Here is a 72,089-nt window from a genome sequence, read left to right as displayed (position 1 = left end):
CCAGAAGAATCTTTGCGTCTTTCCCAATAATACACAGTTCCTCCTCAGTAGACCCAGGGCTCCAAATAATTCTCTCAAGTCCAAAAGCAGTGCTCCTTCTGCCTTATAATTTTGTGAGATATTGAAGTTTCTGGGGAAGACTTACAGAATCTTGTGAGATACAGTAAGAAAATTCACAGGGGTGCATGTAGCTATAGTCAGCTTCCTCAGTTCTAAATAAGGATCCCTTTGGAACTAAAGAAGAAACCACAAAAGCTTAGGATATTGAATAAGGGTCTGCTTCCAGCTGAGGTGACATCTAACCTTCCCTTCTCCCCCAGGTCCAAACAATCCCTTACAAACTTAAGGAACCTCCTCCCCTGCTATTAAAAAAAAAAAAAAAAAAGTGGCCAATAAAAAACTCTGGAGCCAGGCACACCTGAGTCCAAATCCTGATAGTTTTTCCTCCTTACTTCTACATCTCTTCCCTCCCCAGTTTCTTCATCCCCCTATGTAAGTCCACTTTTTGTTACTATAATGAAATACCTAAGGCGGGGTAACTTTATTTTTAGAAAGGTTTATTTAGCTCACAGCTTTGGAGGCTGAAAGTCCAAATGGCATGGTGCAGGCTCTAGTGAAGGCCCCTTTAGGTACCTCACCTCAGGGTGGATGTCAACTGTGGGAACAATGTAGGAACAAGAGATCACTTCGCCAAATAAAAGCCCAAGCTGTGATCCCACAGTCCTTTGCTAGGGCTCTCCTCCAATCGACCTGAGGACCTCCCACATGGCTCCACCTGTTAAAGGCCCCACCACCTCTATACCATCACTACACCAGGAGCCAAATTCTCAACATGTGAACCCTGGGGAACAAACCACATCCATACAATAGCACCCCCTTTACAAGGTGTGCATAATGATTAACAGTTATGACATGGGCAAAGTGCCCTTCAGGGGCCTTCAACCAATACAAATTCCTCTCCCTTCTTCCTGCCATAACATCAGCTTATTATGCTTGTGCCAAGTAGAATGGAGAGTGAGTACAGAATGAATGTGGATTTAAATCTACTCAGTTTTTCACTGTACTTAAAGGCTCTTTAGTTAGCCCTAACTTGTCAATGAGACCTTCAGATTTATACCCCCAACTAAATAATGTTTTAGCCAGTCTGTCACCTCATATGCAGCTTCATTGCTCCAGAAAATCACTCTTGGGTGGACCCTTATTTGCATAAAGGATTCCATGGCTGCTTCCAGTGATAAAATGCAGTCATATGAGGAAATGGTATTCTTGAAAACTGAAATCTCCACCTTACTTCTGCTTTTGTCTTCTAGCAGCTTAATGAGTGGAAAGACTGTGAGTGTTTCAGACAGAGAGACAAAGATTCAAATCCCAGGCCTGTTGTAGTTACAACTTACAGGTGGTAAGATGAGCCTAGTACTTCTTACCTGGAAGCATTCTGGTGAGCCAGGAGATGACAGAGTGCAAGCTGTGGAAGGTGCTCAATGAACAGGAGCTTTAATTCCTCCCCCTAATACTCGATGTTGATGATAGGAGGAAAGAAAGGATGATAGGAGGAAAGAAAGCATGAAAGGGGAGGGCCTCTTCACAATGCACAGTGCTGAGAACATAGCAGAGGCTCAAGAGATAGTTGATGAATGAGTGAAAAGGAAGGGCACACTATTTGCCACAGTCAAAGAAGAAAAAGGTCCATATCCTAAAATTTGGCACTGTGTTCCAGAATTTTATGTCATGACCTTCACATTTATTCACAAGAATTCACCAAGAACTATGGCAGTTTATTCTAAAAGCCTTGCCCATCTTTCAGCTCTTCCAGGACTTGGTTAAAGAGCCCATGATTTAAGTTCAACTGGGAGTGGTGAACTGGCCCATTAGTTGGCAAACTGAAAGTTCTTAGAGGAATACCTCTGTGGCCACCAAAGTGACGCTGTTCTCTCATAGGAGATCCCTCATAGGAGAAGATATGAAACTCCCATCCTTAAAGTCATCTGGCCCTTGTATTAAAATGTTCATTCAAATTAAGACTACTCACTGCACCTGGATTTTCAACTGAGTCCCCACCATTGCCTTGTCAAGAAAATAATGCTTGAAACACCACCCTGCAATTAGAGAAGAATAGGAGAAGACAGTCAGGCAAAGATTGAGGTCTTGAGAGGAACCCCCACGCTGGGGTTTGCAAAGCTATGAAGAAGTTTAGATCCAATACTTAGCAGGAAAGATGTAGTTGTCTGTCAGACATCGAGCATGGTTTGCAAAACTGTCAATCACTGCTGTGAACTACAAAGTCGCTGTGTGAACTGGCCAGGACCCAGGAGGATTTCCACGAAATGAAAATTCGGATAAAGGAAATGCCAGCGAGCCCCAGAAACAATGAAATTCGTAATAATACCGGTGTAACAGAACTTCAAAGCCACGCCAGAGTCCCTCTCTCTCCTTGTCTCTTCCCTACCCCCATTTCCTCCTGGTCCTTCTTCTTGCTCTACCCTCTCCCTTCTTCTTTTTTCTTTCCTTCCCTTTTCTTTCTTTCTTTTTAAAATTTTGTTTTCCTCCTTCAGTTTTGAGAGACTTACAGAATTAAAGGAGCAGTAAAAAATAAAGCAGAACATAGGGAAAGTTTTTATTTTGTTTGAAACCTAAACTTCTACAAAATCACATACACAGATTTATTTTCTTTTTCCTCCCTTTATGAGAAAAGGACTAATAGCAAGCTGATGTGCTAAATTTAATTTTTAAGACAAATTGATATTGGGGGAAATACAAGTCAATGCAAATTCAATGTTTGTCTGTCTACCTACCTAATTCTGCATAATTAAATAAATCTTTCCCAGGCATCTAGCATATACGATGACTTTCTCTCCTCCTCTCTACCCCAGATCAATTTCACTACAAATTTATTTCACTCCAGCCCCCACTGGGACTTCAGTGCTACTTAGAGTCTTTCTACATTTCTCTGGTCATTACTCTCTCCCATTCTCTGCACAGGAAAATGCAAACCTTCATGCCCATCAGAGCTTTTATCTTATCACCACATTCTACTCAGGAAAGCCCCTCACCTCCTCCTTCACATGAAAATAGGAAACATAAGGCAAGAAAATAGGAATTAGGAAACATAAGAGCCCCTTCACCCATCTACTTCAAGTTAACCTATGTGAGATCTGATACAATTCAGAGATGAGATACCCTCCCCCCCAAAAGCTCATCTGTGAGACAGTGCAAGAAAGTTCGGAAGTGAGATTATTGGATTATGAGATTAATTCACAGATATGGATTAACTGGGCAATAACAGTAGGCATACCATAGGGTATGGTCAAAGAAGGTAGGTCACTGGGAGCTTGCCTTTGAGGTATATGTTCTGTCCCTGGTGAATGGGGTTCTCCCTCTCTCTCTGCTTCCTGATTGCCTTGTCCTGAGCTGCTTTCTTCCTCCATACCCTTTCACGATGATGTTCTGCCTCGCCTACGGCCCAGAGCAATGCAGTCAGCCATCAATGGGCTGAAACCTCTTAAACTATGAGCCCCCAAAAACTTTTCCTCCTTTAAAACTGTTCTTGTGAGGTATTTTGGTCATAGAAGCTGACTGACACAGGATCCCACTGATACTATCCCATGATAATGATGATAGTGAAATACATTGGATCCCGTTCCATGACATGCCACCTGCTCAGGAAAACTATCCTGTAGATCAATCTCCTCTCTCCAGATCTTCAACTTATCTTTCTCTCTCAGTTCTTCCCCTCATCAGTATTTAAATTTCTTTAGGTTATTCCATCTTGAAAACAGACAGACAAAATTCCTCTTCTGCACAGGCTGGGCTTTCCAGTTCTCTCTTCCTTTTCTTCCACATCATGTCCTCATTTGTGGGATGTAGTCCTACACTCATTGCCTCTCTCTCCTCTCTAATAAAGAGAGAGTTTTAGATTAAAGGAGCCTCAAGTCAGAATGGTTCTCTCCCCACCCTATTTATGAGATTGTGGGCATAGTACTTAACTTTTCTGCATCTCAGTTTTCTCAAGAAAAATGCAGTAAATATTAATTGTACTTAAGTTACTGTGAATACAAAATATAAAAATATTAGAAGTGAGCTGAGCACAATGCCAGGCACATAGAAAGTTCTCAAAATTGTAGCTGTTATTATCATTAAGTTCTTAAATTTTTGTAATCTGGCTTCTTCTCCTGCCATTCCATTATCATTTCTTTTTCCTAAAATTTCCTTATTGCTAACTTCAAGCAGAAAAGTTTTTTCAGGATTATCACACTTGATCCCTTTGGGACACTTGATGACTTTTCTTCTTTATAATCTCTTCACTTCTTCTTAGTCTTCTGCTTCTAACATTCCAAGGCCTGCTGATACCTGTAGGTAACCCCTAGAGTTTCATCTTCCACTGGCTGTTTACTCTGCTCACATTTTCTTGGTGATCTCACCTACTCATGTCTTCTCTAGACTGGCAGTGCCCAAATCTATGTCTACAGTACAGAACTTTCCCCCACATCCCAGATTCAAAGATACAAATGCCTGACGGGCTTCTCTACAAAGATGACTCACAGGCACTGTCCCAAGCAGACATAGTTATCTTCCCCCATCTTCCTGTATGGATTGTTGCTCACTCACCTGCCTTTCTAGAAACCTCAACAACAACTGTCTCCAACCCCAATTCTACCTCCTATGTGTGCCCCAGTCCAATAACCTATGTGCCACAGAGCTCACCATCATCCCAAGTCTTACTGTCACAAATTTCCAAGTGAGAGATGCATCGCCTTCCTTCTCTACTCTATTACCAGAAGGAACATTATTTATCTATCTCATTTGAATCAGACTTTGGAAAATACAGAAAAACACAAAGAAGGATAAAATGAACATTCATATTCCTAATACCCAGAATTAATAGTGATGTTTCTGAAAATAAAATCTTACCATATCACTGGTCTGTAAAATGCTCAATGGTTCCTCCTTGTCCCAAGGATTATTTTCAAACCCAGTTGCAAGGTTGACATGATTCTAGGATTTCTAGCTTCCTGTCACATCTCCCCACTCAGAAGTCTGAAATCCAGATCAGATCAAATTATTTGTGTTTCCCAAAATGCCAAGCTCCCTCTTCCCTCCAGTCCTTTCTATCTTTGAGGAAGAGGGCACAGAAGGAGAGAAATGACCCAAGTACAGAAGTCAACAGAAATAAACACTAGAAAGTAGTCGGAATCAGCCCATAGAAGTGATGCTCACCGCAACAACTTAGAATATGTCAGAATATTGCAGAACTTAGGATTGCTTGGGAATTTATTTAAATTCAGTCTCCTCTGCTGTCCACATCTGGATTTATTTATCATGCCTTCAAAGAAACTATATTTGAAAGGTAGTAGAGTACACACACTGTATATTTTGCATCTTATGGCTTTTTAATGTACTCTAAAGAGAGCATATAATATGTGGAGACCAGTGATTATGATTCTCTAAGGCTCCTAGAAGGCAGAACTCTTTGCCCTGACATCCTTTTCCAGGAGCAGAGGTGATCTTTGAATGGAAAAGAAAAGAAGGTCACTAACTTCAATTAAGTACTTCTTTTCATGAAGACAGAGGAAGCATCCAAAGGTTTCTGGCAATTCCTTTGTTTTATGGAGGTAGTTAAAAGGAAACCAAGAAGGAAGAGAAATCTTTCCAGTTCTTGTGACAGGCCTCACAAATTGTCTTATTTTAAGGAAACACTAGTATTTCCTTTGCCACCCAGTTATGGTAAATAATGCCTAGAAAATGGCACAGTCATTATAAACCAGAATTCTCTCATTTCAATCCTAATGAAGTCAGTCTTCAAAGATACCTGTATCATCATATACCTGTTTGGATTGGTAGAATAATTAGTGAAATACCAGTATGTTTTGCACTCACACCACCAGAATTATTTATGGAACAGGTAGCTGATGTGGAGGAAAATGGATTGTACAAATAAGCTGCCTCGTTCACAAAGTTGTAATGAAAATTGCTCCAATTTCTGTGGATGGTTTAAGATGGAAGCTTCGGGGTTTTTTTTTTTGTTTTTTTTTTTTTCAGAACTCAACAGTTGTGAACTGATCACACTTTTGTTAGTGATTTTTGCAAAATGTGAGAAGAGAACCAAAGGGGCTTATGGTTGACTTAAAAAATAAGAAGGATAAAGAGGAAAGAAAATCTGTGGGTGAGTCTGCATGTGGTAGCTGGGATTTTTGTTGGGGATTTATTTTTCCCCATTCCAGATGAGAACATTTATTCTGGAACATAACTGACTCTCCAGTAAAGTGAAATATTTTCAAAGTGTCACAGTTCCAATTATGTGAAAAGTATACTTCCTTTCAGATCAGGTGTTTTGGAAAAATTAAACTTGTGTCAAGATGTATATTTTAATTTGTAATGGAAAGTTAACCCAGATGACTCTAATTAGGACTGAACTATCCTTTAATTTAGTATTTAGAACTTTATAGCATTATACACACGTACACACACACACACACACACACACACACACACACATAAACACACACTCAAATTTTTCAACCCTCCAAGCATGGTTTTGAGCAGATGTGCTTGAAAGTGTCAGTACCATCTAAGTGATGCTCTGAACTGCATGGTAAGGTCAATAGAAGATTGATTGAAAAGTATATTACTAGTGGGAAGTTTGGGGAAGACTCAACTTCTATATGACACAGTCCATGCTATACAATAAGGACCTATGTGTGAACATGTGGCATGTGTACACACACACAAAGAGAGACACAGACATTACAGAAGTGCAGTAGACAGAAGCACAGAAGGGAATCAAAGCCTTGTGAGCTCATCTTTGTCTCTAGAAACATCACCCATTGGAAGGGCCAAGTCAGTCCCTTGAATAATCACAGTGGTACCATTTATTTAGTGCCAAATATATGCCAACTACCATGGCTAGTCTTTCCTAATGATCTCATTTTATTCTCCCAACAGTCATATTTTGTAAATTATAATATCCTTATTTTACAGATAAGAAAACAAAAGTGAGCTTCATCACCAAACTACCACCTGACCTTGGGGAAAGCAGGAAGACCATTTATATCTCAATTGTTTCATGAAGGCATGCTTCCCAACTTCAGCAGGAATCAAATTAGGCTTTCTGTGAGACCTATTAGTCTATTCCAAGAAATTTGCAATTGGGATAAAGAGAATAGCATTTTTTGTATTTATTTATATTCTTTCTTTCACACTAGCATGCATTGGGAAGATAAATATTGGGAAGAATGATATAGTACAAAAAATAAGAGATGTTAGAGATGAACAAAGGACATGAAAGGGAGGACAAAAGGTTGGAAAAGCAATCATGTCCAAATCAAGAAAATTTCATGCACCACCTTCAGAGAGTTGGGTTTTATCCAAAGGGCGATGAATCCCCTTTGAAGGACATTCGTTAATAACCACTTGTTGGAACTCTATTTCTGTCTCCAAGATTGAGGATAGTTTCACCTCAATTTCTTGAATTTAAAACCTTCCAGAATTTTTTGCCTCGTTACATGTTTAAAATCCTAAAGCATTTCTCCTACAGAAAACTTTAATTATTCTAGAGAAAGAAATTCCTGACATTCATGGACTTTCCCACCCAATGAGCAGGCCCTCTCTATTGCTTCACTGCTGTGGTGTTCCCTGTCTCCTTGCTCTGGGAACACAATTCTGACTGATGCAGAGCAAGGAGGAAAGATGACCACCACTCAGTATCTGTAGCATGAACCCACATAATTGATCTAACCCTACAATGTACTTCTCCCCTAAAACACCACCTCTTTTACTTTCAGCTGTTTTTTTCTTGAAGCGAGAGCTTTTATCTAACTGGAAACAATTAAGTGGGATTATTTCCTAGCAGACAGCACTAATACTAAGTTAAATTCAAAAAAGTTCTGTCTTTAAAAGTTTGAAAATATGTTATGCACAAATACATCCTTTAAAGTATAGGAAGTTCCTTTATAAAAACTTAACTAAAATGTGTGTTCTCCTTTGTTGGTCAGTTTTCTACTACTGTAACAAAATACCTGAGATAATCCAGTTTAAAGAAGAAAGATTTGTTTGGGCTCACATTTTTAAAGGTTTCTTCCATACTCAGTTGGCCCCATAGCTTTGGGCTATATGGAGAAGGATATCAAGGAAGAGAGTGTCTGTCTGAGAAAGCTACTTGCCTCATGGCAGTTAGAAAACAAGGAGGTGCAAATATCACCTCCAAGGGCATTCTCCTTGTGACCTAACTTCCTCTTACTAGACTCTAATTCTTAGAGTTTCTCACACCTCCCAATAGTGCCACAGGCTGACAACCAAGGTTTAACACATGGGGCTCTGGGGACACTTATCCAAGCTGCAGCATCTCTGTAAACATTTCTCCTTCTGGACAAAGAGAAGGTTCCTAGTGAGAAAGTGGACAATGCTTCTTGTTTGAGACAATCCAAAATAAACACACACACACACACACACACACACACACACACACACATACACACACACACACACTTTTTCATTCAAAGAATGAATGGGAATGGAGAAAGTTATACAAAAAGAGTAGCAGAATGTCTGAACAAATAGTATTCCAAATAGTTCCAGTATTGCCCAGGAGGGAGTTTCCACTTGCACATGCTAGAGTTTGCCACAGGCAGATGAGAGTTTCTAATTCAGAACATACACTGGGCCTCCACCTATAAAAAATTCTACAAGCAACAGCATGCCCAAGCTAGAATAACGATGCATGTATTCTGGCTGAAAACATTCTATAGTTCAACAGATGGCTCTCTTCTGGGGTTTAAGACAGGCAGGCATTGGGCAATAGCCTGACAAGAGTGAAATACTGACCCAGGGAGAAGAAAATCAGAGCTCAGGGAGATGGCAGATCTTTTGAGAAGTACACCATTTTCTGGGTGTGCCCTGCTGGAAACTCTCCCAGAATACAACAACAAAGCAATTGCTTTGTTTCAGAAGCATTTCGAGGAATTCATAAAATAAGAACCACTGGTGCAAGTGAAATTCCATGAATTCTTTCTATGACACTGAGATCCTTAGATTTTATTTGTCTCTGCATTCAGGAGTTGTACATCTAGGTTACAACTTAAAGTTTGTCCCTTTGGCAAATTCCAGTCCAGATTTCTTGTTTGTCCAGTGGGGATTCTCTTCTTTACCAGGGGGAAAAATAAACCATGGCCATTAACTGATAATGAGCTCAGCCTGGTCCTCTCAACGGCCTTACCCATCCATCAAGACAGGTACCATCTTAGTTCAAAAACAGGGCTTCCCCCTGCTACTCTCCAGACTAGTCATATTCAAAAGTGGACTCAATATTTTTCATCCAAAACAGAGTTCTCCTTTTATTTCTACAAATGAATAAATGACTCCACAATCCACCTTCTACTGTCCAATCCAAAAATCTAGATGCCATATCTGCTTCCTTCCCTCTCCCCTATTTCTTGTGTCAATAACTAAACCCTGTCACTCTGACAACCCAGATTCCCTCCAGTCCATCTCTTTCTCTCCAGCTCCACTCTTACCTTCTAGACCAGCTCCCAACATAGCTCAGATTGCATTTCTCTTCCCTATATCCCTTACAGTGACTCTCTGTGGTTTGGGAATAAAGTGCAAAGTCCTTGCCACAATTTAGGAGGCCCTTCAAATTATGCTCTTGCTTTTATCTGAGTCCTCATCCCTCACCACACCCCAGCTAGCACTCCATGCTCCAGTGATCCTGAACACTATGTGGCTTCCCCCAAAGCACTGTGCTTTCATTTTCCACTGGACATTTATACATCCTGTTCTCTTTGGCTAAAACAACATCTTCTACCCGAGTCCTACTTGTTCTTGAAACTCACATTGGCTTTCTGTACCAACAGGAAGCCTCCTTTTTCTTCCAAGTTCCCATTAGGCATTGTCCTTACATCTGCTCATAAGTCTCTTTCAAATCATAAGACTTTTGCTACCATCTTGGTGTCTAGGTCTTGTGAATATTATATCCTAAGATTTAAAACCTGGAACATATTCAATATTTAGTATTTTTGAATAAATAATACTTCTTGAATGATTGAATGATGTACTGAATTAATAAATTATACTCCTGATTATTGGAGCAATTGAGAGCACATCACTCTGCCTCTCCACCACCACCCTTCTCACTCTTCCCTTGTCAGTTACTAACTTTTGTACTGATCTGATCCTCTCCTTACCAACCTAGTCCCTCCTAGAACCCTTTGAACTTGTTGTTTGTGTGTGATATCTCTGCTTTCTGACCCTTAGCCTTCCCAAGGTATCTCTGATTTGGCTTACACTAAAACTCCCCTATCCTTCTATGGGTATGATCTGTCTAATAGAATCAGTTTGGGACCCCATTCAATTGACTCAGATGTGAGCCTTTTAACACTTCTGCCCCATTCTACTCATGGAGTGACAAGTCAGACATTTTAATAAACAACCATGGTACTTGAAAAAAACTATACAATTTTCGTCTCCTTAAGACATTAAGACAGGACATAGACAGCTTTAGTGGCAGGTATGTTCTCTCATGAGCCAAGAATGAAGATTAAAGCAGAGTTATCAGCTAACCATTGACCACAGGCACCTCTAGCTGCCACCGCTATGGTGTCACAAGCCCATTCCTTGTCTTCCTGTTGATAGTCCCATGGAGTCATCACAGAGCGGCAGTTACCAATGGATATCTAGGTGTTATGGTTTTGATTTGTAGTGTCCCCCAAAGCTTCTGTGTTTCTGCAGGAATATTCAGAAGTGAAATGATTGACTTGTGAGTGCTGTAATCTAATCAGTCCTTCTTAGTTTGAATAGACTGGGTGGTAACTGTATGCAGATGGGGTATGGATAGAGGAGGTAAATCATTGAGGGCATGCCCTGGAAGGGCTATTCTTCCTAAGGTCCCTTCCCACCCACTACCCTTCTGCTTCCTGGCCCCACCATAAGCTGAGCAGCTTGCCTCATCTGGGCTCTTCCCCCATGATGTCCTGTCTTACACTGGGCCCAGAGCAATGAAATCAGCCATGTATAGCCTGAGACTTCTGAAATCACAAGCCCCAAATAAGCTCTCTCTAAGTTGTTCTTGTCATATATTTTGGTTACAGCAATGTAAAAGCTGACTAAAACACTGGGTCTCAAAATCTGGAGCAAGTTTTTACAAACATTGTGGAACACACCAGTATTAAAGAAAGTCATGCTGACCCTACAGAGATAACTCTGTCAACTTCTTGGCTACTTTGCAAAGAAAGCTCAACAGTCGCACCCACCCTCTTGCTCGATGCCAGAAGTCACAGGCTGACTCTGTTAGCACACTGAAGCTAAGAACCTCTGACCCTTTGGGGGCACAGTGGTACACACCTGTAATCCCAGCCACTCAGCGAGAGGCTGAGACAGGAGGATCTCGAGTTCAAAGCCAACTCAGCAAAAGTGAGGCACTAAGCAAATCAGTGAGACCCTGTCTCTAAATACATCCCTTGTCTGGGGATGTAGGACTCAGTGATAGAGTTTCCCTGAGTTCAATCCCCAGTAATCCCCTCACCAAAAAACAAGCAAGCAAACAAATAAATAAACAAAAAACTCTGACCCAGGATATTCCCACTCAATATTTAAACTCAAAGTTTCAATACTAACCCTGAGTCCTCTCCCATTCCCATTCTCCATTCTCTACTACTTCACTATAACGTTTTCCATTGACACTAATTTTGATTTCTGCCACTCAGATTTTGGTGCTAAAATCCTAGTCTTGATCCTTCCTCTACTGCCCTCAGTTTGATGTCAACACAGACATCCAACACACGGCCTCCTGCTATGACTGACCAGCCCATTCTCCAGCATAAGATTACAACCCCATGGTATCTATCAAATCAAAGTCTCTTTAGGAAGAGAAGGGGGATAATAGAGTCAAAGAAATAATACTTAGCATTCCAAGTGGACAGCATTCTTTTTATACATGCTCTTTACAGACAGCACTTTACCCTGGGCTTCTGTGGATTGAAACCCAAGGCTATCATTGGAGGCTAGCTATGTTTCAATTGACTGATAGGATAAATCAGGCGGATTTTGAAGAGCATTTGCTCTCCTATTTATGCTACCTCCAGATGGCCTATGTCCTTCTTTAAGACATTTTTAATCTGAAAGGTACAAAATTCTTAAAACACACAAAGTGGAACTGAGAATACCATATCAGACATCACAGAAGCAGGGGTCAGCATTTAAGGATGTAGTTGGAACTTTGATCTCAAAAGCTATTAAAAGCCATCTTTTTTCCAATCCCCTCACCTGCCCACCTGATTTCTTTCAAATGAAGATGCAAGAGCTCAAGGAGAAGAGGGTGCAAAAAATAGAATGTCATTTTTTTTCTCTCCACTACCTCACAGATAATGATGTGGGAGCATCAGCTGGTATAGATAACTGGTGTAAATTAAAAGCTTAACTGGAAGCCTATGAAAAGTCATCTCCACTCCCTCTGGTCTACTCCCATTCTCACACAATGCACTTGAAAGAACTTGAGAGAAGGCCAAAAAATAAAGAGTCTCTAGAAAACTCAATTGCTATAACCAATTATTCAGTGAAATGTCCTTTGTTAAGTCTCAAGCCTTTGATTAGCAAGTTTCACTTAAAGAGATTCCTTTTCTTCCACTTTAAGCTGAGCTGCAACAAGCAAGGTCTTTGTTTGGCAATATAGACCACAGGGAGTCTAGAAAGTCCAAGACAGAAGTTAAGACATTTTAGAAATGATGTTAGGGGCAGTACTTCCATCCCCATACTGTCCATGGTATGATTGACTTCAGGGGAAATCTAAACCACAAAACCCACAATACAAGTTCGGATGTTCTGAAGGATTTACTCGGGGAATTTTAAACTTGATGAAAAGTCAGAAAAATCAGGCCACAAACCAACCACTTATTCTGCTTAAAAGCAACTGGAGAAAAATATGCAAAGGAAAACACCCCAAGTATCATGTCACTTGATTTAACTGCTCAGTCCAAACCTCTGCTCAAATTCATTCCCAGATTTACCATAAGGGGACAGGAAGCCATAGACCCATTTTCGCCTATCACAGATGCACACCTGACTCGAGATAGGCACTCAAGAGCCTCCTTCATAGAAAGTTGGATGCAGATGCCAACATTGTAGTTATTCAGCCACAAGTACAGGACTTGGAAAATTATGTAAATAAACCAAAGTACCCACTACCTTCTGGAATGAGTGCAGTAATACTGTGGGGATGCAGAGGGAAATAGAGAAGCATTGAGAGATTCCTGGTTTCAGTAGTTATAACTCCTGCAAACACCATTAGAGTTCTGAAATGAACTGCTTTTCACTTGAGCTTTCTTAAGGAACTTCTGAGGCTGGCCATCAATAGATACCTGCTCATTCTGCATACCCTCTACTTGTTCCTTTATTGTGATTTGCATTTTCCTGGGCTATTATTGTGCAATTATCCTGAAATCCAGTTTTTTCCAAATGCTCCAGGCTTCCAGGGGTTTTGTGACTATGGAATTTTATTACATAAATTGCAAGTCTAGAAATAGCATCCCCCATTTTCAAGAGTCTGTAACACAACAGAGTTTAAGTCAAATCTTTCTGCAGTAAAAGAAGCAGAAAAGAAATCCTATGAATCCACAGAGAGTGAAATTGATGTCAAAGGCCCCTCACAACTATTCTTTATCCTCCACACCTTTCTCAATTTTTGAACTCTTTGGTGATTTGATTTGATTTTTTTTTTATGTTTGACAAGCAGTTGGGGAGCTAAGTTGCTGGATGTTGGAGATGGGATGTGGAAGTCAGCTGGAATCTTTGACGTCAAAATGATAAAACTGTGAAGAACTCACTTACCTTCTCCTCTTTCCTTCGGAGATGAAAACATTACACATTACACATTCAAGTACATAAATTGTAGAGGATAAGTGACATTTAGGAACATAACCAGAGTAAGCAAATGTGACTGAGATTATTCTTTACAGGTTTAGTTCTATGTGTTTGTGTTTGAAAAAAAAATTCTATTGCTAAGAACTCATTAGAACCCACTGGAATCTATGAGCAAAAGTTTCTTTATATAGGATTCAGGGGCTGATGATGTGGTTCAGTGGTAGAGTGCTTACCTAGCATGCACAAAGCCCTGGGTTCAATCCCCAGTACCAAAAGAAAAAAATTTAATTCATAACACAGGATTCTTTTACTAAGGATATTTACAGAAACAAGAATTTTCTTGTGTGATAGGTAGCTATTGTGGAATGGAAGGTCTTTATCGCTTTACCAAGAAATTAACACGTGTACTCAAGCAAACTTAAGCTAGATATCCTCCTGAGCATTCAGCACAGTCCACCAACTTGTATGGACTTGGCCATAGGAAGTGGGCTGTGGAAACAGTAACAGGATGTTAGATGGGACATTTCCTAGGGTTGCCAGACAAAATACAGTATGCTCAGTAGAGCTGAATTTCAGATAAACAACGTATGTTGCACAGGACATACTTACACTGATGAAAAACATTATTGCTAAATCTGGCAACTTTAACTTCTTCTCTTCTCTAAAAATTCAGTTGAAACTCCCAAGCTTAAAACACTGGGTTACAAACACCCGACTACCTGTGAAATGAGTTACTGGGCATTCTTGCCTTCAGTTTGCATTCTACCTCAGGCTTTGTCCTTGGGGTTCCTTAATTCTCCATTTACTTAATATATTCCTGCCATACTCATCTTTATAAGACTCCACTTTCACATGTTATCTGCTATCACCTGCAAACCCTTCAGGCCAGGGTCAGCCCCTGTTTGTCCCTGTTTCTTCAGAACCTTGAGAACACATAGAATATGCCCAGTGAATGTTCACAGAGATCAAGTGTTTGCCTGTAGCCTCCTACCTAGATTCTGGACTTTTCTTCCTAGCTTTAGAGAGCTGTCATAATCAAGTCTCAGCTGGAAATCCTTATTGTTTATTTCTTCTCAATAACAGCCTCCACCTTGATGAAGCGTGTCTTCTTGCTGTTTCCCAGACAAGTTCTATTCCTCCCGCTACTCACACACTACAATAGAGCTCATCTAGATCCTCATGGCTGCTCCCTGAGTTTGCACAAACTTATTCCTTAAGTTCCAATGCAAGTATACTGCCCTCTTCAGGAAGACCTCTTGAATGACTTCACCACACACTATCTCTTTATCTATGGTCCTTGGAATTTCCATAATAGAAGTTAGGATGGAGCACGGAGTTTCACCTTCAACCATTTGCTGTTTGGTCCTTTCTTTAGTTCAGTCATCCCAGCTCTGGGGTCCTTGAAGTCAAAGACTAACAATTGTCTCTTATCTGTCCCGCTAGCCTAAAACCTGCCCTTTCCCTACAGAAAGGTGTTTGACATTACTTCCATTCTTTCTAACACCTTCTATTGAATCAGAGCATATTCATGATTTAAAACCTCCAAGAGCAGCTAAGGAACAAGATCTTGGGGGTATCGCTCAGCTTTTCAATTTTTACCCAACCTAACATCCATTTGCTCTAATTTCGAACAAGCTGTCAAAGACTGGTACAAGGATTGCCTTTCCCAGATGATTTTCCAAAGGCTGAACCCAATGTGCTGAAGATAATTCTTAAAAATTCTACCTTTGTGAAAACAAAACTTAGCAAATTGTTTAGGGAAAGGGGTAGAAGCATGGAGCTTTAATCTTTGCCCTTACACAAATCTTTATCAATCCAACAAATTTTTCTAATCATGTCTCATTTTGATGTGCATTTCTCTTCTTATGAGAGGTTGAGCATTTTCATCTTTATCAGACATTTGTATTTCTTCTTCTTTCATTGACCATTTCATTGATAACCTATTCAGCTGCATGTTCTGGTTTGGGTTCAGTTTGAAATCCAAGCTTGAGATATAGTTTGGGTGAATAAATAGCTTATGGGTAGCCATTGATGTAATGGTGTTGGATAAGGCAGACCAGGGAGCGTGTAGGTGTGACAACTCAACTAGGTTTGTCAAAAAAATATGGAATTTCCATAGTTAATTTTTCAGAATTATCCATTTAGCAATGGCCAAGTGAGCCAGAAATGAGCAATACAAAACCTAATCTTAAGCCCTCTGCTCACATTTGATGTTATAGGATTTTGTTGGGATAAACTAAATCATGTTTCCAAGAATCAAACATATTGGTAAGTGGGAAATTTCCAGAAGGCAATATCAATAAAGCTGTGTCTGCCACTCCAATTTGACACTGTGAGATAGAGACAAATCTGGCGAGGGATAGTGGCTGCGTTGGGTTCTGGGTAGAGCTGATAGTGGTCCAAAATAATGAAATTGTAGCATCTGCTCTGACTGGGTATAAATTGTTTAGAGCAATTTCTCTGGCGACTGGGCCAAAGTCAGCATTACCCACTGCAGATTGGAGAGTCTGAAATGTTGACATAGAGTTCAACGTTAAGTAAAACAAGGCATGTTGCTCTAAGTCAAATAGCTACTAGATTAGCTGTATAAGGAAATAATTTTTAGGGATGCCAAAGGCTCAGGATATACCGTTAGCAACTTGACTATGGCAGAATACACCAAGGGTAAGAGTACAGGGCACAGTGCTTAACTAATACAGGGATTCTGAATACTCTGCCAAGAACTGCTGACAAAAACAGGACTCTCAAAACAGGAGTGACCACGTTTTATCTCTGCCTGGTCCAGGAATCATGAAAGCTTTGTTTGTTCCTCCACCCATCAAGAGAGAAGATCAAGCAAAGATGATAAAACTCCACCATCTCATTCTAGACCTCATTCCAGCTCTGACACCCCAGAATTAGAACAAACTGAGGTGACAGGTTATCCAGTGATGCATTTCTCATTACTAAACTTAAACAATAGAAATAATGAAGTAACAATGATGGCAACAAGAATCAGCAGCTAACAAGGGCTTTCTCTTTGCCAGTAAGTCTGATTAATTTAATACTGAAACAACTCCAGAAAGTAGGGTGGATTGTTCAGGAAGTAACTCAGGGTACGACATAATCTTTCCAGAGATCTTTCTTGTCTCCAGAACTTCCTGAGGATGGAGCTGGGAGGCAGCATCCTTGCCACACAGAAGCAACACTCAACACTTTGGCTTCATTTTTCTCATTATTTCCTCTTCTCTGGCCATAGCTGGATATCTGAGTAGCCACATAAGAGAATAAATTATCCCTAGAAATGAATTTCATTAAATTTGGGAAAAGATCTCTTGCATACTCAATGTTCTAATGAGATTTAAAGAGGAAAAACTGTAACAAAAGATGTGACTTGCCATTTTGGTTGTCTAATAAGCAAATCTGTCCTCATACCCTAGGAACCACTCTGAGAGCTTGGAAAAGACTCTGAAGAATTCTTGTTTGTATAGTTGTGCTATTCTCAAGTAGCCATTTTTATGATTAACTTCTATTCTGAGTGACAAATGGAAAAGGCAATTCTTGAACTTTTCTGCAAAACAATTGCCAAGTTTTGTCTTACCACAATGACTCAGAGAATTACTGTGACATTGCCCTGACCTCAGAAGTCTCCATTCTGTTTTAGAAAGTAAGTAAACTGAAACATTTTTTTTCTTTTTAACTGAAGCAGTGTTCAATATCTTGTTCTGAAACATCATCAATCCATTTTATATGGTAATAATTTTCTTCACTATTTTTAGTGTCTACTTATTCTGTCAACTTTGTGTCCAGGGTCTATGCACCATTCATTAAAAGTTAGAAATTAAACAATGTATTTGAATGTTGCATTGCTTTTTTTCCCTCTGTTATGATCTGCCTTTATCATTTAGCTATGTAATACTGTTAAAGTAATTGTGATCAAATAATATCAGTGAGAGATAATTATATGAGAATAAAGTTATCTGTTGGAAAAACTTCCGTCAAAATTGTGTTAGTATATTTGTCATTACTATGACAAAGTACTTGGGGTAGGCTACTTTATAAAGAAAACATATGTTTTCTCTCACAGTGCTGCAGGTGCAAAGTTTAGGAAACTTACTTAGTGGTAGCCTTCCTGCTGGACATCTTTAGGTAAGAGTCAGGGAGCACACCTGTCTGTGTGTGTCTTAATGTTCTCTCGCTTTGCTTATAAAGACATCAAGATTCATTCATGGGGTTCCACTTTAATCACCTTATCTAATGCTAATTAAATTCTGAAAGTTTCACCTCTAAACACCATAATCCAATTGTTTCTACCCTCTAAACCATTATCATGACTTTGGGGATTAAACTCCTCTCATGAGTTCAGGGAAACAAACCATGTTCAAACTATAGCAGAGGACATCAGAAAAAGATCTCCTTCACTTGGGAAGCTTTTAGTGACCAGCAAGTAACTGATTCTGAGATTTCCAGGCCTTCAGAAAAAGAAAGCAGAGGTTAGAGACTGGAGGCAGCCTCACCTGCAGAGAGTATACAAGGGTCATGGAGACAGGTAGAGCCTACCTTGGCCTACCCTGAAGAACGGGTGACAGCTGAGTTTATACCAGTCATTGTCTGAGGTCCTCTCTGGATCACAGAGGTTACTCACTAGGTTTTGGGTTTGTTCAATTTTTTTTAATTTGAAATGGTTATAGATACACTCAAATTTGAGGAAATAATGAAGAAATATCCCATACAATCTTAACCCAATTTTCCCAATGGTAACAGCTGATATAGCTATAGTATATTATTATAATTAGGAGTTCAGTATTGATTTAATCCACCAAACTTAGTTACATTTTACCCATTTACGCATACCCATGTATGTGTGTGTTTTTAGTTCTATGCAATTTTTTCACATGCACAGAGATGTGTAACTACAGAGCAGTTCCATGGCTAAGTGCCAAAAGTTCATTCTAACATTTTCTCATCTGATAATAATTCACAAATATATACATTCTGGCAATAGCCATTCAGTAAGAAATAAATCCAACCAATTGTCCAGGAACATAGATCCACCTGATCCAGCAAGAATGCATTAACAGATTGAGATAAAACATTTTGCTGAAATGCAGGTATGTGGAGCCCATGGCATTCCTTGAGTCTCCTGGAAGCCATATAGCTTTCACATTGGCATCTAAGCTGCCATGCTAATTGCATAGTGACCCCAAGCACCTCACTTAACCTTAGTACTCACATTTTCTCACTGACAGAAGAAATATATTAGTTCTAATCTCACACTTCTGTGGGATTTTATAATTATAAAGTACAATATGCTTTACTTATTAATTGCAACTGCCTCCTTACAGAATGGGGACTGTTAAGTGGAAGTCCCTTGATTTAGTCAGCTTTTCTGCTGCTGTGACCAAAAAACCTGACAAGAATAATTTTAGAGGGTGAACAGTTCATTTGGGTCTTATAGTGGCAGAGGTCTCTGTCAGTGGATGGGCAGTTACATCACTCTGGGTCCAAGGTGAGGCAGAACATCATGGCAGAAGAGTGTGATAGAAGAAAGCAGGTCAGGACATGACCTCCATGAAGGAGAGAGAGAAAGAGAGAGAGAGAGAGAGAGGCTAAGCTCAGTTTACCAGGGACAAAATATATACCACAAAAACATGTCCCAAGAGACCTACCTCCTCCATCCACATCCTACCTGCCTACAGTTACCACCCAGTTAATCCCTGTCACAGGATTATTGCACTCATTAGATCAAAACTCTCATAAACCAATCATTTCACCTCTAAACCTTCTTGTATTGTTTTACACATTAACTTTTGGGGAATTCCTCATATCTAAACTCTAATGCCCTCGATTCTTTCTTTTGAAAGATTTAGAAGTGTAAACTAGGGAGAAGACATCTGGAGAGAGAGTTGAGTTGCTCAAAAACTAAAGAGAAATAGCAGACATGGGACCATCTGGAGAACCCTAGAGAACAGGTGAAGAGCAAGGCTTCAAAAGAAGAGCGCACACTCAAGGAAGAGGTAGATTCATAATAGAGAGGATGTGTTACAGGATAGATAGATTCAAGGTAGTTGAACCCAAGTGGCCCATGGGACACAAGCAGGCACCCTACTCACACCTCTGCCCTAGGAAGTAGCAGAAATCTTGGAGTGCAAGATCCCTGGACAGGAGAATCTGAAGGTTGGAGGCAGGTAAGCCACAGCTGACTCAGGATTATGTCCTTCATATTCATGTATAGAAACAGTAGAATATTGAGATCTCTAGTCATTGGACAACTTTTCTTAAGCAGAAAAACAGGGGAAAGTCTCTTTGTTCTGTTATTCCAACTTTGATCTTTTATTCATTCTCTATGGGCATAAATGATTGTTTATATATGTTTCCATGAGTTAAATCACTCTTGAGGATTTTTTGTTTGCAATTGCTGTTGTTTCCTGCTGTGGATTTTAATACAGAATTCTTCCCTTTTGAACCAAAAGTATCGACAACAAGCACCCTACCACTGACATGTGCTAGATTCCTTTGTTTGTGAGCTTTTGGACCCTATGTTCATGTAGGGTACACAATTAATTACAAACATGAATAGTGTGTGTCTGCTGTGTGGGAGAAGCTGAGGTAAGATTGGCTGCCATTTACCTTTCCCCCAAAATGTGCCTACCCACAGCCTCTGCAGAACATGTAGCCTCCGGCTATATTCTATACTATGTGACCTGGCCATTCTGGCCACATGCAGATGTGCAAATCTACAGCAAGAACAATCAAACTAAACCCTTTCCATAACTTTGGGGTGGCATCAGGTGAAAACACAATTTGCTCCTGTAGAATTCTCTTCCTTGGGTATTTGAAACCAGAAATGAATAAGAGAGAATACTGAAAATATATATCAAGGAAGGCCATGAGATAGCATGAGAAGCATGAGTAGTCATGAGCAAGCCAGAGGAGAAAGTAAATTCAAAGCAAGAGGAATATGGAGCAGCCATTAAAAAAAAAAAAAATGATAACATCACATTAACCTCAATCTGTTCTTACCCCAGGTGTGAGGAAATACATGTCACTCCCATTGCTTACTTTCTTACATTCTCTTTTTCCTCTCCCCATCTCCTCCCTTCTTAGCTTTAATTCTCCCAGGCAGAACAATTTTGTTATCAGAGCAGATGGAAATGCACCATTCCACGTCCCTTGATTTTCCCTGTCCAGGCTGAATTTATGAAGGATGCACTGACCACACTGTCAAGCGTAAGCATAGCACAGTGCAGCTCTTCCTTTGTCTTCTCAAAATGCCCCCATGAAAATAATGTCTGAGAACTTAAAGTTTTCTGATCACGGTGCTCTTCTTTCTTGTTGAATCTAATTGCAGCACTAGAAAAAGAGAGGCTGGTTCCTGCAAATCTCCCTGTGAAATGCTGGCTATTAACACTTCGTTAGCTAAATAAGAAACAACAAGATCAGCATGGTGTAGAAGAAGAGATGTGTTTGCCATGGATTCAGAAAAGGTGGGTTTATCAGGAAGGAAAAGAGAAATGTACATAGAAGTGATATCACTGCAGGCCACAAAATATAGATGTACAGGGGAAAAATACAGTCAAATACATTTTCAGGATGTGGCAAGCGGATATGGCTCAACCAGAGGAATTTATAGCTGCAACTGGCATCCCTAACACCATAAAACTGTGCACGGAAGCTACTTTTAGACTTCAAGGATCAAACAGCTAGATTCAAAACATAGATAATAGAATAACAATCACTGCTTAACAGGGAGTAAGAGATAAAAATAATTTGCTACACTTCACTAGGTCCCACCCCATACCTCTAACACAGCAATCCTGAGCAGTTAATTTATTAGAATATGTGTTGTTGCCACAGACAAGGGAAATCACTATCAGTGATGGAAGAAAGCTTAGCCAGGAGTTCCTTAGCTAGCAGCTAAATAAGAGTGAGACTTCAGAAGCCAGGGGAGGTACAGGAAGAGGTGAACAGAGTCAGAGGAACAGATTTCTCTTGAAATAGGGTCTCTTTACCCTAGATCGATATAAAGAATCTATATAAAAGGATCCCTATGTAATTTTTACATTTTATTTTGAAATAAGTCACTGCTTATTATTTTATTTCATTATGAAATTGGAAGAATTTCTTGAAATTTACTTATTTCCTGGCTTTGATATCAGTCATGCATCTCACAGACCAACACAAACACTCCCTTCCTCAACCTATATCTTAAAAGATCTCCCTCCATTGACCCTTAAAAATATTTTGAGAACAATGAAGTCACAGAAATGAAATTTTAAAGCTAGCAGGATATATACTGGCTAAAGATGACATTTTCAACTACCCTTTCTTGTCAACCCAGAAGAAGCACTGAATGAGGGAGACAGATGTATTGAGGTGTTCGTAGACTGGTGTTTACAACACGTTAATGAAGGAATACAAAGGAACTGGGCTGCCCATCCACAGTCTCCCCACAATACTCCTTCTTTACATATTCTCTTTGTCCCCAATGCACACAGGAGCACAACAGCCAGGGACAAACAGGATAGGGTGTCGACAGTAGGCAATAAATTCAGATGATCTTAAGGGTTGACAGAGCTTTAGACTAGAAGTGAGTGAACATTGTTGGAGCCCTGACTGAAATCAACAAATTAATTAATAACTAGAATTCAAAATCCTCCCTCCCTTTCCCCTGAACCCAATCTAGCAAACAGTCAAATTTTTAAGGAATATTTTCATCAATATGTCCAATTATATGTTATTCAAAATAGAATTTTATGGATGGAATTGGAGAAAATCATGCTAAATGAAATAAGCCAATCCCAAAAAACCAAAGGCCGAATGTTGTCCCTGATAAGTGGATGATGATATATAATGGGGGTTGGGGGTGGGGAGTGAGAGAAGAATAGAGGAACTTTAGATTATGTAGAAGGAAATGGCAGGAGGGGGTATGAAAATGGTGGAATGAGACAGACATCATTTCCCTAGTACATTTATGATTACATGAATGGTATGACTCTACATTGTGTATAACTATAGAAATGAAATGATGTACCCTATTTGTGTACAATGAATTGAAATGTAGTCTGTAAAAAGTAAATAAATAATTTTTTAAAAATAGGATTTTATGTGTGATTGTAGAGAACTTTCTGAAAGAAGAGAAGAAAAAAAAAAAAACTGCCTCCAAAGTGGAAGCCTAACTGCTTTAAGGTTTAAATATTTGGCAAACTATATTGTGGAAAAGAAGAATTCAGCTTACAGGCGCTGTGAAGGGACTCGGTATTTCAAATGGTTTGCAAGAATATAGCAAGCAGAAGAGAACGTGTCCCTGAAGCAAAGCTGCCTGGACCCTTGAGCTTCAGGCTGGCAAGTTGCCCAGCAGAGAAAATAGGATGTTATTGAATTTTTAGGCATCTCAGTCAATGATGGGGGTGGAAGGATGCTGCAAAAAGATAATGGGTGGAAGAGAAATAGGGGAAGCAGGGATGGAGGGGCAGATAGATTGTGGAAGTGAAAAGTTATTTTCAAGCACAGAAGAATAGCATAAAATTTACTACTGGGAAAGTACTGCACAAAAGGTATCCTTAGTAATAAGGTGTGAAATGGGATACCTGGGTAATAAAACAGTCTGTGGCCAAGACCCTCTGACTACTAAGTCCTCAAATAATTAAAAAGAAAAACCCAATTGAGCAGAAGGATGGAAATCTCCAAGTGATAAGCTACTGCACTGGGTATTCACACTCTCGTCGCTGGCCCGGATTTAGAAGGGAACACAATGTAAAAGCACACACATATGCAAACACACACGTGCACACACAAGCATATGCCCTGAGGCAGAGCAACCCATGGACTGAGCTTAGGAGATGGCAACAGGAAAACCCACTCGCAAGGACTTTTTCATTGCTTTCCATTTGTTTTTCATCTTCTCTGCAGCTCTTCAGATGGTGATTATGATTGTATTCTGAAATCATGATCCACCACTGCAGCAGTGTAATTACATAAATATGGCATCACAAATGAAGGTTAGCACCAGAAATAGCACAGCAGAGAAGGGTGCAATTTGTCTTTGTGGATGCAAGCGTATGTGTATATGTTTATAAGTACCTCCCATTTATGTGGCATTTGGAAATCATTTGTTAGTCCAAGCAAGGAGGGGCGTGAGAAAATAGAACAAAATCCTCAGTTGGGTTTTCAGATGAAGAATATGAAGGCAAAAAAGGATGATTTTTCTGATCACCCCAAATGGAAATAATGAGGAAGGCCTAGACTTGTACTGTGCTCAGATCCCTCAGCTGGCCTGCAGTTGCTCCACATGAGGGCTAGAACCAGTCTGAGGCAGCTCAGCAGTCAGAAGAGGTCTTTAGCATCCTTGGAACCTCAGCTGTGTCCCCTTAACACCTCCCTTCCCTAGTTTCACTCAGTCTCGTCTGAGGCCACCACCCAGAATCTTAAACCAATAGCAATGGGAATTGATAGATAAATTACCCAGCTTCTTCCATTTCCAGGGAAATTCTGAAGAGATTAGACAAGTTTCACACCAACTGTGCAGCAATTCTAAAATATGTTAAGTTCTTTGAACTTCCTCCCTTCGAAAAATGGAGCCTGATTCTCCATCTTAGTATGGTCCCCATTTGAGTCCCCTCAAATATGGTCCCTCAAATGGGGACCATAGTAAGTATCACACTTCAAATAATGAGACTATGACAAGAGTGAGGTTACAGGGCACCTAAGCCTAGGTTTTTAAAAGGCTGTTTCTCTTCAGGCCACTTCTGACAAAAGTCAGACACCATGTAATGTCAACACTCAAGCAACTTGTGAGGTTCACATAGCAAGGAACTGAGAGGTCTTCTGCCAACAACAGTAGGACACTGAGCACCAGCTCACCAGTCACATGACTGAGCCACCTTGGAACTGGATCCTACTGCCCCAGTCAAGCTTCCAAAGACTGGAACCCTGACTGACATTATGAGAGATCCTGAGATTTCTCATGCAGATAAATCACTCCCAAGTTCCAGATGCATAGAAAATGTGAGTATAGTAAATATGTATTATATTTTTTGTTGTATTAAGTCACTCAATTTGGGAGCAGTTGGTTACACAGCAGTAGATAACCAATAGAGTCCCAGTGGTATTGTGTTCAGTTACCTATGGTTAAAACTAGCTCACCAACTTCCTCACTGATACCTCCAAAAGGAAAGACCTGAACTCACTCAAAATTCTTGTCTCTGAGTTTCCTTTTGAAGTCTAAGACATGTCAAATAAGGAAGATATTATTACCATCCTCATAATAAGAAAAGTATGAGACACATAGGTAACAGTTGAATAGCAAAGAATGGCAAAACCAGGTTTTCTAAATCTTAACCCACAGCTTCCCGATCCATCACAGGGGCATCTCCCTTCCACCCACATCCCCATCCTTTGCAGATTCAAGCAACCTCCCCTTTCTTACAAGAATAAATTAGTTAATATGTCCCTTCACTGGGGGCCTCACTATCCATGCCAGTTTTAAAATTTAAAACCAGTCTCAGTACACTGAATAACCAAAGCAGGAACTTCAGTCACTTAAATCAAAGTGTATTTATCTTTCTTAACAATACCTATACACAGCAGGGAGGAACAATTAGTAAATTAATAGATTATTCTTCTGCTGACATTAATGCAAAGGTTATATGTGGGCTATATGTGACTCTGCCTTGTTTCATGTCTGGACTACAGGTAGTGGTCTGGAACTGCTGACCAATGTTACTTGTAATTTATTGAAGTCATGAACAAATGACCATGTTGCATGGGCAGGAAATGATGAAGATGAGGCCCATATGTGCTATGCTTTCTGTTTGGTTCAAATAAAATGTACAGCCAACTCATCTGTCAGATATTTAATCATAATAATTGTTGTGCCATGTGGTACTCAGGCATAAATGGGACATAAATGACTCTTTCTAGCACCATTTTATGTCAAACAACAATCTCTGTGTTTTTCTTTGGTAACTTTCAAGTATCCATTTCAGTGTCAGCGTGGTTGGTTCCCCTGAGTCAGCATGGTAGAGGAGAACACAAATGGGCTCTGAAACCTGACCAATCACTCATACTGTGCGAACTTGATCATGTCACATGCCATCTCCAGGTCTCTTATGTAAAATTGAAATAAGTGCCTCTCCAGCAAGATTCTTTTAAGAACCAAATGAGAAACTGAAATGCAGTAGTTCACATAGTGGTCATGTGCAGTAAGTACTTAGTAAAGAAAGGTCTCTTCCTGTCTGTTATATCAACATGACTTTCACATATATAATGTCAGAGGTTCTTGATCATCTCTCCAGAAGTTAATCTTTTCCTGCCCTAGATGTCACTCCCAAGAGCACCTGCCTTCATTCTCCAAATCTCATTGTCCATGTTGAAAACCCAAACTTATTCATACTCTTTAAAAAAAATACATATCAGACGAATAAAAATTTATACAAACTTTTTTTAATATCTAACTTGACAAATGGGTCCACAGAAAAAATAAAAAGGTTTAAAATGCACCTGGGAGTTGGAGTGCCCACACTTTAGCAGGACTGAGATCTAGTTACAGGCAAATGATGAGGGCAATTTCTCTTTCCATTTGAATGGGATATACATGGTGGGGAAGTTGGGAGGTTCCGGCCATCTTAATGGGCTAAAGGAAGAAAACCATGCTGTGACTTCTGGTGGTGCTCATCTAACGGGAGGCAGGTTATAGTTTGGAATAACTTAACAAACACACCACTTGGAATGTGAGTGCAACAGTATTTCACGTCCTTATGGCTGTGTGCCTTTGGCAGGAATAGTGAAGATGGAAAGTTTGCCTCTCTGTGAGAAGAAATTTGAGATAGTGCTGTCCATAAACACAACAGCTTGTGACAATGGCAGCAGTGGTAACACTTGCTAAGGGTCTGGTATTTATGTGTAGATGAGGCTAACAAATCATTTTGGTGCCATGCTTCACTTTGTCTTCCCAGGTGGGTGCTTTGATTAAGATGGGTAAATTGAGAACCAGAGAGGTTAGATGTCAAGTCCAACAGACCTATCAACAGAAGGCAAAAGAATCACATCTGGCATCTTAATCCTGGATTCTTTTATCATAGTCTTCTGATTAATAATTAGCATATTTGTTTGAAAGATAAATAGAAGATCATTTGTAAATTCTTCAACTGGTTTTTATTCCCCTAAGTTTGTTTTTAGTTACAGTGACAGACATTCACATCATACAAGGTGGCACAGAAATTGCTTTATAATAATTGTTTAGTGATCTCTGAACAAAAAATAAATTGTCATAAAGAAAGAGACTATTTCACGGGGTCCAGTCATGGCAAGTAGTTGTGTTAAGTTCACTGTAGGTGGTCCAGTGATAACAGGCTTATTCTTTTGAGCAGTTGTGGAGGCAAACTTCTTCAATTTATGCCTGTAATTTCTGCAGAAGCAGGCGAATATTTAGTGGGTCAGCCGTGAAGCAAGCTGAGAGATGTTTGCAACTCCCCCACCACAATGTGGAGACTTGACCATAAACAGCCAACGCCCAGCTCAGCAAAGCAATGCTCCCTATCCCTACCTGCCACCACCCTCTCCACAGCACTCCCAGATCCAATCTTTGCTTTTCTGCCCCCTTCTCTGTGTCCCAGAAGACCAGAGAAGTCTCCTCATCCTCTGGATTCTGATGATTACTAGAAGGAAATGTGGGGGCAGGAGAAGGGAGTGAGCAAGGGTAAACTTTAACCACACCCTCCCTTTGTCACCACATTTCTGGAGGTGGCTACATCCCTCTGTGAAGACCACTCCTAATGGACAACCTTGGCTTGTAGCTCCAGCTCTCAGAGGGCTCCAGCAGCACAGCCTTCTGCCCTTGTTCTTTCAAGTGCAGGTCCCTGGGTGCCTCAGCATCTGGGTGTGTATTCCCTGGACCCTGTGCACATCTCTTACAGTATCATTCTTAAATTATCTTCTGGGTCAGTGGAACTTAGCTTCCTTCTAGGATCTTCAAAGTTTCTTGCTCTAAGGTGAGGGAATAATTAGGAAGGAAATCAATTAAAAGGAATGCAAACTTGCTGAAGACCACCACGAGCTTCCTAAGAGAAGACTGCACCCAAGTCTGGCCATAATCAGCACATGTCACTACCACATACACAACAATGGGAATGCCTGAATTATGTAATGTCTTGGAAATACTGCCTGTCTTGGGGTTTCCTATGCTTGAAACAGAGGCAAAGGCAAATAGCCCCCATTGCTACAGTAGCTGCCATGTTCTCCATGACTCAGTAGGAACTTAGAGAAAAGCTCCCAGGAGTGCCATGTGTTGGCAATAGTATTTACTTCTTTATTTTTTATTGATAAATCAATTTTGTGGGATACCATGTGTTTTGATATATATATTTAATGTAACATGATGAAATCAAACTAATGTTTGATTTCACCTAGCTTATCATTTTTATGATAAAACATTTGAAATTTACTCTTGGTTATTTTAAAACTATATTATTATTGACTATAGTCACCCTACTATGCAATGGGTCTCAAGATCTATTCCTTCTAACTATCTGAAAATTTATAGCCTTTGATCAATGAGTCTCCATTTCCTCCTCCTCACTCTCCTTTCTACCATCCTCTGGTAACTACCATTCTACTCTACTTCTGTGAGTTCAACTTTATCAGATTCCACATATAAGTAAGAACAAGTGGTATTTGTTTTCTGTGACTGGCTCCCTTCATTTAGCATAACATCCTCCAGATTCATCCATGTTGTTACAAGTAATAAAATCCTCCTCCCTTTTAAGGCTGAATTGTATTCCACTGTGTATATGTACATATTATCTTTATCTATCCATTGATGGATAGGTTGTTTTCATATCTTGGATATTGTGAATGAGGCTGCAAGGAATTTGGAAATGCCAAAATCCATTTAACACATTTGTATCATTTTCTTTGGATACATACCCAGAAGTGGAATTACTTGGTCATATGGCAGTTATATTTCTAGTTTTTTGAGGAATATTCATAGTGTTTTCCACAATGGCATAAGTTTCCATAATTTCATAATTTATATTCCCACCAATAATGTACAAGAGTTCCCCTTTTCCTACATCCTAATTCTTACTTATCTTTCATCTTTTTTATAAAAGCCATTCTAACATGTGAGAGGTGATATCTTTTAATTTACACTCACCTCATGATTAATGATGAACATAGATCTCATATACCTATTGGCTATTTGTGTGCCTTCTATTGAGAAACATCTATTCAGTCCTTTGCCCTTTTTTAAATTGACTTGTTTTCTTGCTATTGAGTTGTTTGAGTTTCTTATTTGGGATGCTACCCCCCATCAGAAGTGTGGTTTGTAAATATTTCATCTGAGTCTGTGGGTTCTTTCTTCACTTTGTTCATTGCTTCCTTTGTTGTGCAAAAGCTTTTTGGTTAGATTCCATTCTATTTGTCTACTTTTGCTTTTATTATCTGTTTTCAGGTCATAAAGTCTTTGCTCAGAGCAATGTTGTGAAGTTTTTCCAATATGCTTTCTTCTAACAGTTTAAATTTTCAGGTCTTAATATTTGAATCTTTAATATAATTTGATTTGATTTTTGCATATGGTACATGATAAGGGTCTAATTTCATTCTCCTCTTTGTAGACATTCAGTGTCTCTGACACTATTTAATGAAAAGGTTGTCCTTCCCCATTGTGCTTTTTTGATGTTTTTGGCACCTGCATCAAAAATCAGTTGACCAAATGCAAGAGTTTATCTCTAGGTTTTCTCTCTTGTTCATTGGTCAATGTGCTGTTTTTTATGCCAGTACCCTGCTGGGGTTTTTCATTATATTTGCTTTAAATTATATTTTGAAATCAAGAAATATGATTCCTCTGGCTTTGTTCTTTTTACTTGATTGTTTTGGCTATTTGGAGTTTTCTGTAGTTCCACATGAATTTAAGGCTTTTTTAAACATTTCTGGGAAAAACGACATTGGAATTTTGATAGGATTGCATTGAATCTGTAGGTTGCTTTATGAAGTATTTAATCTGTAGATTGCTTTGGGTATTATGAACATTTTCACAGTATTAGTTATTTCAATCCATTAACATAGGATATCATTCCATTTATTTATGTTTTATTCAGGTTCATTCATCAGAGTTCTATAATTTTTACTATACGTGTCTTTTATCTCCTTGGTTAAATTTACACATAAGTATTTAGATTTTTGTTGTCATTGTACATGGGATTGGTTTCTGAATTTCCTTTTCATATAGTTCATCATTAGTATATAAAAATGCTATGGAGTTTTTTATCCTGCAACTTTATTACATTCATCATCAGTTCTAACAGTTTTTTTGGTGGAGTCTTCAGACACAAGTCTAAGGATATAAGATTATATTGTCAGCAAGTAGATATGATTTTACTTCTTTCTTTACCACTAAGATGCCCTATTTTTTTCTCCTTTCTAATTGCTCTGGCTAAGACTTCCAATATTATGTTGAAATGAAGTGCGGAGAGTGGCTATCCTTGTCTTGTTCCTCACCATAAAGGAAAAGCATTGACTTTTTACTGTTAAGAATGACGTTAGCTATTGGCTTATCATATATGGCTTTATTGCATTGAGAAGCATTTCTTCTATACCTAATCTACTGAGAGTTTTTATCACAAAATGGTGCTGAATTTCATCAAATGCTTTTCTACATCTATTGAGATGATCATATGATTTTATCCTTCACTTTGTTAATGATTTGCAACGATGGTGTATGATCCTTTTAATGTGCTGTTTAATTTGGTTTGCTAGTGTGTTGAGGATTTTTACGTCTATGTTCTTCAGGGATATTGGCCTATAATTTTAATTTCTTATTTCTTATAGTGTCCTTGTCTGGTTTTGGTATCAGGGTAATGCTAGTCTCACAGAATGAACTTAGAAGTATTCCCTTTACTTTGAGTTTCAGAAGATTAAGAAGAGCTAGTATTATTAGTTCTTTAAATGTTTGGTGGAATTCAACAGTGAAGTCATCAAGTCCTGGGCTTTTCTTTGATCAGAGACTTTTATTACTGATTCAATCTTCTTTGTTATTATTTTGTTCATATTTTATATTTCTTCATGATTCAATATTGGTAGGTTGGATGTATCTGAGAATTTATGAATTTCTTCTAGCTTATCCAATTTGTGAGCATATAATTGTTCATAGTAGTTTCTTATGACAATATTCTCTTTGATCCACCCTGGGGAAGGAAGCCCCCTGAAAGGATTAAGAAGGGCAGAAGAATGGGGTAAATAATCAGTGAGAGGAAGGCAGATAAGTTCTCTGCCACCACAAGGGGAAAGAAAGTTCAACACTTCCAATCACAGAGCAACCTGCTGGAAACTATTATTTCAACTTCAGAGCTTTGAGGCTGAGCTTGGACTTGTTGGAATTGGTTGTATTCTCGGAGATAATCTTTCAGCAACATCATGGGGAAACTTGATTTAAAAAAAAAAAAAATCTTCTCAGGGCCCTGGAGGGGTTGCAATGGTCTCTGAACAAATAGGGGGAAAAAACCAACAAACAGCTCCTGCTTCCCTCTCCCAACCCACCAGTCAGACCCATCAAAGATTGGAGAAGTCCAGAGAAGGACAAGAAATTTTTGAGGAGTTTCTAGTAGGAGAAAAGGCAATTTCAGAACATTCAAGGAAGAAGACTGTCTAACCTGGAAAAGAAATTTGAGAAAAGTAACCAGAAGACAGGAGAACATTTGAAATTTCAGTGGCCATAAAGTGGGTGGGTATGGAAATAGACAGGAGCAAGGTGCAAAACTATTAAAATGACCCCCAACTGGCACATCTGCTCCATCTCTGGAAGCTACTTCCCTAACTCCCTTTTTAAACCAAGATGTTAAAAAGCAAGGCTAGGGTGACTATGTGCCTTGGAATTAAAACAGCATCTGCAGTATTATTAGCTGGACCAAGATGTTCAGAAGCTATCAATCTTTCTGCTCAGGGGAATAATTGATTGCCAAAGGGGCCCAGATAGGCTGCTTCTCTCTCCCTGAGGTCTGGCCCTGAGTTCAGCACAATTAGCTAAGTGCTTCTGTGCTGAAGAAGGCTGGGAGCACAGTTGGCTCCTCTTAACCACAAGGTGCTTCAGAAAAAGAACTGTGCTCTGTACCTGCCCCCAGCACTACCCCACTAACACTTCTCCTGAGCAGCAGCATTCACATGTGGGAAGGGGTTCCTCTTTAGGCTTTTGGGGGCTGGGGAAGCCTATAAATCCCTTCTCTGGACAATTTTTATTTTTAAGGGCATAAAATAAATAGGATCACAAAAGAAACACATTGTTTTGAAATACATTTACCAAAATATTTTTAAAAACCAAATTGGTGTAGTAACAGTTGTATGTCTTTATTAAACATTAAATAACAGGGCTGGGGAGAGAGCTCAGTCGGTAGAGTGCTTGCCTTGCAAGCACAAGGCCCTGGGTTCGATCCCCAGCACCGCAAAAATAAATAAATAAATAAATAAATAAATAAATAAATAAATAAATAAATAAATAAAAACATTAAATAACAAGAGCTAGTGGCAGGAGCAATAAGAGTTGGGGAAGTAATGAATATTTCAAGTTATTCACAATAAAAGCATGTGATATGGAAGTGTGTGTAATGGCTACTGGAACTGTTAATTCTACTGTGGGTTTCTGCTCTATATTTATCACCAAAGGAAGTGCTAAGATTCATTTAGATGATAGTGAAAATAAATAAGTCATATTCTTTTTCCCACCCAAGCCTATAGATACTGGAATTCTCTCCAGGAGTCTTAGGTTAAGAATGTCTGCTGTGAATGATAATTTAAAATGATAATGACCCTCTCAGCTTAGAGTGAGCACTACAAGAAAGCATGCATTCGTTCACCTTCAGTTTAATCGTGCTTGGAGGAAATCCCTTAGACAGCTGGCCTTGAAGGGCCTGGAATGAAGGGAAAGTACCATTTTCACACAATATCTCCTATCATCCAAATCTCTCCAAACTCGTCATTCATCCCCCTTGCCGGCTGCCCCACAGAAGCAAGGAGGGTACCATATCTGTCTCTTTTTTCTCTGGGCCTTTTTGCTTCTCACCATTGTTCCCATTTGGGGGTGCTGAACTGGGTGATTTCCGAACCCATGGAGCTCACCCACTGGTCAGTGGGCACTCAAGGACTGGGATGGTTTTATCAGTGGCTTGACCAGATGGTATTTCAGAAAAGACATTTTCATGTCAGATTAAGAATACGACTCTAATCCAGCTGCTATGCTCCATCTCATGACCACCACCATCCTTGTCCAAGACACCACCCACCCTTGCCTGGATTATTGCAGTAGCTTCTTTTATTGTTTTTTGTTGTTTGGTTGGTTTGGTTTTTTGTTTTTGTTTTTGCTATTTGGTACCAGGGATTGAACCCAGGGGTGCTTAACCACTGAGCCACATCCCCAGTCCATTTTTGTATTTTATTTAGAGACAGAGTCTTGTAGAGTTACTTAGAGCCACTAAGTTACTTAGAGTCATTAAGTTGCTGAGTCTGGTTTGAACTTGTGATCCTCCTGCCTCAGCCTCCCAAGTCACTGGGATTACAGGCATGCATCACCACACCTGGTGCTGGAAATCTGTTTTCTATTTTGTTATATAAATACCCACATAGTCAATGCCACAATTTTGCCTCCTGGGTCCACAAATCCTAGATGTTTACTGTCTGACCCTTCTAAAGTCTGCAAACCTCTGCCATAGTGCATCAGGCAGGTCAACCAAGAAACCTGCTGCAATCTCAACTGTTCAAATGGGAAGAAATTGGCTCAGAGTATTGGTTAGTCAGGAGTTTTAAGAGCTGGAGACTAAGAGGATACAGTGAAGCAACACAGAGATTAACAACTGCAGGAAGCTGCCACCACCAGGCAGTTGGGGGACTAGAGGAAAGAAGTGGTGCAACTCTCAGGGCCAGGGATCTGGAGGCCCCATATAGAGCTAAGGGACATAGAGCTGAATGCAAGATGCCACCCAAAGTAGCAGAAGGGGATGGGGGAGAAAACTTCGAATTCTTACTGTCACCCCCAATTTCACTCTACTAACTGAAGTCACTGAAAACTAATGGCAACAAACCTAGAAAATGCAATTCCCTCAATACAGAGCACATCAAGAGAAAGGAAGGGCAAGGAATGGATATTAGAGCAAACAGGCAAGTGGGCAGCTCACCTAAAAAATGAGGCTGATGTTTGCATTTAAATTTTCTCCAAGAGCTGGGGTTGATGATTTAAGGTAGGTATCCAGATCATTCCTGAAATACAGAAGGTAATGTTGTTATCATCACTAATGCTGTTATTAAATTATCCCTTGTACATGGGTTCCCTGCATTGGATAGTCCAAGATGAGCATGAAGGTATGGTAGAAGATGGCATTGTAATCCACCTGTCTTATCCAGAAGTTCTGAGGAATGGACAAAATGGGACCACATTCACAATCCTGAACACAGCACAGGGGCGGGCCCAGGAACTTGCATCAAATCCCTTCTCACATCCAATGAAATCACTTCATACCACTGGTCACAGAACAGAGGAGGATGAAATCAGGAGTTTACTGTTGCAAAATGAACTCAGGAATGCTTTGTACTAGTGGGGATTTTTTTTTCCTTATTAGTGTGTGTATTGTTAGAAAAAGTACATTTCTGTCCACTCATGCACATTTCTTCCTTCCTTAGAACTGTCTGTGTACCAACCTCTAAAACCACAAGCATAACAGCTTAGTTTAACAAGCTTCCTCTTCTAAATGCCAGCCAATGAAATCAATGATGGGTGTAATAAGATAAAGAATGTAGCCAGTAGGGAAAGTTTTTGTCACCTTAACTGTCCACATGCAAGGATGAAAAGGTGCACAGACAGAATCTGCATCACCAGCTCAGGATGGCTGTCCAGATAGAACCATGGGAACTGACTGTTGGGAAATTGACCACCTCTAGGTACTCACATCAGTTGAACACTGAAATCCCAAGCTTCAGAAGCCTTAGGAGCTCCCACCATAAGTTTAGAGAGAAATATGAGCCCTCTTACTGTGGTCACCCGAGGTGTCACCATAGTCCTCTCTCCACTTGTCAGGGTTCAGGCACAGTATATGTGAGGGTTACAAATATATGCATGATTTGGTCTTACAGTGGGTCCTCTATTTCTGCTCCTCCTAGACCTGCTTCTGGGTTAAAGTTGTATGTAATTCAATCAGAGCACTCAAATAATTCAAAGACTTTCAGTGGAAGTAACTAAATTCTTTCTACACAGTTCTCATATCGATTCTCAGAACAATCTTTTAAGGAAGTCTTCAAAGGCAGATTGGGCTTGAGATTAGCTTCAAGGGAGCTAAAGTAGAAGGAAGGTTGGTTTTGATCTAACCCAGTGTTACTCAAACCTAAATTATTCTCACAAAGTCTTAAAAATTAGTATTATTAACCTAACATCCTGCTTTTAATTGACTTGGCTTTTATTCAAATTTGGTTTAAAAGACATTTATATTAGTTTCATAAATTAAAAAGTAGTATTACTTGCCATAAATAGAAGGTAATCATGAAAGCAGAATGATAATATTACATGCCCAAAAGGACACAGAATCTAAGCCCCACTCTCTACATTGAAAAGGAGAGAATTAGCAAGTGTCAAGAGATCTGTAAAAGATATTTGAACACAAACATAAAACATTTTCCTTGAAATAATCAGAAGATTGAAAGATAAATGAAAAGGAAATCGTTTTCTTCTTTATGTGATTCAGGGCCATTCATTACTGTGTCTAACCATGAACTAAATAACCTGCATAATATCTACACAGGAATAATAATATAATTTGCAGGACCCACTGCAAAAGAAAAATGTGGGGCCTTGTTTAAATATTATTTCCGCCAGGCATGGTAGCACATGCCTGTAATCCCAGCAACTCAGGAGACTGAGGCAGAAGATGGCAAGCTCAAGGTCACCCTCAGCAATTTAGAGAGTCCCTAAGCAACTCAGCAAGACTCTGTCTCAAAATAAAAATAAAAAGGACTAGGGATGTAGTTAAGGGGTAAAGTCTCAGTACAATATATATATATATATATATATATATATATATATATATATATATATATATATATTTAAGACAGTGATGGTGCATTAAACCAAGCACAGAACCTTTCTAAGTACTGGGCCTCCCACCCTTGAAGCCAGTCTTGATTGCACATGTCCCATACTTTGTACACTAAAGAAAATGGAAAACCCAAGAGAGTGGGTAGATATCAATGCTCAGTAGGAAATTTAAAGTCTGTAAACCCCAAAGGGAATTCTAAAGACCATGACATTGCTTAGGCAGGAAACAAAGCCAAAGTATAGGACCATCATCACAAAGCCTACAGCTGAAAACAGACTCTGAAGCAATAATGAAGAATATGGGTGGAGCCATTGCACAGAACCTTCTGTGACCAACTTGTAGAAAACCAGCTCTCTCTTCCCTAAAATAGTTAACGTTAGATATGAGAAATATAAGGGAAAGAGCAATGACATGTGCTGTCAGATACATCTGGCAGCATCCCATAGAGACACTCCAGACAGCTTGAGAGTTCAGTGAAGGAACAGTGCACCAAGACAGACACTCACACACCACAACTAAGAACACAAGAAGCTGTTACCACCCCGACCTGAAAGGGTGAGCAGAGGAGTGGCTATTGGAATTTAGAAAGAACTGAGCCCCCAGGAGAAGGTTGGCCAACCGAAGCCAGGACATAATGGGAGGAACACAGTCCCTGCCAACCACAACTCCATAGGGAAGGAACAGGGAGAATAAACACATCAACTTCTTTCTCTTCCCAGGGCTTCCCTTTGACTCAACCAACCCAGAACCAGAGGGCAAAAGACCCTGGATAATATGGTTCCAGAAATTAGACTCCTGGAGTTCAGAGTAAGGTGAGCAAGAAAGGGATTGGTCCAGAGGGCAAGTGAAAATTATAAAGCACCTCTGGACAGGTATTTGTGGGGTGCAGGAAAGTGTTTGGGAACTACACCCAGGGCCATCAATCACTTTGAAAGGTGATTCCATTCAATAAGCTAGGGGATACCGAGAAAGGGCAGTTTGGGGGAGGAGTTAACACAATCTGTTTTCACCATGCAAATTTGGAGGCATGCAGGACACGCACCAGGCAGAGAAATGAGGAATGGCATCCGTGACCTAGAAGTCACAGATCTGTATATATGAGGTAGGTAAAGTCAGTAACCGGAAAAGAAGTCCAAGAACCATGGTCCAGCAACACCACCTTGTAAACAGGAACTGGGAAAGAAAATGCAGCTCAAAGAAAGTAAAGAGGGGCCAGATGGATAAGAAAAAAACAGAGTGGGTTTACCTTTACAGGGTTGGGGTGGGGTGAGGGCAGGGCCGAAACACTTGGTTAGATTATCTCTAGAGGGAGGGAGTCTCAGCCTCCTGTCACTGAACATGAAGTATTATGTGGAATCCTGCATGGTGGAGGTGTGTGGATGAGATGACCTCTTAGCCATGTTCCAAGCCCATGTTTCCACCATGTTCAGAGATGAAGAAGCTGCAGTAGGCCTCAGCTATAGCCCTACACAGTTCCCAGTTTGCCTCCAAAATGGGAAGGCAATCCCTCTAACACAGCAATCTCTAGCTCAGAAATCACCTCTGATTCATCTCTCTCTACCACTAACCTCTCAGCCCCCTCTGAAGCCAGCACAGAGGGGTTAACTGGTAGATGGGTACTGAAGGGGGTGGCGGTGCAAAGCAATGAGAGAAAATGAATCTCCCTTGGATTCCTTGAGGCACAACAGGGCCAACACTAAGGCTGAGGGCTGCTGTTCAACTACTCTGGGGACAGATAAGAAAGAAGCTAATTGTCCTCCTCAACCCTAAAGAGATGCCCAAGCTCCTCTGCAGATGGCAGCTCTCTGCTGTGTGCCAGACGCTGCCCACCTCCCCCCACTACCACCCACTTCCATAGCTCTCTCCAGCTCCAGAACCACATCAGGGCCTTCTTCCCAGGGCATGTGCACCCTTAGCTGACTGAGGCTGAGTGCAGTCACACCTGGAACTACAGGAAGAGAAGGCCAGAGAGAGCTGCTTTTGTCCTTCTTCCCCACACACTCAGTTGAGACCACCCCATGCCTAGGTTCACAGAGAGGCTGCCCTTCCTGTTCCTCTGCATGTCCTGAATCTGGTTTTCAGGGAAAGCCATGACTGGGCCAATGACCTGGAAAGCCTTAGGGGTTTCCTAGGAAGAGCATCTTTTGTCAAAACTGATACGTAAAGAGTCCCTCTTCCATAGCTCAACCCTACTGCCCTCTCTAAGAAAAGCTGCTTTGACTGAGAGCCCCAATGCAACTGGCCAAATGAGGCCACCCCTCTCCACCGCATCTCATGTGCCTCACCCTGTCTGGTCAGTACATTGCCAGTGAACGAACATTCTTTTACGTAATGCCTATTATACTCTGGAGTCACTGTCTCCTCGTCCTTGGAGAGATCTAGACTAAATAGCTTCTGAAAGCTCTTTGACTCTCTAATATGCCTCTTGAAGTCCCTGGCCACAGTGTCATGGTGCATTCTAGCTGTTCAAGGGAAGGAATGACACACAACCCCTTGAAGTCTTGGGGGAGGGACAGAGAAGTGCAGAATAACTCCATTGGAAGTGCAAAGAAGTATAAAATGAGCATAAAGAAGGAAGCCATAAAGTCTAACTGGGACCAATTGTTCCATTAACAGCTCTATTTTACTAAACACGTACCATTATATGCCAAGTTATACATTAGCTACTAACCCAGTAATTAACTCCTACACTCCCTGATGCAGCCAGTCTTATTAGTCTCTTTGAGTAGATTATGAAACTGAAACTGATTAGGAAATCAGTCTCTTTGTAGAGATTAGGAAACCCAACCAAAGGCCACAAGATAATAGGTGAAGGAGTTTGGATGGAGTTGAAAACTGGATCAACAGCAGATGAATTATTCAGACTTTGATGAATTCCAGACAATCATTCATTTGACACAAAATTTTACCCCACGAGAAAGAGATTATTTCAATTCCCATCTTACGAATAATAAACTCAGTCTCAAAGAAGTTATATGACTTGTCCGAAGTCACACAGAAGCCAAAATTAAAATCCAGGTCCTAAGCACAGCACAATTCTACCCCCAGATGGGAAGATGTAAGTGTGATTGATGCTCAGAGTGCTATTTCTTAGTTTGGGTTCCCTGCAAAAGCACAACCTAAGTGAGAATTTGGGCACAGGTAGTTTATTGTGAAGGTGATCCTAGGGAGCAGAAGAGGGCGATATAGGGAAAGAAAAAAAAAAAAAAAAGGCAAAGTAAAGGTGTGAATTGGATTACCACTGTGGACGGCCACATCACCATCATGAACTTTCTGAGGAGGCTGCAGAGGCCCCCTAGAACTGCTTCGGCAGGAAGGGATGAAGGGGCATTCTGCATGGGTCCCTGCCTCCCCGCCAAGATGTAGGTAGGGTCTGCTGAGCTCCCTCTGGTGTCCCTGGCATCTGAGGAGCCTTGGCACTAAGCAAAGACCTAAGTAAGGCACGTGCTTGAAGTCAGACGCTGTAGTAAGAAGTGCAATACGAAGCTGACTCAGAGTCCAAATCTGGGCTGAATTCCAAGGTGACCTAGTGAGGCAGCAGTCCAGGTCCTAGGTATGCCTACCTGCAGGGGAGGAGTGGTGGTAGGGGGCAGCCCAGACACCGCAGGCAGCAGGGCCTGGATGGAGCCGGGGAGCTCACCAAAAGCCTATAAACTAGTTTATAGCTCTTCTCTTGAAATGATAGAAATGAACTGTCAGCCAGCGAGGTAAATGGGCATGGAACAACCCTCAATGCTAGAGGTCAGATGCAGCTATGCTTTCTCCCATTCAGCCACGTAAAAGCCATCCTCTGCCCCACGAACTGGCATCACTGTGCCCTCAGCTCCTGGGACTTCTGATTTGTTTTTGTATTTGTTTTTGTTTTTGATATTTTAGTGTTAGCAGTATAGGATTGAGATTGAATGCTTGGACTGTCTGTGTGTCCCTGGGCAAGTTATTAACCTCTCTGCACCTCGCTATGTTTCATCTGTAAAGCAGAACCATGATAACATACCTGGTAGAGTTGAGTGAGGATTAGATGATATTCTTCTGCCTGTACATAAATCACTAACAACAGAAATATGACATTAGTGAGCATCTTGTCAAGGGTAGATGTGCACATTTTAACATTTCTGAGTAAATTCACCTCAACGTCAAAGGGAAGGACTAGTTATAGTTAGTTATCATTTAAAGAAAAAAAATGATAAAATGCAGAAAGTGCCAGGTGTGCTGGGAAAAAGATACATTTTCCAGCCATAGGAACTTAGGTCTGGTGACCTCTCTGAATTTGAGTTGTTCAGCCACAAGAGGAGACAATCATTTTTACCTGCTTCACGGCATTGCCGAAGCCCATTGGAGATCAGTAACACGAAAACACATTGGAAACACTCACGTGATATAAAGATGTTATTCTTGTCATTATAATTGGGATAAGAATTGTAGATTCCTTCTGCCCCACATGTGCACACACAGACACACACACACACACACACACACACACACTCCCTGGGCTGACTGCTCCTCATTGCCGGAAGCAGAGCAAGACATTTTCACCTTAAGGTCACCGTCATCGAAAGGAGTACGTGATTAATATAAGAGACACTCTGCAACAGCTGCTCAGGGTGAGCCATTCATACCATTGGAGTCAAGAACTGGGTTGCTAATTTATTTATGTATGAGGATGACAACCAGGGAAAGCAATTAGGACTTGGGCATCTGTGCTTCTGTGATCCCTGCTCGATGGCAGAGGGGCTCCACGGAAACCTTAACAGTTGCTAATGCTAACTACCTTCCCTCCTTGTTGGCTCAAGTCAACTCTTTATATACAAAGCAAGTCATGTTTGTGCCCCAATCCCTCATCTGTTCCCTTCCACACGCCAGTCCAAATTAGATGACAAGTGGCAGGGGTGCTGCAGGGGAAACGGGCTTGGAAACAAAGGTAGGGAAGGTTCTAAAGCTTTCCAGAGTTCTTTACAGCGAACAATTAACGAATCCTGCAACAGCCAGGGAAAGTAGGTCAATATTATCATCCCTGCTTCGTGGATGAGAAAACAGGCTTAAGAAGAATGGCTTGCCCAAGGCTAAGCCACTGATCAGAGGAGCTGAAGCAGAATTAGATGGGAGAATTCCTGACTCGGAATCCTTGGCCAAGTGTGTGCGCTTAGCATGCAGAAGGTGATCAATAAAGGAGATAGACTCCCCGACTGAGTCCTAAACAGATGCATTAAGCCTGTCTTGGGTGCAGTAGCAGATTTTAGGTCCAATTCAGGTCTGAAAGCCAGAAGATTTTTAAAATATGGGTCTGAAAACCTGCAAAATCCAAGAAAATAAGTCCATGTGCACTCAAATTAAGAGGAAAATGAAGAACTAATTTGGTCTTCATAGTGGACATGGTTTTGGCTGCCCTACATCTCAACAGTGTTCTTGCCAGGAGGCAAAGAGAGGCTGACAGGGATTCCCTACTTTTTCCTCACCCTTATGACCCTATAGAAGCCAAATTATCTCCTATTTCACTTCTTGGGGAGATTAGAGATTGTATCCTATGGAGAGAGGGCAAGGTCAATGTGGGGGTCCTTGGGCAACACCAGGATGACCAATGCCACAGGTATTGTGCCCAGTGGTACCATTCTCACAAGATTTCACACAGAAAGTCCTTGGCTGATTTTACTTTCCTTATCCTCCCAATGTCTGTGCACCAGGTTTTTTTTTTTCTATCCATCCCAATAAACTCTTTGTGCCTTCAATTAACTCTCTTTTGTTGTTTGCAATTGTGACAAGTAAAGTTTCTGACCTAGAAATGTTAAGCACTTGCAGAGGTGAATCCAATTGCCAGCTTCAGATTCCCATGCATTGCTAGTGGGAGCATAAATGGACAAGACATACCACAGAGAGCAATTTGGCAAAGGTTTTCATGTGCCCTCTGACCCAGCTCTCCACCTTGAGGCCTATTTCCTACATATATACTTACACAATTGCAAAATAATTTATATACAAAGTCATTCTGCGCTTGTGAATCTATGTGCCTGATCATTCCCTGTAGTGGTGTTTGTAATGGTAAAACATTTCAAAGCCTCCAAAGGTCCATCAATAGAGGACTGATTGGATAAATTATAATATCTACACAAGATGGAAAGTTATCAAGGTTTTTTTTTTAAATGAGGATATTTGTTATGTATTGATATGGAAAATTTCTCAAGTATTCCAGTAAGTCAAAAAAACAACAAGTTTGAAACAGTGTGCATAACATGCTGTATCTTATAAAAACAGGAAAAAAATAAGAAGCTACATTTATACTCATAAATATACAAAAGGCCACTCGAGCAGGTTACAGAAGAAACAACAACAACAAAAATAGTGTTTTCCCTTTGGTAGGAGAGGGAATGAGGAAGATAAGTTAAGATAGGGAGGGCTGAACTTTTCTTTTTCTGGATAGCTTTTTAGAATTTCAGAATTTTGATTTTGAATCATGTCAGTAGCACCTATTTAAAAAATTAAATTAAAAATGCTACTTCAGCTCAAGTCTAATTCATTTGAACATTCCTGCCCTCACATCAATTCACCCATTGCCTTCAGCATGTAGATAAGGCAACATGGTTAACAGTAGCCATGGACTTGATCGATTCCAGAAAATGCAGAGGGCTGTGTCAGAGAATTCTCTTGGGAATCTAGGGCTGTGAGTTTACCTTAGCTCAATGGTGGACACTTGCCTAGCATGTTGAAGGCCCTGGGTTCAATCTCCTGCTTCCCCAGAAAGAAAGAATAGAATCTGGTCTAGATTTTTAAGGACACAATAGAAACTAGATTGCTTAAAGTTAAATTAGATGGTTTCTAGTGCAGCAGCATATGAAAGTTCATCACATCTTTTGAATTGTGGAATACAAAGAAATTACATTTCAGAGGGGTATGTACTCTGAAGTATCTCCTCAAATCATATAAATCACTGGTCCTTGCCATGGATACACCCTCTTCAGAAACAGGGAAATAGCCCACTCAGCAACAGTTATTGGGAAATACAGGGTCCTGGCAAATTACCTGCATCAGTGGAGTATATCTAGTGAGGTTATTCTGCAAACACTGCCTAATGAAGAGATTTGAGCTTTCTTGCCTGAAGGTCCCCGAATCAAACTCAAACCAAGACCCCCAAGATAAAAATGGACTTATTTATCCTCTAAGCCATCTACTTGAAAATCAATAATATTTCAAATTTAATGAGTTGTAAGACAAGTAAATTAGAGTTTGGAGTAAGCAATATTGATTAGATTATTCTGTCAACTGGAACCCATAAGTTTCCTCTGTAATTAAGTATTCCACATAGTGTACAAGGTGCTCAATGCCGGTTGCTTTCATGAGGGTATCAGAGAGCTGCTCGTTCCTGTAATGAAAGTCTTTCCCTTACCCTGCCTGGCGGTCTGTGCCCTGCCTAGCAAGGGCGTCCCTGCCCTTCTCCACAGCAGCAGTCTCCCGTGATAAGTGGCTTTCCCCCAGCACTAATCACCCTGGCTCCAGTCACAGAGCTTTGGTGAATTCGAACATCAAAATGAAGAATGGCAGCTAAAAAAGGAAAGAAATAAAGAAAAAAATCACGTGGAAGAAAAGAGCTGTGAACTGATATGCTATTGTTGGAGCTGTCTTTAAAGTTCCCTCTGCAGTTTACATTTCACAGAAGCTTGGGGATGGCCAAAGTAGATTTCTCCCTAAATTGATAAAAGAAGGGGGCCAAAAGGGCAGAATTTAAAACATCTGCTGTCACCATTTGACATCAAATGTCCTAGTCTTACCTCTCAATACTAAATCACCTTGCCTATTATCAATCTTCTCTTCCCTTCCTAGGGGAACCTCATTTTTTAAATCTGAGTAATGGTTGCTTTTTAATTAATTCATTTAATTAATGTTAAATGGAATCTCTGACCTTGTAGTACTCCTGGGATCTCTGGACCAGAGTGCCCTAGTCCACTTTACTAAGGAAGAAAAATTCAGAAATTGCAATAGAAATGTAGCCCAATTGCACTTAGCCCCCAGCTATTTAAAATATGAAAAACAGAGGCAACATGACCAAGACCTGGCTACTGAGAATATAGACTAAGGCTGGCAGCTGGTCAGTGCCGCAGGCTCTCAGTTCCTCCCAGACAAGAGAATCAGAAGCCACCTTTCCACCAGGTCCCAGGTGATTCTAGAGCATATTATTGAGTAGCACACGAAGTTTGAGCCAGGGCTGTGCTCTTACAACTTGGGTGAACTTAGCCAAGTTATATGTCCACTCTGTAGTTCAGGGTTCCTGCACACAATAAGCACTCCATCAGTATTAGCTATTATTCTGGAAACAAATGAGTTTTCTGGGCTGCAGAATACAGGAGAGATTTTCTTTGCAGAAAGAACAACATAATCCTGATATGAATTGACAAAGATTCCAACGGAACTGAAGAACCAGGAATGGGTGGATGAAGGGGTACTTAAAGGGGAGATGATTGAAGGTGGGAATTTGTCCATTCTGCCTATTTTCCTTGAGCATGAGGTGCAGTGGCAGAAATTCAAAAGAAAGAAAACAGGACAAGATTTGGGAATGCACCAACCTAGATTGAAACCCTGCCTCCACTGATCCCTGGCTGTGCAATCCTGAGTAGGTTTGACTTCCCTGAGCCTCAGTCTCCCAATTTGTGTAAATATGATGAGAACATTGACAGTTACCCTTAGAAGACAGATAGAGGTGACACTTGCCTGGTCTTGTTTTGCATTTCCTTTTTCTTATTAGCTAGTGGCAGAGTTTCTTGAAGACCAGATGAATCTCTGAAGGCATGAGCTAGCTTTACCTTGTCTCAAGACCTGGTTGCATATTTGAAAACAGATAAGGGTGCCTTTAAGGGGAAAAAAAAAAACTGTCTGAGAAAAAAATACAATAAAATAGAAATAAAAACCTCTATCTGAGTCTCATATCAAACTGATTAAATCAGAAGCTTCTGGAATGGTGCCTAAACTTCAGTATTTTCACTTCTGCAGTCCAAGATTGGGTCCTACTGTGTTAGAAGGAAACAAAAAGAGAGAGAGCAAAATCACTTGAAAGAAGTGGGGGGAAATAGAATAGTAATCATGGGTGGGAATGGCAGATGAAAAAGAAGCCTGAGAGAGATAAAAGAGGAGCACCTTATGCAACAGTGGGGTGTCCAACTCCAGCTGCAGTCATGATTAAGGGTCTTATTAAAGAATAGAGAAATCCATTATTATTGATCTTGCCTGTCCTCTGTCACACCTCCAGTGAAAGCGATCTCACAGTGAATATACAGCATATTTGGGAGGAGATAGAGAAAGACGCTCAAGGGGAAGGACCACTGACCCTCATTCAGGCTGATACCAGAACAAGTGTGTCAGCAGAGATTAAGGACTCATGGAAAGCCAGAAATGGGAGTCAGAGATGACCAGGAGACATGTGAAGCCATAAGATATTAAAGAGCTATTGAGGAGAGCATTGAACTTCCTAGACCATCAGGGATAAGGGGGAGAGTCCATTTTCTCTACAGCCCATGAGGAAGACTGAACTCAGCAGATTTCTGGACACACATGGACAGAGTTCACCCTAGGCAGACTCAGTACAATTCTAGTTATAATTAACCCTGATGTGCTGAAATCTCCACTCCCTCCACACACTTGATGTTCCCCTGGGTTGGAGCCACTGTTTCAGAAATCCCGCTAACCAATGCAGAAGTTTCGTAGAGGTTATTGTGGCAATCTGCCACTCGTCCAGTTTGCAGATAGAACTTTTGATTCAAGTTTTCCCACTTTTGTATTGGCAAATACAATCTGGGCACATGGATCTTGATGACCATTTCATTTTGTAAGAAGGTGATATGGCCTCTAATACACTACTATTGAGGTCACCTGTTTCCTAATAGGTGTCACCCAAGAGTCAAGGGAATTGAGAGGAATGCAAGCTGAGGGGGGAGGCTTGCCGAGAAGCAAGAGGCTGACACATTTACATTCATGAGCCTTCCTTGCACCTCTTTGAGGATTCCCACAATGCTGTTGGTAAGAAGAAACAATTCAACAGAACTCAAATTAAACCAAGTGACTGTTCATCACATAACATTTAGGAGAGCACAGATTTTTCTCTTTATAGATGGCCTCTTACAGGAATGATTGCAGTTTAACACAAAGAGGGAAATCATTTACAAAGAACCAGCATCATTCAGTGTGAGGCTTTCTGGCCCCACAGGAAACCCTTTTAAGCTTTCAAGTCTTAAAATGAAGGAAAACTTCTTGAGAACCTTAATTTAAGGATCATAAAAATCCATTTGTCCCATTAAATATCCTTGATTCTCTTGGCATGATCACGTCTATAAATGTTTAAGACTTCTGATTTGCTCTCTTTTTTCTATGAAATAAGAAGAAAACTACTTAAAAGCAGAAACTTTATTTATGCACCTGACCCATATTTTTCCTTCTAGTCTCCCCAGATGCCCAGACCAGGAAGTTCCCTGTCTCTATGTTCTCAGCATTCCCTTTATGTCTCTGCCCCACAACTCCCTATTTAATGCTGTTATTTTTGTATGTCTGTCTCCCCTACATGACTATACACTGTTCACCATTGTTCTCCAGCACTTAACACTGTGCATGGCACAAGAGAGAAAATAAGTATTTGTGGAACTGTTGAAATTAGCAGGAAATGAGTGGAGGAGGATTCTCTGTTACTGTAAAATGGAAACATCTGTTGCTTTCTTTCTCTCCTGATTAATAACTGAGGACATTAGTCTATTCTCCCAGTTTCTTGGTGAGGCAATTTATCTAAAGCAGATTGTTCATTTGAAATATAGAGACAACTGAAAATTCTGAAAACCAGCCTAGGATGTAAGTTCCACAAATGAGGAAATTTATCTTCCCTGCTCACCACTCCAGCCCCACAATTTAGCACAGTGTCTGTGCATAGTAGCCACCAGAAGTGGACATAAAGATGTGCCACCTGGATCCTCTTCAAGGAAGATCTGATGGTCCCTACACAAAATAATCAGCACATAGCCTTCAACTTTAAGCTCCTTCAGAGGCTACTTCAGCTGTGCCTTATGTTTCTGGAAATCACATCCTTCCCAGGGCAGTTTGCATCCAGTGAAGGACCAAGGCAGGTGTATAATACATGACCATTTTGTACAGATGCTGCCATGGACAATTCCAATAAGCAACACCTGCTCTGGACCCCCCACCAGCTTCTGGATTTTCCTATAGGGTAGTTCTACTTGCCCTGTGCACAGTTCTGCTTCCCACCTCTTACCTTCACAGATGTTGGACCTTATTAAATACTTTTCTCCTCAAACTCCATCTCAGTGTCTTTTCCAGAAGAATACACCTGTGAAATCAATAAATGCTTGTTAAGTGAATGAATGAGCGAAACAAAACAGAAAACATAAATAAATTAACGTGCAAACAAATGGGTAAAAGATGAAACTAAAAAACATTTCATCTTGTGCTAAATGACTACCACCATCAGCTAGAGATGGAGTTGAAGTAATCAGGGAATCCCCAAAACAGTCCCATATACCCATCTTGGAATGCAGCTACCATCTCCTGAGTGTGCCTCCTGTTAAAAGCCATGCTGCTTCATATCACCCTTTTTAGATGCTATTTTGGATAGAAATTCATTGGCTTCATTTTACAAAATAAGGGAAGGAGACTCTCAGAAGTGAAGAAACTTGCTCAGGATCAAACAGCTAATGAGCTACAAAATGAAAATGCAAATCCTTTCTGTCCAGTCCAGAGAAAACTTCTCCTGGATTCATATTATCCTCCATAATTAATAGTAAATGTTTTATCTGGTAACCCTTTCTCAATATGGTCAAACAAACTGACGGAAAGCAAACATTTGACATAAACATTTCCCCCTATCCGGCTGGTTGCTCCAATAAGAAACTATGACCCTTGTTCCAAGTGTACCAGCTTACTCCTGTGCAGGTAAATAGTTACTACTTGGACAATGCCAGTTTTATTTTTGCCCTTACTGATGTATGCAATGCTGTTTTTCCATGTGACAAAAAATAACAATAATAAAATTTAATAATAATGATAAAATAATAATAGAAAAAATATCATCTTTACTAGTTTGAAAACCACAAGAAAATTCCCAGTAACATTTGTCTGAAATAAGAATAAAATTTTTATGTTAATTCTGCAGTGACACAGCTTGTTCCAAAAGAGTTTAAGGGGAATGTAAAACTGTACTTCTGAACAAACAGTGAGAGATTTTCAGGTCACAATAGCACCTCTCTTTTCACAGAGGAAAACTGAAATATTAGTGGAAATAGATGTATTAGTATTTTCCCAAACTTCAGAAGGAATTCCTCCTAAACACAATGGGGAAGTAGGCCCCAATTTCTCATTTCTTACTGTATCTATGTTGTTTTGGGACAGTACCTTCCACAAAACTTCCCTAAGTATTCTCGTGCCAGAGAAAAAGGGCCAGGGCTAACCAGAAAATAACTTTCAGAAATAACCATAAATTTTTGCCACATTCTCTATTAATATCAGCTTTTTCTAATGGAATTACAATCTGTACTAGACAAATAATTTTAAATTTTCTAGTAGCTACATTTTTATAAAAGCAAAACTGGTAAAAATTAAATTACAGTAGAATCTTTATCCAAAATATCATTTCAACATGAAAACAATATTTTAAACAATTAATGAGATATTTTACATTCCATATTTGTACAAGGTCTTGAAATCTGGTGTGTATTTCACACTTATAGCCTAACTCAATTTGAACTAGATGCATTTCCAGTACTCAATAGCCTCAGATAGCTGGTGGCTACTGCATTGAACAGCCCAACTCTATATCCATTATTGGTGGTCATTCTATTGGCTCCAAGTGGAAACAGATAGGAAATGAAGCATTGCATCTTGGGATTTTAGGCAGTCATTGTAAAAAAGAGAAAGCAGAAAAAATAAGAATAGTAGTTTTTCTAGTGTAGCTTCTGACAAAAGAACTACACATTACTTGAGAATACTCACAAATACTTTTCTTTATCATATTTGGAAAGGAAGAAAGAACTTATAATCCAGGAAAGTTTTTTCAGATAAGTGTTCAAACATAACAGAAACTTGCTTAGGAGCTGTATACATCTATCTGTCTTTCAACTTTGATACAAGGAAGATGTCATTACCTAGGTAGAAGATAATGAGAAAGAATTCATAGCTATTTGTTCGAAAATGCCAGAAATATATATGTGTGTGTATGTGTGTGTGTGTATCATATATACATATGATATAGCACATATATAAATAAATAAATATGTATATATATATATTTCTGGCTTTATATAAAGACAGAAATATGTGGATTTCTATATATATACATATATATATATATACACACATGATATTAAAATGTTCTGCAATTTTGTATTAGTGGAGAGGGAATCTATTTCCTTGACAATGCAAAGAAACAGCATTTATTTGAAAAAGAATAATTACAGGTAAAAGAAAAACGTACTTTTAGCATAATTTAATCAGATGTAAAACCTATGAAACAAGAATTGAAAGAAAATATGACAGTAAAAGAGATTTAATTTTGGCCTTAGACAAAAATGAAACTGATAGAAAAAAAATAGAATTCAAGAAAATGAAAAATACAATTAAAAATTAAAAAGATGAAAAGGAATTGGTAAATAGGATGGAGATAAGAAACTCGACTTATAAATAATTGGTGATACCAAGAGAAAAATCACAATTTAACCCAAAGCAAAAATCAAACCTTAGACTTGAATGGAGGAAATCTATAAAGTTTTGGAGCTAAATGTATGACCCAATAATTTTCTATCAAATAGGTTGTCAAAAGAAATATATATCCTTATATAGTAAACTGGACCTGTTATCAATTGCCATCATAATGTTGCGAAACCATCACAAAACCCTAATGAGATATAAACTATTTTTGTTCGTAAGATAATAGGTTGACTGGGAAGTTCTGCTGATCTGAGCTGGGCTACCTCTGGTGTCTGCAGCTGCTTCTAGACAACTGAGTCCACTTGACTGGTCTCTTCATGTCTTATCCTCCATTACCCTAGCTTGGTCTCTTTGTGGTCACAAGGGTTCAAAAGACAGAGTAAACACAGTGTGTACTTCCCAGCCTATGGATGCACTAAGTCAAAACAATTCGTATGACTGAACCAAAGTTAGACTGTGAGGGGATCACAAAGCTCCTGGGCAGAGGAGATAGACATAAGACCTCTACTAAGTGGGACCATTAATGCAAACATTCAACTTCAACCTGTCAATGCCTTCACTGTATAGCAGCAAAACTCAACAATCATGCTGGGTTTATCACTTATTTCAGTGAGGTAGAAAACACAAGAAGACCTCGAGCCATGTTGGTGAGAAGGTATTAGAAAGGAATTTTACGACCTACGTTTGTGTTAAGCAGTTTGTGATCCAGTGCTTTGGTCTGAATTGGATGCTGTCAGGAAGCAGGGAGGATCATATGACTGGGTATTTTAGTAAACCTATTAGAAGGAGGGAAGATAGCCAAGGCTGAAGCTACAATTAACAGAGAAGCAGCAGTCACTTGTATTAGCCAAGTTAGGGGGACAGTTGGTCATTTCCAGGCTTTGGAGAATGTTCATGTTTAGTCTGTGTTCAGATATGACCACAAAGTGGTCTTTGTCCTGCTCCATCATAGTCAGAGTGACCTGGTAAATTTCTCTGCTCCAAAGCTTGGTGTGATCCCAGGTGACACTGGGTCAGGGTCACTTGTCTTCTTACGTTAAAAAACTACCAGTTGGTTACGTGACACTTTGCTTATTGCTATCATCAGTCATCTCAAGAGGTGATTCAGAATAAAGAACCCAAACAAAGAGAAAAAGCATTGGTATGAAAGTGCCAAATTTAAACACTTAGCCCACTTATACATGGAGCTATGTCTAAATAAATGTTATAAATATGGTGACAACATATCAAAGGCAGTCATCAAATAAGACATATAAGCTATATAAGAACTTATTAATAGCAAGAATTTAAGTAAAAAGTCCCATATTACAGAAGTCAAGTAGTGAAAAACAGATATTGAGAAGAAGTTAAAATGTTTAACATTTCTCATTTTAGAGAATGGGAAGGATTTTTTTTTTTAATTTTGAAAAACATAGTAAAAGCTTCTTGTAGTAAAAAATAGAATACAAACCTTCCAAATGGTTAGGGAAAATATTTTTTAAGGTAGCAGCTGTAAGAGGGAAAGCAAAGAAAATTACCAAAAAGTATTTTTTTAAGCATGAAACTTAATGACTACAGTAAAAAGCAAATACCTTACTTGTTATTATCTTTCCCTCTTTTTCAAACCTCTCTCTTATCTTACACTGAGCCCAGATATGCTGTCATCTGAAATATTGCAAACAGCCTCCTGAAATGGTCTCTCTCCCTCTAACCTGTTCTCTGCCCAGTAGAGGCTACACCAGTGCCACCCAGACTTCCTGGAGTAGGGCCATCAGCAACCGTGGGCTTTGCAGTGAAGTAAGAACAGAGACTGAGAGAAGCGTTTGAAATTTTATAACAATTTGACAAGCTATTTTATGTCTGATGAGACTAATAATTAAAAACTGGTGCTTACATTTTGTACATTTTTATTTCGTTTGTCTAATAACTCATTTTTATTATACCATCTAAAAATATCCATCTGTGATACATAAGAAAGGGAAGCAAACAGCCGGTCTTTCACCACAAAGGGTTGGAGAAGCTCTGGTACAGACACAGGAGACTCAGTCCTCAAGCTGGAATCTGCCACCTCTGCCCAGATCCATTCAGAGGCTCCCTTCAGCCCCTAATGATGATTCTTATCTTCTCTTACCACCTCCATGCCATTCCTGTAGGCAACATTACCTGTCATTCACATCCCTTATTGCACAAGATTCTCAAAGGGAGACAGCAGGGATGAATATTTCCTCCAGGAGGAAAGGGCAGGGAGCCTGCACTTCAAACCATAAAACCCTGAAGACTCAGAGTGCACGTGTCCCTTGCTCTCTCTCCTTGGAGACTTACTGGCCCCTTGGGATAATGTCGGCATTCCTTAGCTCTGTGCACTGTCCATTTTGTGTTCCACATTGCTATCCGGGGGCCTCATTTCCAACCCTAACCCACAGCAGTCTCTAACTAAGGCAGAGAGACTGTTCCCTGAACATACCCTGCACCAGCCCCTGCCCTTTTCTCCTTCCTCATAGACTGCCCTACCTCTCCTGTCCACCCACTGACCGCTACAGTGTGCTCCTCCCTCAAGCCCCACTTCCAGTGTCACATCCTCACATCTTCTTGTTCCTCTTTCTGCTCCCCAACCTAGGAGAATTTCCTCACTCCTTTAAGGCAAAAGTTCTATACAGACAGCCCACTTTATCCCTGAGACTTCAATTTTAGGGTTTTTTTTTTCTCCCACCAGACAAAATTATGGCTTCATGCAGATTTATCTATGAAATTAATTCATAGTAGTAAGAGGATGGTTAAATAACTAAGTTCTCTCCATGCAAGAGAATAAATATGATAATACTGTTAAGTAAACAAGTAGATTAAAACAAAGCATATGAGTACATACATGGAATGATCATGTTATTAACTATAGTTTAATTACATAAAATGCTTAATGCATATATAGTTATAGATAAAGGTATAGACACATGCAGAATCACAGACCCAGATAGAAGATTCACACAGATGTAGATATAGGTCAAATGTTAAGAATCGTTATTTCTGTGATGTGATATTATGAACCCTTGCTTCTTTTTTTTTTCTTTTTTCACATATCTATTTTTTAATCAGAAATGTTAACTCATTTGCATTAAGAAAAAATGCTTAAAAATTTATCACTGCTTACGTGGGTTGCCTTGGAGCCCCATCCAGTCTTCTGCAATAACACTTACCCTCCTCTCTCTGCTTATTTACTTTGCTGGGTCCCCCAGGTAGAGGCCCCAGGAGGTAGGGTTACCCAACAGTGCAAACATGGTGTCCCACCCCAAGCAGTTGCTGGGGACATGTTTGCAGAGCTAAACTGAATATGTTCAGTTGCCAAAAGACAAACATGGGACAAATGGGCATCTGTGCCATTTCCTGAGAAACCAAAAATTAAATTGGTCAATATGACCAGGTACAGCTAGACACATGAAACTTGGCCTTTGGGACTCACCTCTCTGGGTGAAGTGTGAGTTGAACTTGGACACAGGAAAGGTGAGCAAACCCTGCTGGAAGTGTTCATTAGCCCTGACAGACACTTCAACAGGCAGTCCTCCCCAGTTCTGCCAGCAGAAGCGTAGGCTGTGATGATTTACCCAGTTGGTATTGATTCTTCCCAGGCAGTTCAGAGAGAAAGTTTTTCATGAAACTGCCTGGGAAATGGAGCAAGTCCCTGGGATGGGCATATTAGCGGCAATGATTTTTCACTTAGTTGCTGTGTGTTCATGTCTCTGTAAAATCTCTTACACTCTGAAATGTGTACTCCAGCTTTCCCGTAAAGAAGATACAGTTCTTTCACACATATTGAGCCCAATTTTCCCATTTTTAAGGTTTCTCTTTAAGAGCCTGAATATGTTGAAAGACACATTAGCTCTGTAAAGTGCACAGACTTTTCTTTGCATACAGGAGGCTGCTCTGAAGGAATTAAGGCAGCTTAATGCCATGTGATATATGGCACAGCCTGCTGGGCTTCCCATCCATCCATGTACATCATGTGTGAAGGAGCAATGGAAGTATGGTATTGCATGGCTGTAGAAACTTGTCTAGCATTATAAACTATTGCAGTAGTTAAAAAGTGGTCTCCAAAAGGTTCTACCCAGAACCTCAGAATGCGATCTTATTTTGCTGAGGTCATTTAGGTAAGGACCTCAAGGTGAGATTATCCTAGACCAGAGTGAACTTGAAACCTAATGACAAGTCCTTACTAAAAAATAAGAGGTGGAAAAATTCACACAGAAACACACCAGGAAGAAAACCATATAAAGATAAAGGCGCAGATTGGAAGGACTCTGACCCAGGCCAAGGAATGCCAGGAGCCAGCAGAAGCTAGAAGGCAGGAAAGACTCTCCCCAAGAGGACCTGGAGAGAGCACAGTTCTGCCCAAAAACTTGACTGGCCTCCAAAACTGTAAGAGAATACATTTCTGGTTGTATTAAGCCACCAAGTTTGTGATAATCTGTTGTGGCAGCCCTAGGAAACTAATATATTCATAAAATCATGACTCAAGAGTACACCAAGTAGGTTGAATAAATCAGAGGAGGTTGCTGAGTTGTGTGCATGTTCACAGCATGCTAAAGCTTCATTTTCAACCCTCACTTTTTTAATATGCATATCCTAACTTGTGCTGGACAAGGCAGAGTTGAAAAATAAGCCGGGTTTAACTTTTGAAGCATAAGGAGACAGGACACTCTCTTTATCTTTCCACCCACCCCACCATCACAAATGCACCCTTAGATCCCACCACATCTCCATTCTCAGAAGGTGGTATGTGTAGGAGTTAAGAATATGGCCTCTAGAGACAAGCAGACTCTCCATTACCTGAACTGTTTAATCTTCCTGAGTTTCAGTTTCTTTATCTAAAAACTGAAGTTTAAGCAAGGGACAAAGAACTCAATGTTAAAAGTACTCAATCAATATTGAAATAAACAGGTAAATAATTGATAGACTGGAAGATAGCTATGCAGATTAAAAGCAACAAAAATCAGGTAGAAATACAATACAATAGAGTACAGTATTACATAATCGAACTCAATCATATCCACCATGCTCCATTTCCTACTCTATCTGTTGAGGTTTAAAAGTAAATAACAACAAAAAATGTAAATAACAAAAGGCAAACAGATAAGGAGTTGGATGGGCAAAGAAAGTAGGGAGGAAAAGCAAAAAAAAAAAAAAAAAAAAATTACCAAATGGAGAAAACCAAGGAAATATATCTAAGGGTTTTTAGAGTTGTTGGGGATGGTGAGGCAGAAAGCCAGGAGAAGCCTCCGCCACAGTACAGCATTGTCCCTGGGGACTTCCCCTTGCAGATCAATGGGATGAGTAGAAATCAGCTGTAGCCAATGGAATAGAGAGAATCACTGCAAGGTTATCTCAGATCTGGTCTCATAGCTAGGGAAAGGGGAGGATCTGCAAAAAGTTGATAAGAACAATTTAGAAGAGAAAAAGTTTATTTTGGCTCACAGTTTCAGAGGTTCAGTCTATGGTCAGCCAACTCCATAGCTCTGGATCCAAGGTGAGGCAGAACATAATGGTAGAAGGGTGTGGCAGAGGGAACGAGCTCAGGACTTGGCAACCAGGAAGCAGAGAGAACTCTGTTTTCCAGTGATAAAATATAAAACCAAAATCACATTTCCAGTGATCTACTTCCTCTAGCCACACCTTAACCACCTATAGTTACTACCCAGTTAATTCATATCAGTGGATTAACCCCAAGAATTGTTAAAACTCTCATAATCTAATCATTTCTCTTTTTATTCTTGCATCATCTCATACATGAGATTTTGGGGGACACCTCACATTATGTGTCTTGCCCTTCTCACTCCCACATCACTGGGAAGTGAAGCAACATCTACAAGGAATAGGGGGAATGAACAGGCAGAGGGGAACAAGCTGGGACTATTCATGTTCCCCACCTGCAGGCTTCTGCCCTGCAGCCCAGTCTAGGGGAAGGGAGAAGATCAAGTCAAGTCAGGATTTGCTTATTTCATATAGAGGAGCATATTATCTCAGGAGCAAAAGTAGATATCAGCCTTAAAATGACTATATGAGTATTACCTAAAAAGATAAAGTTGCTGTTTTAACACATTGCTAGTCATAACTGTTGATGGACTTTACCCTTTCTTGAAATAAAAAAAATGTTTCACAAAACTCAGGAAAAAGAGAAGGCCACAAACACCCACTGCTGAGATGTAACATTTGTCATAAGTTGTTTCATTGATCTCTTTTAACAGTTATTTCAAACACAGCTATGGTCTCACCCATCCTTTCCCTCATCTCTTCCTTAAGACTCAAAGTATTGGTTTGGTAATCTCACTGTGTGGGGGTGTCCTTTATGAACTGTGATGCAGTAAATGAATGAGATGAGGGAAGAGCATACAAGGAGACTGGTTAGGAGACCCACATGGTATCCAATAAGGGTAGATATTGTGTTCATAGGCAGAGGACACAGTCACCCAGGGAGAGGATGGAGAGGGGAAAGAATGGGTTCAGAGTGAGAATACCTGAAAGGAGCTACTGAAGGAGCTGTTTGTTACATACAGAGGTACAGAAGGAGAATCTTTGAGTGATTTCCAATTCCAAGTAATTGCCCTCTTATACCCACAGTATTCATTGCCTTATTTAAGCCCATGGTTTTCAAATGGGGATGATCTTATGCCTGAGACATTTGATTTTCACAACTTTGGGGTTCTACTAGCATCCATTAGGTAGGTAGGAACCAAGGACACTACCAGCAAGGCACAGAACAATCCCCACAACAAAGAATCCTTCAGCCTCAATTGCCAGTGACACTGCAGTTGAAGAACCTGGCTCTATGTGAATGTCTACCAAAATAAGAACTGGAGCTAGCAAACTTTCTGATTCTGGAAGGATATTGAGATTCATTTTATCAATGCAACTGAGATTAAAATTGTGAAAGGGAAAAAGTGTCACCAAGAGAGAAAAGTCATGATTTTCATATAAATCACTGTAATTCATTATCTATATTTGGAAGGGTTGGCTGGCACAATTTGTCTTTCTTCATTTCCAATCATTGTACAAGAAATTATTAGTGTAGGCTTTGGATTCAGCCAGATATGGGTCCAAATACCACCTCTGTCTTTCATCAACAACATATCAGTCACAGCTCAAACAAAGAAGCAACAACTATAGGTACCGTGGAATAAGGGGTTGAGATAGGACTAAGACCTTACACAATTATGAGAACTCCTAAGAGAGGGAATGGAGGGTCAAAGGAAAGTCACCAACCAGCCCCTCCTGAAGCACTGGAATAGGGGGGCCAGGCAGGACCTGAAGGGGCATTGGGTAGCCCAAAGTCCACTCTGGTGGGGACCACAAGGAGTGCCAGTAAGAAAGTCAATGAAGGCTATTGCCTTGCCTCCCATGGTGGGTCTATGGCCATTGGTGCTGGTAGTAGGGAAGAAGAACTGGACATGGAGAGGTGATGTGTGAGGAAAGTTAGAATCTGCTAGCACCCCTGCCCCCATCTCTCCTCATTACAATGACATTTAAAGTTTAAAGACTTCTATTTCACTCTCACCTTCCAAATTCCAGGAAAATTTGTCTTTTGGTGAACTCTAATCAAGAACCATGGAAAGAAAAGGGGTTGTGGGAACATAATCCCATTTAGCCAAGTCTACACCTCACAACTCCACTACTGATGTGACCTTGGAAACCTTATTTGACCTCATCAAGTCTCAGTTTCCTCATCTGCTAAATAGCCATAATGTTAATACCTACCTCATGTGGTGTTTGTGAAGATTAATGGAAAGGACAGAGATAAGGAGAATAGGACCTGGCACATAGTAAGTGCTTGACAAATCTTAGCTATTATCATTGTTGCTGGATAACTTAAGGTATATTCTAGAATTGGTGTTCCTTCAGAGACTTCACCTAAAAGAGTTTCTTTGGTTGACCTTGACTTCAGCAAGGAAACTCCAGCACAAATCAATAAGCAACTTCCTCCATAGACAGAACTATTGAAAGAAGGGAAAAAACAGACCAAAAGAAAGCTTATATTGAACACAGTACTTTATTGATTACAATAAAAAGGATTAGGCTGAGAGGTCCAACCCTGCAGCTAATCAGTGACATGACTTTGGGCAAAGTCATAGCCCCTGTTGTTTTAGTTCTCCCATCTATGAAATGGGGAAATACACTTTTCCTCCTGCCTGTCCTGGAAGAATGGAAGCAGACCAGTACAGAACTTTGTGGGATGTGAGAGCTTTGAGAGCAAAACACTAGCATGATACTAGGTGATCTTCCCTCTGTAATATTGCTTCATCTCCACCATGAGAAACACTCCCTTCAAAGTGCAGCTGGGTGGACATCATCATGGAGCTAGGACTCTAAGGTCATTTCTCCCTTCTGATATCAGGCACAGATCAGTAAACAGGTCTATGAAAGGGACCTGCTTCCCCACTACTCTTCATGATTTCCCAGGGAGAAGCAACAGCCAGAAGCAACCAGCAATGTGTTCCAGGGGAATTACTGAATTCTCCATAGAGCTAAAAGGTACCCCATAGTCTACACATGAAACCATTATGCTTACTACTGTCACCATATCTGTCAACAGACCCAGAGAGCTGTTGAATGTCAAAGTCTTTTCCAGTATCCTTCAGCCTACAAACCCTTAAGTCCTTTGTCAGAACTGACAGTTTGAGATTCACCTCCAAAATCTTTTTATTCAAATAGCCACAGACAACACGTTCTGCCACATCAAGAGTCACAGAAACTTAACAGTGAAGCAACCATACCAGAATACACGGATGAGAAAACCTTGATCAGGATCACAGGGTAGGTTAAAATCAAGAAGTGTAATATATCCCAGGATTCCGAGTCTAATGTCCTTCCCTTGGCAGCAACAGAAGGACACTTGTTATTGAGCTTTGTTTCCCATGCCCTCCCCTTTGATTCTGACAGTGTGTCAGTATGAGAAATTCGGAGCTTAACTAAAGACCAAGTCTTCAAAACCTGCCTCAGTGATCCCAGAGAAAGGCTGCATTTCAGTGATTCATTATTTAGCTACGGTCTCCTGTTGCCCAGAAATATCCATCATAATTGCATCCTCTTCACCCCTGCCCCCTTTTCTCTTGAGTCCAGATGAACATAAAGACTTCCTATAGCTCTTTCCTCATGCAATATGTCCTTGGCCTGGAAGATTCCAATTATATCTTTTGGTGAAGTATTATCTATTAAAGATTAAAATAAACTGGTATAAATGAGCACCACCTGTGACCTTCAGCTTTCTTTCCTCGGGTGACCTCTTCCATGAGAGTAGGACTCAGGGCACCTATCTACGGTCCACTTCCCAATGACACTGCCAATCACAACTAGTGACCCTTTTTCCTAACATCTGTCATGCATTTAATTGGGCCTGGCCCTTCACCTTGAAACCTACAGGCCTACTGTCTTGCCTCAAGACCAGCAAAAATACTATGCTTTTTTCTTTAATCACTGCTTCTCCTCTGGATTCTTTTATCTTGTTCTTCCTAACCTATCAACATACCTCATCACTGGCTGGCACTGACCACTGGCGCCTAATGACCAGAACTGACAGTCTGAGATTCACCTCCAGTATCTTTTTATTCAAATCGTCAATAAACAGTAAATGTTTGCAATGTTTCAAGTACTCTGCTACTGGGAATATGTCTTAATCCATTTGGGCCGCCACAACAAAATACCATGGACTGGGTGACTTAACAAACATAACTTTTTTTTATCACAGTTCTGTAGGCTGGAAGTGTGAGATCAGAACCAGCATGGTCTGATTCTGGTGAGGGCTATCCTCCTGACTTGCAAAGAGCTACCTTCTTGCTGTGCCTTCACATGGAAGAAAGAAAGATTTCTCTCACTCCTCCTCTTCTTATGAAGTTACCAATCCTAAAGGATTAGGACCTTGCTTCTATAAGCCTCATTTAATTTTACCTCCTAAAAGTTCTACCTCCAAATACAGTCACATTGAGAAACAGGGACTTAATGTATCAGTTTGGGGAAAGGGACAATTTAGTCCATAACAGTACCCAAGGGCAAGCCAAACAGATGTGATCCCCATCCTCCTGGGCTACTTAACGTTGGTCAAGTTAACATCTCAATGCCTCAATTTTCTCATCTGTAAAATAGGGACAGATAATAATAGTTCCAATGTCACCCAGTTTCTGTGAAGATCAAAAGAGGTCATGTATCTAAAGCCCTTGAAAGAGGACTCAGCACAGAGACACTATCTAATAGGTATTAGCTGTTATTGTTGTTATGATTGTGATTATGATAGAAAGACAGATATTCAGCCTGGTGTTGTGGTACACACCTATAATCCTGGCTACTTGGGAGGCTAGGGCAGGAGAATTGCAAGTTCAAGATCAGCCTAGGCAACTCAGTAAAACTCTGACTGGAAATAAAAGGCTGTATATATAGCTTAGTGGTAGAGCACCTCTGGGTTCAATTGCCAGTACAAAAAAGAAAGAAAAAAAAAAAAACAGATATTACCAAATGCAAAATTCTAAGATGTTCAATGAAAGAGAGGTACCCTATGGCAGGAGGTGTCTGACAAAAAATGCAACCTGGTCAGGGAGCTTGGGAAAGACATCTAAGAAATTGACCCTTGAGCTACGATCTGAATGAGGAGTAAAAAGTTATAGGCATGGAGGGAGTGGAATGGCTTCTTCGCAGAGAAAATGCAATATGCAAAGGCGTGATGCAGAAAAGTAAGTGATGAATTCAAAAGACTCTAAGAAAGTTCATGGGACTAATACAGAAAAGATGATCCAGAGGAGACTGGAGTCAGGTCAGGCAGGCAGTGCCTGGTGCAGCGTTTTCATTATTCAGATAACACTGGGAAGCACTGCAAGATTTAAGAGACTGAGCTGACAGGATTAGATTGACATGTCTGAAGAAGGAAGATATACCAGTGTGCTCTTTGGAGCAAATGTAGGATCTGCATACACAGTGGTCTTCCATTTGTTCCCATGGATTCAATTTGCTCCCCACAGCTCCAGGTAATAACCTAACTCCCAAAACTGCATGTTTTGGGGGGGGGGGTCACATGGTCTGCATTGCTGACAATTTCGTCTTATCCCTACAAAAATGCATAGAGCATATGCTGCAGTGTTTTTTACATACATAAAAGGCACTCATCTATAATTCCGGTTCATAAAATTTGGAAGATCAGAACGTTGCCTACTGTTTTGGTCAACTTTGAGTCATTGTGACCAAAAGACCTGACAAGAACAACATTGAGGAGGAAAAGTCTATTTTTGGCTCAGTTTCAGAGATCTCAAACCACAGATGGCCAACTCCATGGCTCTGGGCCCAGCGGAAGGAAGAACATCATGGTAGAAGGGTGTGGAGGAGGAAAGTTGCTCAGGACATGGAAATCAGGAAACAGACCTTTGCTTACCAGGGACAAAGTATAAACCTCGAAGGTTCACCAGAGTGACCTGCCTCCTCCAGCCACATCCTACATGCCTACAGTTCTCACCCAGTTAATCCCTATCCATGGATTAATCCTCTGATCCGTTTATAACACTCATCATCTAACCATTTCACCTCTGAATGTTCTTGTATTGTCTCACACATGAGCTTTTGGGGGACACCTCATAGCAATATCACAACACCTACCATGATGACTGTCCCAAATAATGAGTCCTCAAAAACTGCTCAGTTAAATACAACTTTTTACTAATTAAATAAATACATCAATAAACTCCCTTAGAGAGCAATTCCCGTCTTTGAGGAGACTATGTGTAGCTCTTGCTCGGCCCAGATCGCATCTGATCTTGTAGACTTCAGGGTTCTGGCAGGAGACACTGTGATCCAACACTTGGTTCAAGGACCTCCAAGAAAGAAGCGACTTACAGAGAGGTGTGGACCGGCTTAAGGAGTCCAGGGATGATGTTGTGGCACCCAGAAACCAGCAATGTTAGGGAGACTTCGCTGCCCATCCTACTCTCACAGTAATACTTCAAGGGACATTGATTGCAACACCTCCGCAGTAAAATTGGCTCCAACCTAATTTTCTGACTCTCCTTGCCAATTCTCCTCCCCACCCACAACCAGGTGTAGAATTTGGATCTCTGTTCATAAGGGAAAGAGTTTCTGATTCCACATCCTACATCCTTCTATACTCCAGTGTTAGTACTCAGATCTAAGTTCTCCAAGCTCAGACTAAACTTATTTCAAACTGTGCCTTCTTGGAGGCTCAGAATAAAAGTCCCTTTTATCACAAGTGCTTAGTTCTCACAAATCAAAATCAACTTGGCTTTCAGACTATAGTTTCAACCATGGACTCTCAAAACTCTTAAACATTGAGGATAACAATGTCTTCTTTGTTGTATGCTGCATCTATTTCCCCTAAAGCAAAGTAAGCTATTGATTTGGAAGGGAGGAGAGGAAGGAAAGACAATTAGAAGTATCTAGGGATTTCTGAAAGTAAAAATACATTAATTTAGAAAATACCCCCCTGCTACATTTGTAAGCCTGAGGGGTGCTACTCAGTAGGGAAGTATAGGCAACTATGCAACTCCACACAGAACCCCCTTCTGCTAAGCATGATTGACTTCATAAGAACTACAGTACAAATGACTATGTTTATGTTTTATAAGTTAAAACCCCACACTAATCATGCTTTCCCAGGAGGGATGGTCAACCATCCCATTCAGTCACCATGGTTGAATTGGAATAATCTTGGAACTTATTGGCAATGTTTACAAATACTCTTTTGAATGACTTTTAGACTGACTGATTCCTCCAATGTGTTTGGATTTTTTTCTATTTCACAAACAGTAACCTTTCCCTGGTAGGCTGGGAGTGTGCGTGCAGATGACCTTGAGGTCTACCAGAGAAACTTCTTTGCTGATCATCCTAACCCTCCCACATGAGACTTGATAGGTGTCTTCTGGATCCATCTATTTTAAAGGAAATGAGTTCTATTCATTCATAGATGGAGAGAATAAGGAAGGAAGAACTGAAATGGCTCACCCCAGACACGGTGACTTCCACCCTGCAAGGAGAAGAGTCTTGAGTTTGAGTTTGAGGTGGTGGGCCTTGGAGACAAACTTATGAACCTTCTAGGTCATAGCCAAGTTGTTTAGTTGGCCACAAGGTTATTCCAGCAATTGATAGTTCACAAAAGCCCCATACTTGTCCATTTCCCCCAAGGCTGTTAAATCAGAATGAGAGAATAATTTCTCGTTGAGTAATTAGCTCTTCAGAACCACTTATTAGAAGTAGATGTCTAATTATTATTGGCTAAACTGCTTTATCTTTCTTGGTGAAACAAAGTTTAATAACGCCAGGAATTAAAATCATTGCAGGCTCTCCCTTTAGTGTCTGTAGGGCTTTTGTGTATCGAAATACTCACCAGTATTTTGTTTAATGATCAATTCATTAGATTCATATACGTAATAAAGGAAATTTTGAAAGCCTATTTCTCTTGAGCATTTAGTCATTGATTACATTTTGATTAATTCAATTCCCTTATACAATTTAAATTGCAATTACAAATTTATTACCACCAGTTCTTTTGAAAGCATTCAGTGCCTTTAAGAATGGTCAAGACAACAGAAGTATGATAATTTCAATACTACTTAACACTATTTCACTTCATAAAATAGCTTCATTAATGCTAAGATTATGGATTTAACCTTTTCATAAATGTTCATTTTTTTTTAAGGATTTTAACTTCCATGACTTCCTAGGGTTTCGGTATATCTACTAGACACCATTTGTTTATTTATTCGTTTATAGCTTCGATGAGGTAAAATTGACAATTAAATGTGCATATTTAAAGTATAAAATATGACTTGATAGACATATACATTGCAAAATGACTACCATATTCAAGTTGATTAACATCTATGTTAACCTCTTATAGTTAACCTTTATTTATTTAGATGAGAACACTTGGGATCTACTCAGCAAATTTCAAGTATATAATATAGTATTATTAACTATAGTCCCAATGCTATCCATTAGAGCCTCATAACTTATTCTATTCATCTTACAACTGAAAGTGTGTACTCTTTGACCAATATCTCCCCATTTTCCCTACCCCCAAGCCCTGGTAATCACCATGCTACTTTTGGATTCTATAGGTTTGACTTTTTTTTTTTATTCCACACATAAGTAATACTTTTTAGTATTTGTCTTTCTCTGACTGGCTTATTTCACTTAGTATAATGCCCTTTAATTTAATCCATGTTGTCACAAAAGGCTCAATTTCCTTCTTAAAGCTAAATAACATTCCATTGTGTGTGTGTGTGTGTGTGTGTGTGTGTGTGTGTACATTTGCTTCATCAGCTCATTCATTAATGGACACCTACGTTACTTACATATCTTGGCTACTGTGCATAATGCCATAATGAACATGGTGCACATGTTCAAAATACTGATTTATAGTCAGGCACAGCAGCACACACCTGTAATCCCAGCAGCTCAGGAGGCCAAGGCAGGAGGATCATGAGTTCAAAGCCAGCCTCAGCAACTTAGAGAGACCCTAAGCAACTCAGAGAGAACCTGTCTTTAAATAAAATACAAAAAAGAGCTGGGGATGTGGCTCAGTGGTTAAGTGTCCCTGGGCTCAATCCCTGGTACAAAAAAAAAAAAAAAATTACTGATTTATTTTACTTCAGATATACACCCAGAAGTGGGATTTTGGGGTCATATTATAGTTCCATGTAATTTTTTGAGGAATATCATACTGTTTTCCATAATGGCTGAGTCGATTTATATTCTCACAATAAAATATGAGTTCCTTTTTCACCACATTCTCACTAATACATTTTATCTTTTATATTATTGATAAAAAGCCATCTTAATAATCTCACTGTGGCCAGACACCACTTTTTAAATTACCTAAACTTTCAGTAATCTTTCTGGACCCCAAACAAAATAAATTTCACCTCAAAAAAAACCTAGAAGGAAGGTGCTAGATTGAGGACCTGTTAACTTTTGACAAGAACATAGGGCATAGTTTGTCAATCCTCTGATCACTAGGTTAAGTACATTTTTATTACAAACTTTCACTGATTGACATCCAGAGCTTTCATTTTTCAGGTTAGGTTCCTTTTTCAAAAATAAGTCTATTAATCAGGGTTCTCCATTTATATATAGGAGATATGTATAAATAGAACCTATATAGAAATACAGAAATAGATTTTTTATGAGGGATTGGTTCATGTTATTATGGGGGCTGGTAAGTCACACAGTCTACCACCTGCAAGCTGGAGAACCAGGAAATCCAGTAGTGTACTTCCAATCCAAACCCAGAGGACCAAGAACTGGAAAACAATGGTATAAGTCACAGTCCAAGTCTGAAAGCCCCCAAACCAGGCTCACTACAAGAGAAGATAGATATTCCAACTCAAAAAGAGAGAGTGAATTCACCTTTCCTTTGTTTTTATTTTATTAGAGCATTATAGTGATACCTACTAGTGGTTCATCCTACAATATAAATGCATAGAATTCAATTTCAGTTCATGATCCCCCACTTTTCACTCCCATCCTCTCTCCCCTCCCCCATTTTCCATTCTTCCTCATCTATTTATCTATTTTTGACTTTTTTTTTTTTTTACTTTCTATAAAGGTGAAATTCCTTGTGGCATATTTATATATGCACATAACAAAATTTTTTAAGAATCCATTCCTCTTCAACTCCCCTTTCCATTCCTCCACTCTGCCTCTTGATCTCTTCTATGCTATTCATTTTCTCTATATCTTTATGATATCCTATCCTTGCCTCCTCCCTTCCATATAAGAGAGAAACATTTAACCTTTGAGTTTCTGAGTCTGGCTTATTTCACTTAGCATGATGTCCTCCATTTCCTTCCTTTTACGAGCAAATGCCATCATTTCATTTTTCTTTGTAGCTGAATAAAACTCCTTTGTGTGAGGGCTGGGGAGATAGCTCAGTTGGTGGAGTGCTTACCTTGCAAGCACGAGGCCCTGGGTTCAATCCCCAGTACCGCAAAAAAAAAAAAAAACTCCTGTGTGTGTGTGTGTGTGTGTGTGTGTGTGTGTAGCAATTGCTTAATCCATTCATCTATTGACAGGCATCTGGGTTGATTCCATAATTTAGCTATTGTGAATTGTGGCTGCTGTAAACATTGAGGTGGTTGTATTCCGTAGAATGCTGATTTTATTTCTTTGGAAAATACCAAGGAGGTGGAATAGCTGAGTCATATGGTGAGTCTATTCCTAGATTTTTGAGAAATCTCCATACTGCTTTCTAGAATGGTTGGACTAGTCTGCATTCCTACCAACAATGTACAAGTGTAGCTTTTTCCCCACATCCCCATCAGTATTTATTATTGTTTGTGTTGTTAATAACCTCCATCTGACTTGAGTAAGATGAAATCTTAGTGTACTTTTTATTTGAATTTCCCTGACTACTAGAGATGTTGAGCATTTTTTCGTAATATTTGTTGGTCACTTGTATTTCTTTGTTTTCTCTCTCTCTCTCTTTCTCTCTCTCTCTCTCTCTTCTTTCTTTCTTTTTTTTTTTTTTTTTTTTTTTTTTTTTTTTGGTACTACAGATTGAACCTCCACTGAGCTACATCCTCAATCCTTTTTTTAATTTTTTTTTTAATTTTGAGACAGGATTTTGCAGTTCTAGGGCCTCATTAAGTTGTTGAGTCTGGCTTTGGACTTGTGGACTTCCTGTCTCAGTCTCCCAAGCCACTAAGATATAGGCATGTCCCACCACACCCAAAGGCATTTGTATTTCTTCTTTTGGGAAGTTTCTATTTAGTTCTTTAGCCCATTATTGATTGGATTACTTATGTGTGTGCATGTGTGTGTGTGTGTGTGTGTGTGTGTGTGTGTGTGTTAAGATATTGAAGGGGTTTTTTTTTTTAATCTATTCTGGATACTAATGCCCTGTTGGAGGAGTACCTGGAAAAGGTTTTCTCCCATTCTGTAGGCTTTCTTTTCATACTCTTAATCATTTCCTTTTCTGTGCAAAAGTTTTTTAATTTAATGGCATCCCACTTACTGATTCTTGGTTTTATTTCTTGTGCTTTGCAGGTCTTGTCAAGGATGTTGGTGCCAGCACCAATATGATGGAGTGTTGATCCCATGTCTTCTAGCAATTGCAAGGTTTCTTATCTAATTCCTAAATCTTTGGTCCATTTTGATTTGTCTTATGTGTAGAGTGAGAAATAGGAATCTAGTTTCATTTCTCTACATATAGCTATCCATTTCTCCCTGAACCATTTGTTAAAAGGCTGTCTTTTCTCCAAAATATATTTTTGGCACCTTTGTCAAGTATTAGATGGCTTTAGGTATGGGTTGTTTCTGTGTTTTCTATTATGTTAAATTGGTCTTTGTTTTAGCTTTTTTGCCGCTATGACCAAAAGACCTAGGAAGAATGATCAGAGGAGGAAAAGTTTATTTGGGGCTCACAGTTTCAGAGGTCTCAGTTCACAGATGGCTGACTCCATTGCTCTGAGCCAAATGTATGGCAAAAGATCGTGGTGGAAGAGTGTGGAGGAAGAAAACAGCTCAGAGCATCACTGAGAAGGAGAGGGAGAGAAGGAGACAGAGGGGGAGAGAGAGAGACAGAGAGAGAGAGAGAGGAGAAATACCTTCCTCACTACAACAAAATATAAACCCTAAAAGCATGCCACCAATGACCCACCTCCTCAGCCACACCTGACCTGCCTACAGCTAATCCTATCAGGTGGTTTAATGCACTGACTAGGTTAAGGTCCTCATAGTTCAATTAGCTCACCTCTGAAATTTTCTTGCATTGTCTCATACATGAACTTCTGGGGAAAACGTCATATCTAACCATAACAGTCTTCATGTCGATTTTGATGCCAATACCGTACTATTTTTGTTACTACAGCTCTGTAGTATAATTTCAGATCAAGTATCATGATGCCTCCTGAACTGCTTTTCTTGCTCAGTATTGTGTTGGCTATTCTGGGTCTCTTATTATTTCAAATGAATTTAAGGATGTTTTCTCTGATTCTGTGAAGAATATCATTGGTATTTTGATAGGCATTGCAATGACTCTATACTGCTTTTGGTAGTATAGCCATTTTGACAATATTAATTCTGCCTCTTCAAGAACATGGGAGGTCTCTCCATTTTCTAAGGTCTTCTTCAATTTCTCTCTTCAGTGTTGTATAATTTTCATTGTAGAAAACTTTCAACTCCTTGGTTAGATTAATTCCATTAATTCCCAAAGTTTGGGGGGGGGGTTGTTTTCATTTTGCTTTGTTTTGTGTATATGTGTTTGTTTTTAGGTTATTATGAATGGGATATTTCTTCTGATTTCTTCCTCAGTTGAATCACTGTTGAAGTATAGGAAAGTTATTCACTTATTGGTGTTGATCTTGTATCCTGCTATTTTGCTGAACTCATTTATAAGCTCTAGAAGTCTTCAGATGGAGTTTTTTGGATCTTCTAGATATAGGATAATGTCACAGCAGAGATAGTTTGATTTCTTCTTTTCCTATTCATATCCCTTTGATTCCCTTCTCTTACCTGATTCTCTTGCCAGTGTTTTGAGAACTATTTTGAATAGGAATGTGAGACGTGAACAGCTTTGGGTTTTTTTTCCTGATTTTAGAAGAAATACTTTTATATTTTCTCTATCGGTATGATGTTGACTTTGGGTTTGTCATAAATAGCATTTATGATGTTGAGATAAGTTCCTTCCACTTGAGCTCCTGTAGGATTTTTAACATTAATGGGCTCTGGACATTACCAAAGTTTTTTTCTGTATCTATTGAGATGATCTATTGTGATTCTTGCCATTAATTTTGTTAAGTGGTGAATTATACTTATTGATTTGCATAAGTTGAAACAAACTGTCACCCTAGAATGAAGCCCACTTGATTATTGGTATATATCTTCTTCATGTATTTTTGAATAGAGCTTGCTAATATTTTATTAAGAATTTTTCTATCTGTTCATCAGGGATATTGGTCTGTAGATATCTTTCCTTGGTGTATCTTTGTCTGGTTTTAATATCAGAGTTATACTGGTTTCATAGAATGTATTGGGAGTATTCCCTCCCTTTCAATATCATAAAACAATATGAACAAGACATCCTCTGCTAGAACTCAGCAAGGCTTTAATTTTTGTTTCGACTTCATTATTGACATTGAATCTGTTTAAGTTTTCTATATCTTCCTGGTTCAATTTGACAGGTTGTATGTGTCTAAAATTTGTCAATGTCTTCTAGATTTTCCAGTTTATTGGAGTATAAGTTTTCAAAATAGTTTCTGATGTTCCTCTTGATTTCAGAAGGGTCTGTGGTGATATCTCCTTCCTCATCTTTAATTATATTGATTTTAGATCTTCGGTTTTTTTAATGTAAGCATTCAATGTTGTAAGTTTTCCTCTTAGAACTGCTTTCATACTGTTCCAGAGATTTTGATATGTTGTATGTCTATTCTCATTTGTTTTTAAGAATTTCTTGATTTCTACTCTCATATCTTCTTTGGTCCATTCTTAATTGAAAAGAATATTGTTCAATTTCCATGTATTTGTGTAGTTACTATTGTGTTTTCTTTCTGTTGATTTCTATTTTCATTACATTATGATCCTACAAGATGCTTGGGATCATATCAATTTTTTTTTTGCATTTGCTAAGATTTACCTTGTGACCTGTACTACAGTCTACTTGGAAAAAGTTCCATGAGCTGCTGAGAAGAAGGTCAATTCAGTTGTTTTGGGGTGAAATGGTCTATAGATATTTTTTGGTCCCAGTTGATTTATATGCTTTTATTTAAATTAGAAGTATCTTTATTGATTTTATGTTTTGATGTCCTGTCCATTCGTGATAGGGGTGTGTTGAAATCACCCAGTATTATTGTGTTGGCACTTATCTGGGATATAATGTCAGATATATGTGTAGATATAGATATATACATATATATATATATACACATACACACACACATACATATATTTGGGTGCACTGACATTGGGAATAAACATTTACTACATTATCTTCTTGTTAGATTGTTCCCTCCACCAGGATGTAGTGACTTTCTTTTGTCTCTTCTGATAACTTTGGTGAAAATTCACTTTCTCAGATATGAAAATAGCTACTCTGCTTGATTTTGGATTCTGTTTGTGTAGAATATTTTTTCTTACCTTCAGCCTGTGAATGTCCTTTTTGCCTGAGATTAGTCTCCTGTAAAACAGTATACAGTTGACTTCTTTATCTATTCTGCTAATATCTGTCTTTTAATTGGGAAGTTGAGACCATTAACATCAGTATTAGTGTGAATATGGTTTATGGTTTCCTGCCATTTTGATTTTTTTCTATAATTAAACTGTAATTCTCATTTAGTAGATTACTTGTTTATTGATCCTGTACTTGGGAATGTTGGGATTTGTTTTTGAGTTCCTCTGGGTGCAGTTTATCTTTAAGTATTCTTTGTAGTACTGGACTGGTTGTCATGAGTATTTTTAGTTTATTCTTGTCATGGAAAGTTTCTATTTCCCCCTCAATTTGAAACTGAGCTTTGCTGGTTATAGCAGTCTTGGCTGGCAGTTGTTTTCTTTACAGCTTGGAAATCTCATTCCAGGCCCTCCTTGATTTTAAGGTCTAAACTGAGAAATCAGACATGAGCCTTATGGTTGGCTTCTAAATGTGACCTAATATTTCTCTCTTGTAGCTTTAATAGTCTTTTCTTATTTCTGTTATGCAGTTTGATTATGATGTGTCTTAGAAAACCTCTCTTTTGATCAGGTCTATTTGGAGTCCTGTATGCATCCTGTATGTGGATATCTATCTTATTCCTGATAAGTGAAAAGCCTTTGCTTGTATCTCCATGCTTTTGTCTATTCCAATGATTCTCAGGTTTGGTCTCTTGATGTTGTCTCAGAGTTCTTGTATATTCTGATCATGTTCAATTATTTGTTCCCTATTATGCATTTTGTGTACTCAATTCATATACCCTGCCTTCAAGGCCTAAAGTTCTGTCTTCAAGGGCTGAAGTTCTATTTTCTACACAATCTAATCAGTTAATGATGTTGTCAAGTGCTTTAATTTGATTGATAGTATCTTTGATTTCTAGGAGTGGTTTTTATTGTTGTTGTGTTTTTGTGGTTTTGTTTTTGACTGGGATAGAACTAGTGAACCAGGGACTTACTACTGAGTCATATCCTAGCTCTTTTTTATTTTTTATTTTGAGACAGGGTCTCACTCAGTTGCTCAGGGCTCACTAAGTTTCTGAGACTGGCTTTGAACTTGGGATCCTCCTGCCTCAGCCTCATGAATCACTGTGATTACAGTCATGCACCACCACACCCAGACATTTCTAGGAGTTCTGATTAGTTTCTTTTCAATGTTTCTATTTCTACATTAAGATGATCTTTCATCTCCTGTATTTGCTGTCTCGATTGGTTCCTTAGATCTTCTTTTAGGTCAATGAACATTGTTATAAATCAGTTTTGTTAATTTCTCTGGGATTTCATCACTTCCGTATAAGTGGGATCCTTTGTTGGGGGATTGTGAATTTCAGAGGAGACTTGTTGCCTGTTCCTCATGTTTTCAGGGGTCTTGAACTTGCACATCAGTTGAAATGGATTCCCTCCCTCTTTTTTATGTGTGACATTTTGTATGTAATTATCTTACTTTTTTGAGGACTTCTGTTTTTGATAGATGAGTAGATGTCAAGAGGTGGGAGCTGAGATCCTTCTCAGATTGTTCTTTCTGGGGTCCTAGTCATTGGTTTAGGGCTTTTGTTTCCTCAGTTCTTTGAGTCGGAAGTAATGTTAAGGCTCAGGAGGGGCTACCACATATGTGGGGTGAGATTCACTGTTGCTTGGCTGAGATATGAGTATTCTCAGCAGCAGGATCTGTCTACTCTGTGATCTTGAAGTGTTCTAATCTCTTTCCAGCCCCTCTTAGAGGGAGGAGGGAGCCAGGAATGTATGGCCTTAGGTAAATGTCCAGTGTCTAATTTTACATTGTAACACTATTGTCACCTACAGAGGAAAGGTGTAATCAGCATTTAACATCCGTAACAATAAAAAAATGTGAACTAGATCAGTTGTTCAACAGCAGGTATCTATTATATGATCCATTGTATTAATAATCACAACAACTAAATGGGGTTAGGAATTATACAAACTACATAATTTTTATTATCCAGCAGGATTACAGTTTCTTGAATAAGAGCAAATAGGGTATGAAGGTAAGAGAAAGTTTAAATGTTTGAAAAGTGATCAGAAAGAGGCAGGAGACAGAGTACAAAGGTCCAGTTGAAAGGAAGAAGGAATAATTAGTTAACTGAAAGTTATGGGGAAAAAAAAATAAAGAGGATGTGGGAACAGAAATTTTAAGCTGTCACTGAGGGAAAAGAGTGAAGAAGGGGAGGCAGGAGGACCCAGAACCTAGGTATGAATGAACAGCAAATGTAAGATCAAGACAATTCAACTCTCATCTAACTGTGCCCCACCTAAGTATAATCTAAGTTAAATAACAAACACTTGCAGGAGAGAGCTATTAGTGTGTGAGTGAAATTGTATGCAGTGAGAGCATACACAACCTCACACACGCTCAAATAACACATCATG

The 72,089-nt window shown here is 39.6% G+C and overlaps 1 long non-coding RNA gene across 2 annotated transcripts; it reads right to left on the bottom strand.

Annotated features, from left to right (window-relative positions):
* Positions 1-26,300: 26,300 nt before the first annotated feature.
* LOC124969476 (uncharacterized) lies at positions 26,301-47,592 on the bottom strand. 2 transcript variants are annotated; one of them, XR_007105969.1, is made up of 5 exons: positions 47,392-47,592; positions 47,125-47,199; positions 39,886-39,938; positions 33,984-34,065; positions 26,301-27,810 (listed from the first exon to the last, which is right to left on the bottom strand). It is a non-coding gene; the product is annotated as an uncharacterized LOC124969476 (long non-coding RNA). The 2 variants fall into 2 exon arrangements; XR_007105970.1 differs by having other exon boundaries at positions 47,412-47,592.
* Positions 47,593-72,089: the final 24,497 nt, after the last annotated feature.

The sequence above is a fragment of the Sciurus carolinensis genome, chromosome 17 (genome assembly GCF_902686445.1).
Source record: "Sciurus carolinensis chromosome 17, mSciCar1.2, whole genome shotgun sequence".
Classification (NCBI taxonomy): domain Eukaryota; kingdom Metazoa; phylum Chordata; class Mammalia; order Rodentia; family Sciuridae; genus Sciurus; species Sciurus carolinensis.
The sequence above is the reverse complement of the archived record's forward strand: the minus strand, read 5'-3'. Positions and strand labels throughout refer to the sequence as shown.